General features: G+C 42.7%; 4 gene segments (V, D, J or C); 1 reads left to right on the top strand and 3 right to left on the bottom strand.

The window, feature by feature from the left end:
* Positions 1–14,699: 14,699 nt before the first annotated feature.
* Positions 14,700–29,953, bottom strand: LOC120031854. The segment is given in 3 exon segments: positions 14,700–15,280; positions 15,851–15,929; positions 29,921–29,953. Coding segments are annotated over 3 exon segments (429 nt in total).
* Positions 29,954–45,006: 15,053 nt separating this feature from the next.
* LOC120032158 lies at positions 45,007–45,258 on the bottom strand. The segment is given in 1 exon segment: positions 45,007–45,258. A coding segment is annotated over 1 exon segment (243 nt).
* A 5,914-nt stretch (positions 45,259–51,172) lies between these two features.
* LOC120032156 lies at positions 51,173–51,796 on the top strand. The segment is given in 2 exon segments: positions 51,173–51,243; positions 51,379–51,796. Coding segments are annotated over 2 exon segments (396 nt in total).
* A 6,185-nt stretch (positions 51,797–57,981) lies between these two features.
* LOC120031855 lies at positions 57,982–60,656 on the bottom strand. The segment is given in 3 exon segments: positions 57,982–58,565; positions 59,125–59,203; positions 60,636–60,656. Coding segments are annotated over 3 exon segments (417 nt in total).
* Between the last annotated feature and the right edge of the window lie 292 nt (positions 60,657–60,948).

Here is a 60,948-nt window from a genome sequence, read left to right on the forward strand (position 1 = left end):
CCTACTGTATAGCCCAGTCATTTGTTAGGTTAACCTACTGTATAGCCCAGTCATTTGGGGTTAGCCTACTGTATAGCCCAGTCATTTGTTAGGTTAACCTACTATATAACCCAGTCATTTGTTAGGTTAACCTACTGTATAGCCCAGTCATTTAAGGTTTGTGTGGGAATGAAAATGAGGGGATCACAGTGGATTGTTTGGTGGCAGAATTGTTGAAGTCAATTCCCACCTAGTTAACCTCAATGCATGTTGTAGAGCATTACATGTATACATCTTGCATTTCCAATCCTGTGAACTGTGAATTAAAACAGAGTTGACGTCAAATCTATTCTGATGACCGTCTAATGGGGAAATTCTGATCACTAAAGATCATATATAGGTTTCATGTGATTGAGGACTAGACCCCAGGTGGGCCACACAACTGTACCCCTCCCCACCGGGGCTCCATGGTGAGCTTGTTGTCCACCTTAAGCTCCTCCAGGGAGACACACTTCTCCAGGATGAGGTCCACCACCGGGCACCCCGTGGCCCCCCTTCCCCTCCCCCGCCACAGGGCAGGACACGCCACTCAGCAGGCGGAATGTGTTGGTGAGGTCTGGTCCGATGCGTTGCACACAAACTCTGGGACGAATATGGAAGATGGGAAGAGATATGAAGGGTTTACCAATAAGCCCTTATGATTAATCAATTATGTACCGTATATAACTGCACAAATTGCATTTAGTTAGCAAAAATGTATAATAACACATTTTAACTGTGTTCTTTCTACCTAATAATACTGTATATTCAGCTTGCCTATAAGTTATTTTGTGAGTTACGCACAGCACTCGTGATACAAGTATCCATTTCCTGAATGAATATGTTTTGATGTTAATAGGACATCTTGAAGTTCCTGTTGAAGGGGGAAGTGAGGCAGATATACCTGTCTATGAAGCCAAAGGGGCCGTAATCCACAGTAAATCCCAATATGCTCATGTTGTCTGTGTTGAGGACACCATGACAGAAGCCAACACATTGCCACTGGGCCACCAGATGAGCCGTCCGCACTGTCACCTGGGAACACAAGGGGGAGCCACAGAGCAGGTCTACAAATGAATGTAATTTTGTCAGTGTGTACTGAAGGTGAAATGTATTCACCCTGTATAGTTTATGTACAGTGCTAGAGAATAATTTTAGGATATTAGCAATGTCCATCTGGTACCGTTGTTCATATTGATAATAAATTACAATCTCATATTTATCACAAGAGTAGCAATACAAAGGGTAGTACAGTTGTCGTATAGTGCTACAGGCACCTCACGTTGAATCTGAAGTTTCAGTGTAGGCCACACCTCTTTGAAAAATGCTGTGTTCCTCTCTTTGCGGTTGCCATGGCTTCGTTGGATGTGAGGGTAAAAGGTGTCGATGACTTAGTCCACTAGCTGAGCCCGAATGTCGTGGCGCCCTGGACTGGGACCCTGTCGGCCTGAAAACTCATCCCGAGACTGAAAGATCTCAAAGGACCCGAACCTGCACAAGCAAGTCAGCATTCAGTACCAAAAGCAGAGTTCATGGCTAGTCAGCTAGTCAGCCAGCCAGTCAGTCAGCTAGTCATTCAGTCAGCCAGTCATCCAGTCAGCCAGCCAGTCCAGCCTGTCAGCCAGTCAATCAGCCGGTCAGCTACATCCCAATGCTGTTAAATTAATGATTTTCCTTGTTTTCTTTCACCTATGACCCTGGTACCCCACATACAGTAAGAAAGCTATCACAGTAATATAATATGGCCAAATCATCATATTCAATGGATTCCTCTCTCTACCACTGAGAACTTAACAAGGTAGAGAAATATTGTATAAATCCATTAATTCCATTCACCTTCCTACTGTGGTCATCATGAAGGAAAGGAGACAAGGAAAGGAGGCCATTGATACATATATTGTAATTGAGAGGAAGAGGGGAACCACCAATAACCGTTCACCCGATGAAGGAGGGGGCGATGCGCAGGACCACCGAACGAACACCTCTCCGAGCGGCGCCGGCCATTGTTGAGGGGGTCTCTGTTGACATAGTGGTCTGATGTCACCAGAGAGGCGGCACGGGTGGTGGGGATGCCCAGAGCGGCCCTGGCCTCGCTGCACAGGAACTCCCGGATGCTGGAATGAAGGAAAGTTTTTTCAGCGCGACATTGTTGAAAGGTAGACGCTTGAGAGATGAGGATGCAGAGCCTTCCGAGTGCATGCCGACAGTGACCACTGTAGTGGTCAACAGAGGTCGGGTCGGCCAGTTAGTCGTGCCCGGCACAATACAAGTGCTCTATAATCCACCCATAGATTTAGCCTATGGCAACTCTCTCACGCTGACTGGATCATGGTGCAAAACAGTGAGTAGAGTTTATTAGTGCACTATTTAAAACCAGCCTACATAGAAAGTCTTTAAAGTCTCAATTTTACTCACTTGAATGTTGTCATTATGGTCATGTCACATCCCTCTAGTCTATTTTGCCTTGGTTAAACCAGATTGGGAATGTTAATTGCCCGATGGAGTGGGCTACAATGCTCAAAGAAAGTATTATTCTACAGTGAGCTTTCAAAGTGTGTGTGTGTGTGTGTGTTTGCATGTGCACGTGTGTAAGTAAGGTATGCCTGGATATGTGTGTGTAGCTCAGTGTGTGTTGCGTTGTGTATGTTTGTGTAGCTATGTGTGTGGGTGTGTAGCTATGTGTGTGGTTTGTAATGTAACCTTTTTAATTGGCAATAATATAGACCAGGGCAAATTATTGCTTCCTTGTGCAGGAGATCTTATCAAATCAAATCATCAAATCAAGTTTATTATATATAGCCCTTCGTACATCAGCTAATATCTCGAAGTGCTGTACAGAAACCCAGCCTAAAACCCCAAACAGCAAGCAATGCAGGTGTAGAAGCACGGTGGCTAGGAAAAACTCCCTAGAAAGGCCAAAACCTAGGAAGAAACCTAGAGAGGAACCAGGCTATGAGGGGTGGCCAGTCCTCTTCTGGCTGTGCCGGGTGGAGATTATAACAGAACATGGCCAAGATGTTCAAAATGTTCATAAGTGACAAGCATGGTCAAATAATAATCAGGAATAAATGTCAGTTGGCTTTTCATAGCCGATCATTAAGAGTTGAAAACAGCAGGTCTGGGACAGGTAGGGGTTCCATAACCGCAGGCAGAACAGTTGAAACTGGAATAGCAGCAAGGCCAGGTGGACTGGGGACAGCAAGGATATCACCCCTGTCTTAGGTTGAAATGAGATGTCATACAGGTACCCATAATTCAACACTGTGACTGTGTCTGGCCGGAGAGGCCCAGGCAGAATCGACCATTCCCGATGCAGAAGATTTAACACTCGGATGCACTTCCAGCACGGATCCTGGTCATAAAATAAACCCAGCTAGCATCCAAGGCTTTTAAAATGCAGATGGAAGTGCTGTGCCTGCCAATCTGTGAAGCTGGAGATACAATTGGCAGTTTATATCTTTAAAGAGAATGCACTGGGGAAGGACTCTCTGGATTCGTTTTGGGCAAAATGGTGGGATATGACTAAGGAATTTTAATCATAAAGGCTTAGTTTGAAAAATACAGTATAGGCATTTGACACAATTGACCACTATCATGCATATTCCCATAGCTTAAATGTGTACAACAGCAAGTCATATACTGTATACCGTCACAAAATACATAAAGGATATACACGACAGATGGTTTATAAAGAGTTGCAGAAACATCAACACACACAATCTGTTTTCAAAGATTCACTCAGAAGATAATTTTGTCTTTGGATTGTAGTTCATTACAGTAAAGAACTCACCCTCGTCCTTTCCTTTGAGTATTTGAGTGAAGTTTACTTTCCTGTGAATGTATTTTTATATACACGAGTTGTGTTTATCAGATTATGGCCACATCAACATGAAAAGGAGGCCATTGATACATATATTGTAATTGAGAGGAAGAGGGTCCTTGTTTGTGTCAAGGACAACCAACAGACTGAAGTACACCCGTTCTTTCACGAGGTATGAGTCATGAGTCATGAGGGTTTGTGTGTCGGGTTCACCATAGAATAGATGTTACACATTATAAACTGGGTGGTTTGCGTCCTGAATGCTAATTGGCTGACAGCCGTGGTATATCAGACTGTATACCATGTGTATGACAAAACATGTATTTTTACTGCTCTAATTACGTTGGTAACCAGTTTGTAATAGCAATAAGGCACCTCATGGGTTTGTGATATATGGCCAATATACCTCCGCGTTGCGTTGTGCATTAAGAACAGCCCTTAGCCTTGGTATATTGGTTATATACCACACCCCCTCAGGCATTATTGCTTAATTATAATACCTGGAACACAACATTCACACATCAACACAATTACAAGAGGAAGAGAATCAAAATGCACAGTGAGTATTGGAGGGGAGAGGTGATTGTGAGATCACATTAGGGAATGTATTGATCCATTGAGCTGTACACAAGACATAAATTAGGAGGCAGGAGTTGAAACAACCCATAATGGGAATAGATGTCTATTACAAATGATTAGGCGAAACAAGACATTTTGTAGACAGTTCCCCCGCCTACAAAATCCTTTTTTAATTCCTGGTTGTATAGATGATTCTTTTTTGTATGATAGACTTCCATAGGTCTGAGTTACTTGACCGTGAAATGATCCTCACGTTGATTTATTTCAATGCCATTGATTATAAATAGGAATCATATTTAATATAAAATCAATGTCAATTGCCATTCTTATTGCAGTTTGATGAACAACAATGCACCTTGTGAGGAATTGCGATAGTTGTACAAAAGGAATCACTGAGGTAATGATGATTTTTCAGGCTGTCCAGTACTGCTTCATGCTTATGTGGCAGCCCAACCAATGCACTATATCCGTGTCATGCCAATGCTTTGGGACCATTACAGAATTGGTGTGTAGTTGAATTGGTGTATGCGCTAAATATAACAAAGTATTATTGTCACAGGAACTTAGTAAACCGAGACCAGAAAAGGATGATACATTCCCATAATAATACTCCACATGGAGGTATAGACATGTATCTGGTCTTTTCAAAAGCTTAACCTGACTATTTATGTTGGGAGTGTATCATCATAAGATGAGTTTGTATCTAAATATATAACAGCACAAACACTTAATAAAAATGTATACATGGAACTAGACCTAGGGTGTGTCTGCTGTAGCAATTTGGACATTAGACATCTTCCATAATGGTCAACTGACTGTCAAATATTGATATACAAGACAAATATCACCAAACTGAAAATGGTATAGTCAGTACACTCTTAGAAAAAAAGGTGCTACCTAAAAGTGTTCTTCGGCTGTCCCTATAGGAGAACACTTGGAAGAACCCTTTTTGGTTCCTTGTAGAACCCCGTTCCACAGAGGGTTCTACATTGAACCCAAAAGGATGTTCCTATGGGGACAGCCCAAGAACCCTTTTGGAACCCCTTTTTCTAAGAGTGTATGGTCAAGTCTGATCATTACAATCATACGGTTCAAATATAACAGTAAATGTTACATTTCTCTGACGGATTATTTACAAGAAACAACCAAATTAGTTGGTATGACTTGCCAAAATAGCACAGAATAAAATAACACTTTGTTTCACTGCACATCTTCACACATGTAAATGTTCAGTCTTCACATTTCTTAAAGGGGCATGTTCATAAGCATCAAGCAGTATATTTACAGTCATGTCAATGGTCGCTCCTCACAGATGTCCGTGTATATACAGTCATTATCTCAGGGTTGTTGGTCGGAGAAAGAGATGGTGAGTGGATATGAAAAGGAGCAGCCAACCTCGTTCTTGGGTTAAAGTAGTGACACTACACTGTCAGAGACAGAGTAAAATTATATTTCCTATATTTTCCTCTTCCACACACGACCCGAAATTTTAAGTTAGAGGCATTGTACAGTCCAAATGGTATTACTCTCCGATGGGTTGATCCCTAGTCAAGGTCCAGGGTTGCCCCACTCTCTTTATTAGTGTGCGACTGGTCGGTGTGGTCTTGGTTGCAGGCGGTTAGCTAGTAGACAGGCCAGGGCGATGCCTCCTATCTGAGTGAAGGCTAGCCCCAGCACGGTGGCAGCAATGTGGAAGACGTTGTCATTGACGAAACTGAACACCTTCCGGAAACAGCCGTGGGGATGGATCCCAGCAGCCGCCACCCCTTCGCTGCCCACTGCTGGCAGGGGTTGGTTCCTGCAGGCCTTGCGTCGGATGCAGCAGCTCTCGGGTAGCGACACAGAGGAGCCGTTGCACATGGGCGAGAATACTGCGTCCTGATTGGCCCAGTCGGAGGTCAGCCAATCGCGCCAGCCCTCGGCCCCGCAGCACTCTAGCCCCCTCTGCAGGCTATCCAGAGCATTGGAGCGGCCCTCGTCTTCGCCATAGCCCGCCACTGCCTGCTGCAGTCCACTACGGAACCCTAGGGCGATGTCCTCGCGGTAAAACAGGCCTGAGAGGCCGGCGGCTAGCCCTGCCATAAGTGCCGCCAACTGTATGAAGCCGTATGCCCGCAGCACGAAGGGTAGGTTGGCGGCCACTCCCAGACAGCCCAGGAAGCCCCAGGCCGTGACGGTTGCCCCAGTGGCCAGAAGGATGAGCGGGGCGTTGGGGTAGCGGTTGGCCGACAGCAGCATGTAGTCGGCCAGCGATACCTGGGCCCACACGCCCAGTGTGAAGATGGCCAGACCGGACGCCCAAAAGAGGCAGCTGAAGGCCAGCAGGGCCAGGCGCAGCAGGGGCATGGCGCCCACTGGCCGGCAGCAGGGCAGGGGTCCATCCATGCGGGGAGCTGGGGGCGCCATGGAGGCCTCGGAGGACAGGGATATTGAGAGATGCTGTTGCAGCTGCTCCTGGTGCTCCTGGTGTTTCTTCTCCTGGAAGGGCGAGAGCATGTACCCGGGGAGTGCCGAGTGCCGCCGAAGCCCAGTAGAAGGGTTGAGGAGGCTCAGCCCTCTGGGAGAGGAGAGCCTCCGCGCCGCTAGCTGCTCACGTTCCCAGTCCACCGTTCGCCTGGGGCTCAGCCGAGCGGGCAAGGAGTCGTAGGGCAGTGCACAGCTCATGATGCCGGTTCAGGCTTTATCTACCTCCCTTTCTTGCTCTCTCTCTTTCTCTCTCTCTTTCTCTCTCCTCCAGTTCTCCCTTGTTTCCCCCTACGAGGCAACCCTCCCCCAGTTATTTACTACTGGCTGTTAACCCCCCCCGTACCCCCACTTCACCGTAAATCTCGTTAACGGAGACGACGTGTCGTGGTGTTATCTGCATCCGCAGCCCCCCTCTTTCTGTCTTATTTATCTGTTTATTTCGGGGATTCCTTCCACCTGCGTGGTCACCAGAGCTCCATGTCACTATGGTGAGTGCCGCATCCTCTCGCTCTATGGTCAGGGGCAGAGGTGTTTATGATGGCTAGGACTCAGAAACCAACCACGCACCCCCTCTCTCGGTGCGGAGGAGTCACTTGTCAGGATTTTAGTACCTACTCTGGTTGATTTGTAGCATCAACGAGCCAGAAAGAAATTCCCCTATTCTGGTATGTCCTGTATTTTGTGAATATCATCCCAATAAAGACACATGCACTCGCATGTATTATATTCTGCTGAGATAAGGCAAGTGGTCGACAACCATTTTATGAACCAATATCAGTCCAGGACCTGTATGGACTACTGTACTTTATGGCACTTGGAATGGGTTTGGATGGCAATATAAACTAACGCAACTGGAAATGTACTAGATGTGTGCTCTGAATCTGATAAACTGTACTAGATAACGAAACACAACTGGTTACACGTCCTAAATTAGGCTATATAATTGCTTTGTTGACTATAGCCCGACTAATCCCATAATATCCTGCAAAATCCATGCAAATTAGAGGTCCCGTGTAGATCTGTTGGTAGAGAATGGTGCTTGCAATGCCATGGTTGTGTGTTTGATCCAGTATAAAAAAAGTTGAAAATGTATGCATTCACTAATGTAAGTCGCTCTGGATAAGAGTGTCTGCTGAATGACAAATGTTCCAGCAGAAATGTTGCTACAAATGATATGGCGTCGAAGGAGAGGCATGTCCCCTAGCCTTCCCATCGACATTAGCGATTGGTAGCTTTAAAATGTAAATTGAGCCGATTGCTGTAATTCTTCCAAACTGTCGTCATGCAATGGAGGCTGCTGAAGGGAGGACGACTCATAATAATGGCTGGAATGGAGTTAATGGAATGGTATCAAAAACATGATACCATTCCATTAACTCCATTCCAGCCATTATTATGAGCCGTTCTCCCCTCAGCATCCTCCACTGTCGTCATGAGACCAAAATAAACTTGACAATGTATTTGGTTAGCTAGCATGCTATAGTTTCAGTTAGTTTGTCATGCTAGCTTCTATTTTTGGTAACATCTGAGTAATTTACAAAGAGATTACAACAACAGTCCCTTTTGGACCTCCTCTACACCTACGATACGCTTCAGCCATTTTGTGAACAATGTTTTAATTAGAATTAGACCGGAGTTGATTTTGATAGCCAATGGGAAACCAAATACAACTAAAGAGTTTGTTGGGGTAATGGGTTTAATGGCCTGATTGCCGTTAACAACATGGAACCATTAGCCAAGGTGAAGGTCTCAGTTTGATGTCATAGCCCCACCACTATATCATGGTATATCCTCCATCTTGGGCTTCCTGGACACATTCATATACTTTCCCCTCTGAGTTTGCTGCAAATGGCACTGACCTCAAAGTTTTATACATATTTTCCAGAAATAGCATTGGTTTACAGTGTTTATTCATGGAAGAGATTAAACAGGCTACGGTATCTGCACCAAATAGATTCTGAATGCTAAATATAGTCTCCCAATTCATGGACCGAAGATATCTCCTTCTCTCAGGTGCTGTTAAATGGTAACCCGTTGTCTCCGACTAGAATGAGTGCATCCCTCTCAAACATTGGTCATCTCCATCGTCCATCTGCGACACACACACATACAACAATCAGGGTTCATTAAAGCCCCTTCCGCTAATTAAACACATTTGCACAATGAAGTCGTTGTTTGAAAAGGACAACCATCCATCAGGGGGGAGGGGCAGGGGAGAGGGGCATACCTTGGAGGGCCATTTAACTAGTGCGTTCCACCAGTGAGGTGGGGGCGAGGTAAGCTCTGTGCGAACCAAGACAAGGAATATTGTCCATATGTATGGTAACGTCCAAGCCATGAGATTCCTCCGATTCCATCGTCTTGACACCTCACACTATGTGCCAGTTAGTGTTTTTCATGTTTAACTTGTGTCTGAATAGACAGCCAGAGCTTATGATAAATATGGTTGAAGAAGGGACAAAAAAATTGGACAAAGGTCACAGAAAACCACAGTAGAGGGCAGCATTTGCAAAGGAATCAAAATTCCAGCAGAAATATTCACCTCTTGTTAACCTAGGGAAAATAGTTTAGATCGATAAACTTTGATTCCTGGCTATTTTTAGCAGTGCTGAGTATCGTTTCTATAATAGTCACCACAATGTGACTGAAAATTGGTTGACGGTTTAATCATCCATTCATTTCATTGAGTCATCTCCACCCCTTGTCTCCACATCTGGCCCAGTCCAAGGTATTTCAGGCAGTGAAACTGTTCAACTGCTAGACTGGTAGCTGTGGGAGTGAAACTGAGATTTACATAGACAGGGCTGGGTGGTTCTGCTTGTCCCAGAATAGAGCAGCACTGTCACCAGATGTTCACTCTGTTCCCAGGGGTTTGCTAAATACAGATGTGATCACATTGGTGAGTGTCCAAGATATTGATGAAATGTTCAATAGCATTCTTAATTTGATCCAATTTACTACAGCAGGAAAATAATCCAACAGTAACAGGTAATGTGAATTATAATGGGGATGATAATTAATTTACATTTTTGATGCGTTTTCATCAAGGAAAATCAAGTCTGAAATTTCAAGGTGGAAATTACAAATGTCAGAAGCCATTTTAAACCTTAAATACACTAAATGTTTTACATTTCCTGCATTGCAGGACAGTTCTGCAATAGGGTGATCAAATTAAGGTCCTACAGTTGAAGTCTGAAGTTTACATACACCTTAGCCAAATAGATTTAAACTCAGTTTTTCACAATTCCTGACATTTAATCCTAGTAAAGATTCCCTGTCTTAGGTCAGTTAGAATCACCACTTTATTTTAAGAATGTGAAATGTCAGAATAATAGTAGAGAGAGGGATTTATTTCAGCTTTTATTTCTTACATCACATTCCCAGTGAGTTAGAAGTTTACATACACTCAATGAGTATTTGGTAGCATTGCCTTTAAATTGTTTAACTTGGGTCAAATGTTTCGGCTAGCCTTCCACAAGCTTCCCACAATAAGTTGGGTGAATTTTGACCCATTCCTTCTGACAGAGCTGGTGTAACTGAGTCAGGTTTGCGTGAACCACTGCTTTTAATCAGGGCAAGGTGACCGGAAACATGACCGAATACAAACAGTGTAGCTATTCCCTCCGCAAGGCAATCAAACAAGCTAAGCGTCAGTATAGAGACAAAGTAGAGTCACAATTCAACGGCTCAGACACAAGAGGTATGTGGCAGGGTCTACAGTCAATCACGGATTACAAAAAGAAAACCAGCCTCGTCGCGGACCAGGATGTCTTGCTCGCAGACAGACTAAACAACTTCTTTGCTCTCTTTGAGGACAATACAGTGCCACTGACACGGCCCACTACCAAAACCTGCGGACTCTCCTTCACTGCAGCCGACGTGAGTAAAACATTTAAACGTGTTAACCCTTGCAAGGCTGCAGGCCCAGACGGCATCCCCAGCTGCTTCCTCAGAGCATGCGCAGACCAGCTGGCTGGTGTGTTTACGGACATATTCAATCAATCAATATCCCAGTCTGCTGTTCCCACATGCTTCAAGAGGGCCACCATTGTTCCTGTTCCCAAGAAAGCTAAGGTAACTGAGCTAAACGACTACTGCCCCGTAGCACTCACTTCCGTCATCATGAAGTGCTTTGAGAGACTAGTCAAGGACCATATCACCTCCACCCTACCTGACACCCTAGACCCACTCCAATTTGCTTACCTTCCCAATAGGTCCACAGACGACGCAATCGCAACCACACTGCACACTGCCCTAACCCATCTGGACGAGAGGAATACCTATGTGAGAATGATGTTCATCGACTACAGCTCAGCATTCAACACCATAGTACCCTCCAAACTCGTCATCAAGCTCGAGACCCTGGGTCTCGACCCCGCCCTGTGCAACTGGGTACTGGACTTCCTGACGGGCCGCCCCCAGGTGTTGAGGGTAGGTAACAACATCTCCACCCCGCTGATCCTCAACACTGGGGCCCCACAAGGGTGCGTTCTCAGCGCTCTCCTGTATTCCCTGTTCATCCACAACTGCGTGGCCATGCACGCCTCCAACTCAATCATCAAGTTTGCAGACGACACTATAGTGGTAGGCTTGATTACCAACAACGATGAGACGGCCTACAGGGAAGAGGTGAGGGCCCTCGGAGTGTGGTGTCAGGAAACTAACCTCACACTCAACGTCAACAAAACAAAGGAGATGATCGTGGACTTCAGGAAACAGCAGAGGGAGCACCCCCCTATCCACATCGACGGGACAGTAGTGGAGAGGGTAGTAAGTTTTAAGTTCATCAGCGTACACATCACGGACAAACTGAATTGGTCCATCCACACAGACAGCGTGGTGAAGAAGGCGCAGCAGCGCCTCTTCAACCTCAGGAGGCTGAAGAAATTTGGCTTGTCACCAAAAGCACTCATAAACTTTTACAGATGCACAATCGAGAGCATCCTGTCGGGCTGTAACACCGCCTGGTACGGCAACTGCTCCGCCCACAACCGTAAGGCTCTCCAGAGGGTAGTGAGGTCTGCACAACGCATCACCGGGGGCAAACTACCTGCCCTCCAGGACACCTACACCACCCGATGTCACAGGAAGACCAAAAAGATCATCAAGGACAACAACCACACCCGAAGGCGATGTCAGTACAGGTGCATCAAAGCTGAAGCCGAGAGACTGAAAAACAGCTTCTATCTCAAGGCCATCAGACTGTTAAGCAGTCATCACTAAGATAGAGAGGCTGCTGCCAACACACAGACTCAATCTCTGGCCACTTGAATAAATTGATCACTAGTCACTTTAAATAACGGTACATTAATAATGTTTACATGTCCTACATTACGCATCTCTTATGCATATACTGTATTCGATTGCATCTTGCCTACGCCGCACGGCCATCGCTCATCCATATATTTATATGTACATATTATTATTCATCCCTTTACATTTGTGTGTGTATAAGGTATTAGTTGTGATTTTGTTAGATTACTTGTTAGATATTATTGCACTGTCGGAACTAGAAGCACAAGCATTTCGCTACACTCGCATTAACATCTGCTAACCATGTGCATGTGACCAATACAATTTGATTCGATCATCATCAGAATAACAATATAATGGTGGTGTGACATAAAAGTTACCATACATTAGTTATCTGAGTAAACAGTTGCTGTTTGATGTTATAAAAGCTGTGACATGAAGGATAAAACACTCTAATCATTGGAGCCTACTTGGAAACTGAAGTAGATTTGAAACATTAATTTGCATAATGCATATGCTCCACTGCTCTAAGAGGATTTATATCCCTGTGGGTTGAACACTTCATGACTGAGTGCTGTCCTTCATGACAACAGAACCCACAACAACCATGACTTTTTTCACCATCTTCATCTGGACACTTGTTTTCTGCTTTCAAGGTTACAGTTTTCAGAATTTATTGTTGAAGATTAATTTAAATCTACAGTGTATACATGTACATTATATCAATGTTACTATTTCTATTCAGAACTATTCATTACTATATGTAACATTTCATTTATATAAATGTTTTTACTATATTTTTCAGAAGCCAGAGGACAGTACGTCGTGACACAGACTCCTGCAGTGAAAGCTGTTGTCCCAGGACAGCCAGTCTCTCTGAACTGTAAAACCAGCAGTAATGTTTACAACAATAACTGTTTAGCCTGGTACCAACAGAAACCTGGAGGAGCTCCTAAACTCCTTATTTACTATGCTACAACACTTCAGTCTGGGACTCCATCTAGATTCAGTGGCAGTGGATCTGGGAGTGACTTCACTCTGACCATCAGTGGAGTCCAGGCTGAAGATGCAGGAGATTACTACTGTCAGAGTTTCCACTATCCCAATAGTAAATATGTGTTCACACAGTGATACAGAGCCATACAAAAACCTCCCTCAGTCAGACTGCACAGTGACTGTACTGCTACAGCTGGGACCTACTGCAGGTGCTGAGGGGAAGAGACAGTGACATGGAACACTGGTTACTAGATGAGGTTAACTGTGACATGTAACAATATGTTTAGAAAGCAATCATTCAGATCACATGACCATCATCATCATCATCATCATCATCATCATGGTTATGACTTATAGTATTTATTATGGTCTTTAAGTGTATATATATAAAAGTTATTTGAAGTTTTGAAACACAATTCCTGTCCATATGCAAAGCAAGATCTACAGAAGTAAAACAAAAGATGTTATGACCTCAACATTACTTCAAAGTTACAATCACTTCAGCACCCAAAACAAGTCCTCATATGGACCTCAACCAAATGTCTGATTTAAATGGATGTGATCTTCTAACATTATATTCACTATTTTAATGAGCAGGTTACTGACTGTTGCATCTGTGAATGAGACATGATGCTGGACTCAAACATCAGACACATGTACTCTACTGGTGGGAGGAGCTATTGGACGGATGGGCTCATCATAATGGCTGAAATGGAATACATGTTGTGTTTGATATCGTTGAATTGACTTCATTCCAGCCGTTACAATGATGCCATGCTCCTATTGCTTCTCCCACCAGCCTCTTCTGCACTACATACGCTATCTACATACACTATAATAGCCATTTTATCTGTAATTAATTACATGGTGCCATATCTTTTATGTCTCTCTCCCTGATTCCACCATAGAGGTTAAAACCAGTCACTCCCTCAAATCTGGCCCAGTCCAGGGTATTTCAGACAGTGAAACTGTTCAACTGCTAGACTGGTAGCTGTGGGAGTGAAACTGAGATTTACATAGACAGGGCTGGGTGGTTCTGCTTGTCCCAGAATAGAGCAGCACTGTCACCAGATGTTCACTCTGTCCCCAGAGGGTTGGAGGTAGAGAAAACTCTATCTTGGAAGAACTGATACTTTTAATATTATGTGGACAAATGTATTGCATTTAAGCAAAATACAGGAATGATCACATTGGTGAGAGCCCGACATATCGATCAAATGTTCAATAGCATTAGACTAAGTCTATAAATCAAGCATGTTAAAAACTGCTCCAAGAAAGATGAATAAGGAGTACCATCTATTACATGTGGCTAGACCTCTCCTGTTAATCTGTTAACATTGTAGTATCTAGACCTCTCCTGTGAAAATAGTAGTATATTGTGTTAGTATGAACTACTGGTTGATGACGATTTGGTTAGAACATAAATAACTAATCGATGAGGTTAAGATCTGATAGTTTCATAGACACTGTGAATAAGGCTTTATGAATATATTGCTACATCATTCAACAACATTTAAGATTATATCTATTTGGGTTTATTGAAAGAGACAATGAAAATATTTGTTCCAAAGGGAAATCTTTATTTTCATCTATTCATCAAAGCTTCAAAGCAAACATTCCTACAGTATCTAATAGTAATAATACAGAACACGTCAAATCTAACACTGAAACAACCTCAGTCTACAGAGAGGATTGACACATGAACTCAAGCAAAGCCCTCTGTTAGTCTACATGTCAGTGATCAAAAAGACAGAGAACATCCGATCTCAGAACAGAGTCAAAGCAGAGGAACCAGCAGTCTCTCTCCACAGGAATGTGTGACTGAGGGGTCCTACCCAGAACAGTCAGCCTTCCTCAGGGTCTTGGTGACTGGAGTCTGGGATTTCTGCTGGGCTTCACAGGTCACCTCTCCTGCCTTGGTCCACTCCTGGGCAGAGAGAGTCAGGGTGTTGCTCCAGCTGTACAGGCCGTCCTTCTCCAGGACCCCTTGACTGGTCTCCTGGTTCTTACTGGTCCCGTCCACTTTCCAGCTCATGGTCCAGTCTGAAGGGAAGCCCTTGTTGGCCAGACACGTCAGTGTGGCTGTTGTTGTACTGGACAGCTCCTCACTAGAGGGGGGCAGGACGGTGAGGGTGGGGGCCCTGTTACCTGGAACAAACAGAACACATCAACTGCATCTACTATGTCTAAAAGATTTCTAAAAGCAATAGACATACAAATACATTGATTTGGAAATGCCTTTTAAATATAATGTAGTTAGATTGGTAAAAGATTTGAAGAAAACACAAAACGTAATATGATAGATATACAAAGCAGAATAATGAACAATATGAGTCAAGTGTAAGTGGTTAACTTTAGCGTTACTAGTATGTCAGATATTTTAGGATTGTTTCTGATCAGAATACTCAGAACATCTACAGTATATGAAGATAATCCAAGAGGTTGTATGCAAACATAAGACTCTTTCACAAAGCAACAATAACTGCAATAACCAACACTTTAAGAGTTATAAAGTCTGCTCTCAAACAAATCAGACATACAAAAAACCTACTATTTAACATTTTGATTGAATAAAATATTATTTGAAAGAAGGCTCAGTGAAAAGCCATAGAAAAATGCAATGTCTTTAAAATAAAGATTTATAAAATCATAATATATTTAAGGAAGTAAAAAACAAAATGTAATCAGAAAGAAATATGAAGAGAGATTGTTACTTACTTCCAACATCAAGTCTGGTGCCGCTACCAAAAGTGTACCACAGTGATACAATCCCTGTTACTGCTCGTACAAAAACCTCCTGACCATTGGGGAAGCTGAATTTCTTTAGACTGTGGTTCAAATATCTAACTCTAATATGGTATGAATACTTGCCAAATATTGTTTTATCTTCTACATTTGAAAGAAAGTGTTTATTGTTTATTTGTTTTAAACCTACAGTTTATTGTACATGTCCTACTAGGTGCAGTATGTTTATTCATACAACTAGTCTAAAATGTAGGCTAATCACTTCCATCTTTCAAAAATGCAGGTCAAATTTGATTAGATGTAATAACATTTATATTCTAATTGACCATATTATGTGAAGGCCGTATGCATTTTTTAAAAATCATCTTAAATGTTTTTTTTTTAAATTCTCAATATTGAGGCTAAATGTATAGAGAAACTGAAACATGACATAAAAACGTGAATAAAACAGTTAATTTGGTGTTTACTTACTTCCAACATCAAGTCTGGTGCCACTACCAAAAGTCAACCACAGTGATACAATCCCCGTTACTGCTGGTACAAAAACCTCTCTGTGTTGTGATGCTGCAGCTGTTACAGTGAAGATCACTCATACAGAATCATAGTCAACATAAATACACTTTAACATTTTCCAGATAGAACAAACACTTCATAATAACATTTCTAGGTAGTACAAATACGAATTGTATCTTAAATCCAGATATGAGTCTTTTTTCCTTCCTCTGTGTATCAGGTGTTCTCCTAGTCTGTAGGTACAGTCCAGCATTAGATCAGTGTTGCTAGTATTTCTCCATATTGTCCATATGAAAGACAACAGCAGCAGCAGTAGTGATAGTGATCCATGTTGTATATTCCTTTATTAAACATGTTGATCTCAGATTTAACAGTGGTGGTAAAGTCACAGAGGACAGACAACACTACCAGAGGAATCCTACCAGCTTCAGTTTAGAGAAGTGTTCACTAACTGATTAGAGGAACTTATATGAGAGACCAAGCATGAGTGAACAGACAGTTCATTATATCTGATGTGGCAGGGTCTACAGAAAATCACAATCACGGATTACAAAAAGAAAACCAGCCCTGTTGTGAACATCGACGCTTTGCTCCCAGACAAATTAAACAATCTCTTTGCTCGCTTTGAGGACAATACAGTGCCACTGACACGGCCCGCTACCAAAGCCTGTGGGCTCTCCTTCTCCGTGGCCAATGTGAGTAAAACATTTACACGTGTTAACCCTTGCAAGGCTGCCAGCCCAGACTGCATCCCTAGCCGTGTCCTCAGAGCATGCGCAGACCAACTGGGTGGTGTGTTTACAGACATATTCAATCAATCCCTATCCCAGTCTGTTGTCCCCACATGGTTCAAGATGGCCACCATTATTCCTGTTCCCAAGAAAGCTAAGGTAACTGAACTAAATGACTATCGCCCCGTAGCAGTCATTTCTGTCGTCATGAATTGCTTTGAGAGACTAGTCAAGGATCATATCACCTCCACCCTACCTGACACCCTAGACCCACTCCAATTTGCTTACCGCCCCAATAGGTCCACAGACGATGCCATCACACTGCACACTGCCCTATCCCATTTGGACAAGAGGAATACTTATGTAAGAATGCTGTTCATTGACTACACCTCAGCATTCAACACCATAGTACCCTCCAAACTCATCATTAAGCTTGAGACCCTGGGTCTCGACCCCGCCCTGTGCAACTGGGTCCTCGACTTTCTGACGGGCCGCCCCCCCCCAGGTGGTGAAGGTAGGAAACAACATCTCCACTCCTCTGATCCTCAACACTGGGGCCCCACAAGGGTGCGTTCTCAGCCCGCTCCTGTACTCCCTGTTCACCCATGACCTCTTGTCCGTGCACGCCTCCAACTCAATCATCAAGTTTGCAGACGACACTACAGTGGTAGGCATGATTACCAACAACGACGAGACGGCCTACAGGGAGGAGGTGAGGGTTCTCGGAGTGTGGTGTCAGGAAAATAACCTCTCACTCAACGTCAACAAAACAAAGGAGATGATCGTGGACTTCAGGAAACAGCAGAGTGAGCACCCCCCTATCCACATCCCTCACTAGCTTTAAGCACCAGCTGTCAGAGCAGCTCATAGATTACTGCACCTGTACATAGCCCATCTATAATTTAGCCCAAACAACTACCTCTTTACCTACTGTATTTATTTATTTATTTTGCTCCTTTGCACCCCATTATTTCTGTCTCTACTTTGCGCTTTCTTCCACTGCAAACCAACCATTCCAGTGTTTTTATTTTTTATTTTACTTGCTGTGTTGTATTTACTTCGCCACCATGGCCTTTTTTATATTTTTATTTATTTATACATATATTTGTTTGCCTTCACCTCCCTTATCTCACCTCACTTGCTCACATTGTATATAGACTTATTTTTTTCACTGTATTATTGACTATATGTTTGTTTTACTCCATGTGTAACTATGTGTTGTTGTATGTGCCGAACTGCTTTGCTTTATCTTGGCCAGGTCGCAATTGTAAATGAGAACGTGTTCTCAATTTGCCTACCTGGTTAAATAAAGGTTAAATAAAAAAATAAAAAAAATAAAACATCGACGGGACAGTAGTGGAGAAGGTGGAACGTTTTAAGTTCCTCGGCGTACACATCACGAACAAACTGAAATGGTCCACCCACACAGACAGCGTGGTGAAGAAGGCCCAACAGCGCCTCTTCAACCTCAGGAGGCTGAAGAAATATGGCTTGTCATCGAAAACACTCACAAACTTTTACAGATGCACAAATAAGAGCATCCTGTAGGGCAGTATCACCGCGTGGTACGGCAACTATAGAGGGTAGTGAGGTCTGCACAATGTATCACCGGGGGCAAGATACCTGCCGTCCAGGACACCTACAGCACCCGATGTCACAGGAAGACCAAAAAGATCATCAAGGACAATAACCACCTGAGCCACTGCCTGTTCACCCCGCTATCATCCAGAAGGCGAGGTCAGTACAGGTGCATCAAAGCTGAGACCGAGAGACTGAAAAACAGCTTCTATCTCAAGGCCATCAGACTGTTAAATAGTCATCACTTGAAAATAAAGGAGAGCCGCACACTCTAGGAGCTCAGATGCAACATTTTTATATCCAACGTTTCAACAGACAAGCTGTCTTCATCAGGGTATAATCACAAACACTGCGGGATGACTCGTTTATATAGTGTCGAAAGACACACAGGTGTCTGTAATCATGGCCAAGAGTGGCCTAATATCATTGGTTAATTCTCAAATATTAAAATGGCATACAAAGAACAGCATACAAAAAACAAATGGATAGCATACGATCATAGATTCATTTTATACTACACAAGCTTACAAACAATTACAATGGCAAAGTCACAATAATCACAAGAATGGCTTCAGATCAAAGTCTACGTTGAGACCATGTGACGCTCGTCCTCCTCCTCGTCTGAGGATGAGCATGGATCGGACCAAAACGCAACGTGGGTTGAATACATATTTGTTAATTTAAGAAAGACGAAGACGGAAAAACTCTTAAACAAACTACAAAACAATAAACGACGTGAACAGACTTGTACTTGAGAACATAAAACAAGAACGCACGAACAGAAAAGAACGCACGAACAGAAAAGAACACACGAACGAACGAACGAACGAACGAACGAACGAACGAACGAACGAAAACAGTCCCGTGTGGCACAAACACTGACACAGGAACAATCACCCACCAACAAACAGTGTGAACATCCTACCTAAATATGGTTCTCAATCAGAGGAAACGTAAAACACCTGCCCCTGATTGAGAACCATATCAGGCTAATTGAACATGAACCCAACATAGAAACACATAACATAGAATGCCCACCCAGCTCACGTCCTGACCAACTAAACAAAGACAAAACAAAGGAAATAAGGTCAGGAACGTGACAGACCAAGGGAGCAAGGGTCTTTAAGTTAAAGATCCAGGCAGCCTCTCGTTTTAATAATACATTATTGTCATCAATACAGTCATCACTAACATAGAGAGACTGCTGCCAACATACAGACTCAATCTGTGGCCAGTATAATAAATGGATCACTAGTCACTTTAAATAACGCCACTTTAATAATGTTTACATGTCCTACATCTCTTATGCATATACTGTATTCTATACCATCTACTGCATCTTGCCTACGCCGCACGGCCATCGCTCATCCATATATTTATACATACATATTCTTATTCATCCCTTTACATTTGTGTGTGTATAAGGTAGTCGTTGTGATTTTGTTAGATTACTTGTTAGATATTACTGCACTGTCGGAACTAGAAGCACAAGCATTTCGCTACACTCGCATTAACATCTGCTAACCATGTGCATGTGACCAATACAATTTGATTTGATCATCATCAGAATAACAATATAATGGTGGTGTGACATAAAAGGTACCATACATTAGTTATCTGAGTAAACAGTTGCTGTTTGATGTTATAAAAGCTGTGACATGAAGGATAAAATACTCTAATCATTGGAGCCTACTTGGAAACTGAAATAGATTTGAAACATTCATTTGCATAATGCATCTGCTCCGCTGCTCTGAGAGCATTTATATCCCTGTGAGTTGAACACTTCATGACTGAGAGCTGTTCTTCATGACAACAGAACCCACAACAACCATGACTTTTATCACCATCTTCATCTGGACACTTGTTTTCTGCTTTCAAGGTTACAGTTTTCAGAATCTATTGTTGAAGATTAATTTAATCTACAGTGTTTACATGTACAGTATATCAATGTTAATATTTCTGTTCACAACTATTCATTACAATATGTAATATTTAATTTATATACATTTTTATTTTTATTTTTCAGAAGCCAGAGGACAGTACGTTGTGACACAGACTCCTGCAGTGAAAGCTGTTGTCCCACAACAGACAGTCTCTCTGAACTGTAAAACCATCAGTAATGTGATCAACAATAACTATCTAGCCTGGTACCAACAGAAACCTGGAGGAGCTCCTAAACTCCTTATTTACCGTGCTACAACACTTCAGTCTGGGACTCCATCTAGATTTAGTGGTAGTGGATCTGGGAGTGACTTCACTCTGACCATCAGTGGAGTCCAGGCTGAAGATGCAGGAGATTACTACTGTCAGAGTGAACACACAAACTGGCTTGGTAGCACCTTTTGGGTCCACAGTGATACATAGCCGTACAAAAACCTCCCTCAGTCAGACTGCACAGTGACTGTACTGCTACAGCTGGGACCTACTGCAGGTGCTGAGGGGAGGAGATGATCCAGTACAATGACACAGTGTGTAGTAGAGCTGAACAACAATATCTATGTCTTATAACTCAAAGCTGTTAGATCATATTCAGTCATTATCCCATGTGTTCCTTTCTGCATTTTTACTCCTTTTTCTTAGATATCCCATGGAGACCCATGAACCATCTATCTACAAAAAGGTTCAAATCTGGTATCTTCTGAAACAGAGGATACCAACAATGACTTTGTACATTTAACAGCTCACTAAAAATCTGCAACTTAATCTGGACTTTTTCTTTAGGAATATGTCTTGTTTTTCATTTCAAGCAAGAAAAGACCTGGTTGCAGACACTTTCTATCCTTTGTTGGACTATGGTGATATTCTGGAATGTTCCAGGATCTTACCTGCACACACTAGACATTCTACCATGATGCTGTTCGAGTAGTAACCAACACAATACCTCTAGCACATCACTGTACCTTGTATCAGTAAGCAGGATGGCCATCCTTAACTGTGAAGTCACAGACTCACTGGTACATGTTTGTCTATGAAGACATCTTAGGGCAGCTGCCAATATATTTAAGAACTTTACTCACCCTACAGAGTCATGGACATTACTGTCTGAGATCACAGAACTGTATTATATAATGTTCTCAACACAAGAACTGAGTTTGGTAAGAGGGCTTTTAGCCTTGCTGCCCCATCATATTGAAACACCTTGCAAAAGGACTTAAAATTACATCATCTTATTCTGATTGATGATTTTAAATCCCGGATTGGAGGACTGCTGACCACAGACTGCACGTTTTTAAACCTGCTCTTTTAATGTTTTAACTTCCCTTCATTGTTAGGTTTTATGTGGTGTTGTGTCTCATGTGTATACTGTATGGATGCTGCTGCCTTGACCAAGGCTCACTTGAAAAATATAATGTTCATGTTAAATAAAGGATAAATAAATACAATGAAATCTTAATATAAAGGGAACATATTGGGTTTCATGTATCGTAATGATGTGTCACGAAGGTGGCTCCCCTTCCTGTTCGGGTGGCGCTCGGCGGTCGTCGTTTGTTTTTGTCTAATTGTTTTCACCTGTTCCTTGTTGGGGTTTTGGGATGGGTGTTATTTAAGTTCGTTTAGCCCGCTGGTGTTTGTGCGGGCTTGTTGTTATTTTACGTTAGTGGTGTTTGTGTACTTTTGGGTTTTCGCTGTCCTGTATTTTGGTAACTATGGTTTTGGGTTTGTTGCGCCTGTGTTTTGGGCTTCACCCATGTTTGTACTGGTTACTGTGCTAAAGGACATTAAAGCGTTTTTTTCCCGTTGACATTCTGCTCTCTGCGTCTGACTCCACACCCATCACTCTCCAGACGTTACATGATGGTGTGTCTGGTCAGAGATAGAGGAGAGGAGAGGAGGGAGGGAGCTGAACTCAGTCAGGAACAGAGTAGCAGTCCTGCACAGTGGAGACCCTTTTCTCTCAGTGGCAGTCCAATAGTCCAGTAGTCCAGCATTCAGTCCACACAGTTCACTGCACTAACACTACTTTGCCTGCAGGGGACAAAACAAGACAAATTAGTATTCCTCTTTTCCATAAATATCAATATGTTAACATACCATATTACCATAACAGTATAACACTAATCAACAGACAAAGTCAATATATGTTCTTTAGATACATTAATATGAGTTTTTTCTTCATATTTTCTTCAGTATTAAGGATGGTTTTGTCTTGATAAACAACATTGATAGTGATCATATGTTTTGGTAGTTAAACCAATTATAGCTTTGTATTTATTATATTTTTATTCACTTAATTTATTTACATATAAATAGGACTTCTATTATTATTTGGTGACAATTGTAAGAGCAAGATCATCAGATTGTAATGGACTCTCAGTTTTAATCTGATGGATCCTTAGTGGTCTAAATTTACTGAATAATGGTGATGGGGAGAAGACCAGAAGATTATCTGAATAGTGATGATGCTCTGCACAGACAGCACATGCTTCAGTGGTCTGGGAGTGTTTATATCCCTGTGAGTTTAACACTTCATGACTGAGAGCTGTTCTTCATGACAACAGAACCCACAACAACCATGACTTTTATAACCATCTTCATCTGGACACTTGCTTTCTGCTTCAAGTGTAAAGAAAATTCCATCTTTGTTTAATGAAACGTAATCCATTTGAGGGAACTAAAAGGTTGTTAAATATGTGTTATTACATAAAGTATAACACCCATATTATCTGTCATTAATTGCATGGTGGCATATCTGTTATGTCTTCCTCCCTGAATCCACCATAAAGGTTAAAACCAGTCCACTCACTCATCTGTCCCAGTCCAGGGTATTTCAGATAGTGGTCAACTGTTAGACTGGTAGCTGTGGGAGTGAAACTGAGATTTACGTAGACAGGGCTGGGTGGTTCTGCTTGTCCCAGAATAGAGCAGCACTGTCAACAGATGTTCACTCTGTCCCCAGCAGGTTAGCGGTAGAGAAGACTGACAATCTTGAAGCTGTGATACTTGTAATATTATGTGGACAACTTTTTAGATAAATGCAGGTCTAATCACATTGGTGAGAGTCCAAGATATTGATCAAAAGTCTAATTACAAAAAGAGAAAACAAAATATTTGTTCCAAAGGGAAATCTTTATTTTCATCTATTCATCAAAGCATCAAAACAAACATTCCTACAGAATCAAATAGTAATAAAACAGAACACTTCAAATCTAACACTGATACAACCTCAGTCTACAGAGAGGATTGATACATGAACCCAAGCAAAGCCCTCTGTTAGTCTACATGTCAGTGATCAATAAAACAGAGAACATCTGATCTCAGAACAGAGTCAAAGCAGAGGAACCAACAGCCTCTCTCCACAGGGGTGTGTGACTGAGGGGTCCTACCCAGAACAGTCAGCCTTCCTCAGGGTCTTGGTGACTGGAGTCTGGGATTTCTGCTGGGCTTCACAGGTCACCTCTCCTGCCTTGGTCCACTCCTGGTTAGTGAGAGTCAGGGTGCTGCTCCAGCTGTACAGACCATTGTCATGACGTTGCCTGCTTGGGTATAGCAAGCCCCATCCCCCTCTCCCTGCCTCTCCCTGCCCCCTTCAACCCATGCTGTGGTCACAGAGAGACGTCGTAAATTCCTGAGAATCTCCTCACGGCCCAACAGTATTAGAGAGAGGGTAAACTTTCAGGACAAAGGAAGTTTTCTTCCACCTCACAGAACTTGAGGTACGAACAGATTTCATGTTCCTGAAAAAGTATTAAAGATCGGTGAAGATCCCAGCTATTAACCGGTCCATTGGTCACAATGTGGGAAACTCATGGGAGACTGGGTGGCTACATTACCATACCGCTGTTTATATAATAACCTCAGATATGAGGTTTACATCTGTTTGTTGTACAAAATGAATGAGTGAGTATGATACTGTTTGTATAATTGTGTAATATGAATTTGGACTGTTTTCAATGAAGAAAAATACAAATCCCTTTTGATTTGAACTAAATCCAAGGACCGCCCCTGAGCCCAGTTAGGGTCAGACATCCTGGGACAGCCCCTTTCTGCTATCCGAATAAAAGCCCAACTCTGAGAAATTATCAATAGACCATGTTTTTCTCCATAGGAGGAGAACGAAGGTTAAGTACCATTGCTGAATCTTTAACCATACCACGTGGTTAAACTCTTAGACGAATAAGAACAAGTCTTTGATATTGACGACTAGTCTGCAGCTAGGAATTCGGTATCATTGAACGCGAAGAAAGACAACCGCCGAAACATCCATTCTATAACGAATGTCACTCTGAACTATCCACAATAACTACGACAGAAGGAACTCCAACAAAAACTAACTTCTCTCCAACGATCAAGACGACACACACCGAGCGTAGATATATATATATATTGATTGCAATTGTTCCCGAATGAGTGAGCGTTCATGTGTAAGGATTAGCATGTCAATTGTTATAATTATGGACTCTGTAGTGACTTCTTAGTCGAACGCAATTTTCCCTTTGTCTAACAAGCCGCCATGCCGGTTCAGCCCACTAGGGCATATTTCTCCCATTTCATGTAACCATTTTAAGTTTGTTTGTTCGTTTGTGCATTTCTGTGAATTACTTAGTTAGTAATAAATAAATGATTTAAGACAATTGATGTATGGATGACTCATAGTGAAGACTGGGTTCGTGCAGATAACCAACAATTTACGACGTTTGGAATGAGACTAACGTGAGGTAAAAATAAATAAATCATTAATCAGAAGACTATTGATCAGATATGAAAATATCTGAAAGGTTATATTGGGAAATTATAACTTTGTAATCTGACTACTTTCCCTGGTACCCCCAGAATTCATAGTTAATTAGTTACGTTATTACTCAGTTGATCGCGTAATCCCTAATTACAGGAATCTTTGATAAAAACTATAAGTCTTCAATTTAATGATAGCAAAGACACGACACCATCCTTCTCCAGGACCCAGAGACTGGCCTCCTGCTTCTTGCTGTTCCCGTCCACTTTCCAGCTCATGGTCCAGTCTGAGGGGAAGCCCTTGTTGGCCAGACACGTCGGTGTGGCTGTTGTTGTACTGGACAGCTCCTCATTAGGGGGGGGGGGGGGGGGGGGGGGGCACTGTTACCTGGAACAAACAGAACACATCAACTAAGTAACTACATCAAGTACAGCTACAGTAAGAAATTATCTTAAGCAAAGAACACATCGAAATGAAGTGAATTGTAAATATCCTCTAAATATGAATGTTAACTTCTTTGGGCTGCAAGCCCGAAGCCGGGCACAATATGACAACAGCCACTTCAAGTGCAGGGCGCGAAATTCAAAATACATTTTTTAGAAATATTTAACTTTCACACATTAACAAGTCCAATACAGCAAATGAAAGATACACATCTTGTGAATCCAGCCAACATGTCCGATTTTTAAAATGTTTTACAGCGAAAACACCACGTATATTTATGTTAGCTCACCACCAAATACAAAAAAGCACAGACATTTTTCACAGCACAGGTAGCTTGCACAAAACCAACCTAACTAACCAAGAACCAACCAAACTAACCAAGAAACAACTTCATCAGATGACAGTCTTATAACAAGTTATACAATAAATCTATGTTTTGTTCGAAAAATGTGCATATTTGAGGTATAAATCATAGTTTTACATTGCAGCTACAATCGGAAATAGCACCGAAGCAGCTAGAACAATTACAGAGACCAAATTGAAATACCTAAATACTCATCATAAAACATTTATGAAAAATACATGGTGTACAGCAAATGAAAGACAAACATCTTGTGAATCCAGCCAATATTTCCAATTCTTTAAGTGTTTTACAGCGAAAACACAATATAGCATTATATTAGCTTACCACAATAGCCAAAAACACAACAGCATTGATTCAAGCCAACAGTAGCGATAACAAATAAACCAGCAAAAGATATTAATTTTTTCACTAACCTTCTCAAAATTCATCAGATGACAGTCCTATAACATCATATTACACAATACATATATTGTTTGTTCGAAAATTTGCATATTTAGCAGCACAAATCGTGGTTATACAATGTGAATACTAGGCAAAATGCAATAAAAATGTTCGGAGAAATCTTGGAGAGGCACCTATTCTAATCAAATAACTATCCATAAACGTTACTAAAAAATACATGTTGGACAGCAAATTAAAGATAGCTTAGTTCTTAATGCAATCGCCGTGTTAGAATTCTAAAAATAACTTCAGTACGACATCCAGCTTACGTTATTGCGAGAGAGCGCCCAAAATCAAAGCGGAAAACACAACGACACATTTTCCACAGAAATAGGAAATAACATCATAAATGGGTCCTACTTTTGCTGATCTTCCATCAGAATGTTGTACAAGTGGTCCTTTGTCCAGAACAATCGTTGTTTGGATTTAGAATGTCATTTTTCCCTCTCGAATGAGCAAGCAAAACTTGCCAAGTGGCGCGAAGCTCTCCATCGTGAACAAACGCAAAGAACGGAACACGCCAAAACTCCCGAAAAAAATTCAATAATCTGATTAAACTATATTGAAAAAACATACTTTACGATGATATTGTCACATTTATCAAATAAAATCAAAGCCGGAGATAGTAGCCGTCTATAACGACAGCTTTTCAGAAGGCAATACCCGGTTCCTTCTCGCGCCTTCCTGAAAACAGGAAATTGGTGTCACGTCATGCCAAGAGCTCTTATTCGACCTCAGATCAAGCTATACACTCCATTTCTTCTCTCACTGCCTATTGACATCTAGTGGAAGGCGTATGAAGTGCATGTATACTAATAGATTTCAAGCAAAAGATTAGGTAGGCCCTGGAACAGAGCCTCGATTTGAGATTTTTCACTTTCTGACAGGAAGTTTGCTGCAAAATGAGTTCTGTTTTACTCACAGATATAATTCAAACGGTTTTAGAAACTTGAGAGTGTTTTCTATCCAATAGTAATAATAATATGCATATTGTACGAGCAAGAATTGAGTACGAGGCCGTTTGGAATGGGCACCTTTCATCCAAGTTACTCAATACTGCCCCTGCAGCCCAAAGAAGTTTTAAAGTTAGATTGTTTAAAAGATGTAGAGAAAACACTAAAGTAATATGATATAAAGCAGATTTATGAACCAAACAAGTATAAAGTGTTTAAATAACTAGAGTTACTAGTCATACGGTGTCAGTTATACCTGTTATACAGATATTGTTTAGGAATGGATCTGATCAGAATAGCCTACTCATATTCACAGTATTTTCTACTGCATGTGTCTAGACCTCTCCTGCTAATCTGTTAATATTGTTGTATCTAGATCTCTCCTGTCAATCTGTTAACATTGTAGTATCGAGACCTCTCCTGTTAATCTGTTAACATTGTAGTATCTAGACCTCTCCTGTTAATCTGTTAACATTGTAGTATCTAGACCTCTCCTGTTAATCTGTTAACATTGTAGTATCTAGAACTCTCCTGTTAATCTGGTAACATTGTAGTATCTAGACCTCTCCTGTTAATCTGTTAACATTGTAGTATCTACACCTCTCCTATTAATCTGTTAACTTTGTAGTAACTAGACCTCTCCTGTTAATCTGTTAACATTGTAGTATCTAGACCTCTCCTGTTAATCTGTTAACATTGTAGTATCTACACCTCTCATGTTAATCTGTTAACATTGTTGTATCTAGACCTCTCCTGTTAATCTGTTAACATTGTAGTATCTAGACCTCTCCTGTTAATCTGTTAACATTGTAGTATATAGACCTCTCCTGTTAATCTGTTAACATTGTAGTATATAGACCTCTCCTATAGACTGAGGGGCAGCTCCGGACTGAGGGGCAGCTCCGGACTGAGGGTCAGCTCCAGACTGAGGGGCAGCTCCGGACTGAGGGGACTGAGGGGCAGCTCCGGACTGAGGGGTAGCTCCGGACTGAGGGGCAGCTCCGGACTGAGGGGCAGCTCCGGACTGAATGGCAGCTCCGGACTGGAGGGCAGCTCATGACTGGAGGGCAGCTCATGACTGGAAGGCAGCTCATGACTGGAAGGCAGCTCATGACTGGCAGGCAGCTCATGACTGGCGGGCAGCTCTGGCAGCTCCTGACTGGATGGCGGCTCTGGCAGCTCCTGGCTGACTGGCGGCTTTGGCAGCTCCTGGCTGACTGGCGGCTCTGGCAGGTCCTGGCTGACTGACGAATCTGGCCGGTCCTGGCTGACTGACGACTCTGGCCGGTCCTGGCTGACTGACGACTCTGGCCGGTCCTGGCTGACTGACGACTCTGGCCGGTCCTGGCTGACTGACGACTCTGGCCGGTCCTGGCTGACTGACGACTCTGGCCGGTCCTGGCTGACTGACGACTCTGGCCGGTCCTGGCTGACTGGCGGCTCTGGCAGGTCCTGGCTGACTGGCGGCTCTGGCATGTCCTGACTGGCGGGCGGCACTGGCAGCTCCTGACTGACGGGCGGCTCTGGTGGCTCCTGACTGACGGACGGCTCTAGCGGCTCCTGACTGATGTACGGCTCTAGTGGCTCAGGACAGACGGGCGGCTTTGACGGCTCCGGACAGACGGGCGGCTCAGACGGCGCTGGGCAGACGGGCAGCGCAGGCGGCGCTGGGCAGACGGACAGCACAGATGGCGCTTGGCAGACGGGCAGCGCAGGCGGCGCTGGGCAGACGGGTAGCTCAGACGGCGCTGGGCAGACGGCAGACTCTAGCTGGCTGAGGCGCACAGTAGGCCTGGTGCGTGGTGCCGGAACTGGTGGTACCGGGCTAAGGACACGCACCTCAAGGCTAGTGCAGGAAGCAGCAACAGGGCGCACAGGGCTCTGGAGACGTACAGGAGGCTTGGTGCGTGGTGCCGGAACTGGTGGTACCGGGCTGGAGACACGTACCACAGGGCGAGTGCGTGGAGGAGGAACAGGGCTCTGGAGACGCACTGGAAGCCTGGTGCGTGGTGTTGGCACTGGTGGTACTGGGCTGGGAACACGCACCACTGGGCGAGTGCGAGGGGCTGCCACAGGAGAGCTGGTGCGTTGAGCTGGCGCAGGACGTGCAGGGCTAGGGAGGTGCACAGGAGGCCTGGTGCGTGGTACTGGCACAGTCTTCACCAGACGGATAGCACGCACCTCAGGACGAGTATGGAGAGCTAACTCAGGTGACATCAAGTCCCCGACTCGCTCCGTCGGGCGGATGTCGTGCCTCAAGCACCAACACAGCACCTCCCTCATAACTCTCTCCTCCAATTTCCCCATTAGATCCTTCACAGTCTCTACTTCACTCGCCCTGCTCACCTCCAACTCCACCCCGACTGGCTCCGGTTCCATCCTCGGTTCCTCACGGTAAGCATGGGGAGCTGGCTCAAGTCTCCTACTTGACCCAGCTACACTCCCCGTGTGCCCCTCCCCAAGAAAACTTTGGGGCTGCCTCTCGGGTTTCCAGCCGCTCTGCCGTGCTAGCTCCTCATACCGGCGCCTCTCTGCTTTCGCTGCCTCCAGCTCTGCCTTGGGGCGGCGATATTCCCCTGGTTGTGCCCAGGGTCCTCCGCTGTCTAATACCTCCTCCCAAGTCCAGGAGTCCTGTGTCCTCGGCCGCTGCTGTTGTTGCCCGTCATCACGCTGCTTGGTCCTAGGTTGGTGGGTGATTCTGTCACGATCGTCGTAACGTGAAAGAGAAGAGGACCAAGGCGCAGCGTGAAGTGAATACATAATCTATTTATTTAAGCGACGTACTGAAGAACACTTAAACAAAACTACAAAACAACAAACCGACGAACGTGAAGCTATACAAAACAAATAAGTGCAGACACTGGCAACTTACACATAGACATAGACAATCACCCACAAATTACCTAATGACTATGGCTGCCTAAATATGGCTCCCAATCAGAGACAACGATAGACAGCTGTCTCTAATTGAGAACCAATCTAGGCAACCATAGACATACAATCCCCTAGACTAGACACTGCTCCATAAACATACAAAAACCCCTAGACAATACAAAACACATACATCCCCCATGTCACACCCTGACCTAACTAAAATAATAAAGACAACAAAGATAACTAAGGCCAGGGCGTGACAGTAAAATATGTAAAATCGCAATATTTTCATTGAGACAGAGTTTCAGAAAGTAAAATACCCCCAAAAAATTATCTGAAGGAAATATCAAAGAGCGTGTTACTTACGTCCAACATCAAGTCTGGTGCCGCTACCAAAAGTCCACCACAGTGATACTATTACTGTCACGTTCTGACCATAGTTATTTTGTGTTTTCCTTATTATTGCTCCTAAAATGACTTCCTTACAAGTAATATGTAATCTAAATATGTAATATTTAATTGAAATATGTAAACTGAATAATACCTAAAATTAGACAAAACAAACACAAATCAAATAAAAGTTATTGAATGTCTCTGTTTCAGAATCCAGAGGACAGGTCACTGTGACTCAGACTCCTGCTATGAAAACTGTTCTCTCAGAACAGACAGTTATTATAAACTGTAAAACCAGTGCAGATGTAGCAGATGTTTGTTTTGGGGATTACACCTGTATGGCCTGGTACCAACAGAAACCTGGAGGAGCTCCTAAACTCCTTATTTATGATGCTGAAGAACTTGAGCCTGGGACTCCATCTAGATTCAGTGGCAGTGGATCTGGTAGTGACTTCACTCTGACCATCAGTGGAGTCCAGGCTGAAGATGCAGGAGATTACTACTGTTAGAGTTACCACAGTGGTCCAGTCAGACTGCACAGTGACTGTACTGCTACAGCTGGGACCTACTGCAGGTATTGAGGGGGAAGAGACAGTGACATGGAACACTGACTGAACTAAAATACAGTGAGCTAAATATATCAGTGATGCTGACTATAATGTAAACTTATCCACCTTCATGTGAAATCATTCCTGAACTGACAACACCCATAGGTCCAGACTACATAAATATGCCAACCCTTTTGCTTTGGCTAACAAACCTTTTATTTAAAATTTCAGACAATAAGTTGAATGGACTCTATCTATGTGAAATAATAATGTCTCCCATGATTTCAGAATAAATATCCCCATCTCTGTTATGTCCCTCTATTGGGTAATGAGTTTCAAGCAAAGATTGAACAATATTTACAGAGATCATATAACATGATTATAACCCACTAAAACAACCTGAGGTTCTGTCATACAAGAGACAGTGACATGGAACACTGGTTAGTGAAGTCAACTTTGAATATGTTTAGAAAGCATCATTCAGATCACATGTTCCCCATCATCATCATCATCATCATTGTGCTGTACCCACAATACCGGTCCAACATGCAAAATAAGATGTAGAGAAGTAAAGAAAAATAAGGTGATGTTACATCAGCATCAGCCCCCCTAGATACAATCCCCATATGAACCTCACAACCAATTATTAATGTGATCATCTAGCATTATATTAACTATATTGATGGCATATCTGTTATGTCTCCCTCCCTGAATCCACCATAAAGGTTCAAACCAGTCCACTCCCTCATCTGGCCCAGTCCAGGGTTCTCCTAGACTGGAAGCTGTGGGAGTGAAACTGAGATTTACATAGAACAGATAGATGTGATTATGGACAGCGAGGAAGATGGAGAAGAGCTGAGTGTAGTGGCAAGATGTGTGTTGAGGAAGAATGGCATCAGACATGATAAAGAAGAATTTGGACCAATAAGAGTGACATTTTTTGACAAAGTGGATCCTTGCCTTTTGACGGATCCAGTTGTGGTTTCATGGTGGGTGGGAAAGGAGTTGGTGGTAATTGAATCAGTGAACGTAACCTGTAGTGGACTTGTGATATTTGTTTGTGTTTCTTCTGATCAGAGGCAGCAGGCACTTCGTATCATGCAACTTGGGTCAAGAGCTGTTTCTTGCTTTACTCTTAAGAACAGGGCACCATTGAAAGGGGTGATTTCTAGGGTAGCATTAAGTGTGGATGTAGCGATTGAAGTTGAAAATTCCTGGTGTTTGTGACACCCGCCGTTTGGTGCAACACTGACCCGGTGGTGAGCGTGGTGAAACAGAGGAGTCATTGTCAGTCCTTTTGAATTTTGAGCCAGACATGTAAGGATATATTATATATTAGTTATCCTGTCAGAGATTTTGTGCAGAAGCCACTGCTCTGTTTCAGGTGCAACGTTTATGGTCATGTTGCAGCAGTGTGTAGGAGGGAGATTCCAAGATGTGGGAAGTGTGTAGGAGGGCATGGGACAGAGGATTGTGCAGTTTCACTGGATAAAGTTGTGTGTCAAATGTAGGGGTGCACATGTTGCTGGAGGTCGGAAGTGTCCGGTGCGAGAGAGGCAGGTTGAAGTGGCCAGAGTCTGAGTAGTGCAGAGGGTGTCATATGCTGAGGCAGTGAATGAAGTAGAGGAGGATGGGTCAAGGTTGGAGGGATCCTGAGAGGATCCCAGTGAGTAGAAGATTTGTGCCAGCACAGAGGGAGTTATACTTCAGTAAGGTTGTCTTCTTAGCATTCATAGAATTGGTTATCAACTGTTCCACAGAAATGGTAGGTAAAACACAGAGAATAGATGTTGTCGTGGCAGCTGCAGAGAACTATTTGGTTATACAAGATTTTACTTCAGAAGAGTTACAGGGTGTGTTGAGGGGTGGTGTCCTGTCCTCCCAGGTCGTTGGAATGGTGCAGGAGCAGATAGGGTCAAAGTAGTGGAATGGGGTAGTGGGTTTTAATGTGTAGGTGGTAGGTGAGGAGAAGTAACAGGGTGTATGGGATTTTATTGCAGAAGAGTTAATGGGGAGGTGATTTTATTTTTACGAAATAGTGGTATATAGGTGTAGGGTTAGTTGGTGTGTAAGTTTGTCCTTTTAGGAACAGGACTAATGAGGTGGAGGTGTATGCACCTTTAAAATAGATGCAATCCGCCAACCCAACCCAATTCAGAAGAAGAAGAAGAGCTCTTCAACTACAGTTTCCCTGGGGACCAATAAAGTCTGTTTGCATAGAGAGGACACTTTGCATAGACAGCAAATGCTCCAGTGCTCTGGGAGTGTTTATATCCCTGTGAGTTGAACAATTCATGACTGAGAGCTGTCCTTCATGACAACAGAACCCACAACAACCATGACTTTTATCACCATCTTCATCTGGATATTTGCTTTCTGCTTTCAAGGTTAACATTTTCAGAATTTGTTGTTGAAAAATATTTATATCTACACAAAGGTATAACATACAGTATATTAATGTTAATATTTCTATTCAGAACTATTCATTACAACATGTAACATTTATTTCATATAAATGTTTTTATTCTATTTTCCAGGATCCAAAGGACAGCACACTGTGACTCAGACTCCTTCAGTGGAAACTGTTCTCCCAGGACAGATGGTCTCTCTGAAGTGTAAAACCAGCAGTAATGTTTACAACAATAACTTTTTAGCCTGGTACCAACAGAAACCTGGAGGAGCTCCTAAACTCCTTATTTACCGTGCTACAACACTACAGTCTGGGACTCCGTCTAGATTCAGTGGCAGTGGATCTAGAAGTGACTTCACTCTGACCATCAGTGGAGTCCAGGCTGAAGATGCAGGAGATTACTACTGTCAGAGTGCACACCTTGTAAGTGCCTGGGTGTTCACACAGTGATATAGAGCCGTACAAATACCTCCCTCAGATGTCACAGTAACTGCACTATTTGGGTGTGACTGCAGATGCTGAGGGGGAAGAGATAGTGACATGGAACACTGGCTGAACTAAAATACACTGAGCTAAATATATCAGTGATGCTGACTATGTCAACGTATCCCCCCTCATGTTAAATCATTCCTTAAGTGATAACAACCGTATGTCTGGATTGCAATAGTATTCCTCCCATTTTGCTCATGTGTAAACATTGCCTTAACATGTGACATAATATATTGAACGGACTATTTGCAACAATAGTAATGTCTCACATCATTTCAGAATAAAAACCCCAGTCTCTGTAAGATCCCTCTGTCAGGTAGTGAATTTCAAGCAAAGATTCAACCATATTTACATCTGGAACCTACTGCAGCTGCTCTGGGGGAAGAGACAGTGACATGGAACACTAGTGTAGTGAAGTCAACTTTGAATATGTTAGAAAGCATCACTAAGATCACACGTTCCCCATCATCATCACCATCATCATCATCATCATCATCATCATCATCATCATTGTAGTGCACCTAAAAGTTATTTGAAGTTCTGAAAAACCCAGGTTCTGTCATTCAAGAGACAGTGACATGGAACACTGGTTAGTGAAGTCAACTTTGAATATGTTTAGAAAGCATCATTCAGATCACATGTTGCCCATCATCATCATCATCATCATTGTGCTGGACCTCCAAAAGTTATTTGAAGTTCTGAAATACTCACAATACCAGTCCAACATGCAAAATAAGATGTAGAGAAGTAAAGAAAAATAAGGTTATGTTACATCAGCATCAGCCCCCCTAGATACAATCCCCATATGAACCTCACAACCAAATATTGATCAGCAAGCATTATTTTAACTATTTTTATGAGCAGGTTACTGACTGTTACATCTGTGAATAAGACATGATGCTGGGATCAAACATTTGACACATTCGTGTAGAGACATACACTATCTACATAAAGTATAATAGAATTTTCATGTGTCATTAATTACATGATGGTATATCTGTTATGTCTCCCTCACTGAATCCACCATGGAGGTTAAATCCCATCCACTACCTCACATCTGGCCCAGTCCAGGGTATTTCAGGCAGTGAAACTGTTCAACTGCTAGACTGGTAGCTGTGGGAGTGAAACTGAGATTTGCATAGACAGGGCTGGGTGGTTCTGCTTGTCCCAGAATAGAGCAGCACTGTCACCAGATGTTCACCCTGTCCCCAGGGGGTTGGAGGTAGAGAAGACCAGGGGAAATATAATGAAGTGTAGACTACACTTTGAAGAAAACCATTGCTAAAACATCTCATTTAATAAAATCATATTTGGAATTAAACATGATGAATATATACAGTATGTCATGGAAAGTAACTGTTTACCAGTGTGATTTCTGAGAGCAAACCTTCAAGGTTTATTATCAAATTATCAGTTGTAGAAATTATTGGAGAGTATTTGTTGGATCAGATGCCCTTTTAATTCTGTTTGAAAACATGAGAGTAAATTTACAGTTGAAGTCGGAAGTTTACATACACTTAGGTTGGAGTCATTAAAACTCGTTTTTCAACCACTCCACACATTTCTTGTAAACAAACTATAGTTTGGCAAGTCGGTTAGGACATCTACTTTGTGCATGACACAAGTAATTTTTCCAACAATTGTTTACAGAAAGATTATTTCACTTATAATTCACTGAATCACAATTCCAGGGGGTCAGAAGTTTACATACACTAGGTTGACTGTGCCTTTAAACAGCTTGGAAAATTCCAGAAAATGATGTCATGGCTTTAAAAGAATCTGATAGGCTAATTGACATAGTTTGAGTCAATTGGAGATGCACCTGTGGATGTATTTCAAGGCCTTCCTTCAAACTCAGTGCCTCTTTGCTTGACATCATGGGAAAATCAAAAGAAATCAGCCAAAACCTCAGAAAGAAAATGTAGACCTCCACAAGTCTGGTTCAGCCTTGGGAGCAATTTCCAAACGCCTGAAGGTATCACCTTCATCTGTACAAACAATATTACGCAAGTATAAACACCATGGGACCACGCAGCCATCAAACTGCTCAGGGAGGAGACGTGTTCTGTCTCCTAGAGATGAGCGCTCTTTGGTGCGAAAAGTGCAAATCAATCCCAGAACAAAAGAAAAGGACCTTGTGAAGATGCTGGAGGAAACAGGTACAAAAGTATCTATATCCACAGTAAAACGAGTCCTATATCGACATAACCTGAAAGGCCGCTCAGCAAGGAAGAAGCCACTGCTCCAAAACCGCCATAAAAAAGGCAGACTACGGTTTGCAACTGCACATGGGGACAAAGATCGTACTTTTTGGAGAAATGTCCTCTGGTCTGATGAAACAAAAATAGAACTGTTTGGCCATACTGACCATCGTAATGTTTGAGGGAAAAAGGGGGAGGCTTGCAAGCTGAAGAACACCATCCCAACCGTGAAGCACGGGGGTGGCAGCATGATGTTGTGGGGTTGCTTTGCTGCAGGAGAGACTGGTGCACTTCACAAAATAGATGGCATCATGAGGATGGAAAGTTATGTGGATATATTGAAGAAATATCTCAAGACATCAGTCAGGAAGTTAATGTAATGGCTTCTAGGAGTAGTGTGTGGAGGAGTCAGGCGCAGAGAGCAGGGTAGTTCAAAACGTGGATCTTTATTCCAAGAACAGAGTAACGGTCACGCCAAACACAAGGGCGCATAAAATACCCAGTCCAACAAATAGGATGAAACTGTCCAGGAAAACGGAATCCACAATAATCCACACACCATGAACAGAAAAACAAGCCCGCACAAAAGCCGGTTTAAATAGCCCAAAACAAAACCCAAACAAGAAAAAGGTGAAACTAATCAGACAAAACTAACTGAAACAGAAAAGGGGATCGTGGCAGCTAGTAGGCCGGCGACGACGACCGCCGAGCGCCGCCCGAACAGGAAGAGGCACCATCTTCGGCGGGATTCGTGACAGTTAAAGCTTGGTCGCAAATGGGTCTTCCAAATAGACAATGACCCCAAGCATACTTCCAAAGTTGTGTCAAATTGACTTAAGGACAACAAAGTCAAGGTATTGGAGTGGCCATCACAAAGCCCTGACCTCAATCCCATAGAAAATTTGCGGGCAGAACTGAAAAAGCGTGTGAGAGCAAGGAGGTTTACAATCCTGACTCGGTTACAACATCTCTGTCAGGAGGAATGGGCCAAAATTCACCCAACTTTTTATGGGAAGCTTGTGGAAGGCGACCCGAAACGTTTGACCCAAGTTAAACAATTTTAAGGCAATGCTACCAAATACAAATTGAGTGTATGTAAACTTCTGACCCACTGGGAATGTGATGTAAGAAATAAAAGCTGAAATAAGTAATTCTCTCTACTATTATTCTGACATTTCACATTCTTAAAATAAAGTGGTGATCCTAACTAACCTAAGACAGGGAATTTTTACTAGGATTAAATGTCAGGAATTGTGAAAATGTGTTTAAATGTATTTGGCTAAGGTGTATGTAGACTTCCGACTTCAACTGTATGCTACAATGTTGTGTAACCCTCTCACCAGGCTCGAATTTGACTCTCACAATATTAACTTACGTAGAGAATCTCAACAGCATGGGATGTTAGGTGAGAAGGACAATCCCTGTTGTAAACTATCTAGGGTGATGACAAATAGGGTATTAACTTCAGATGGAATGACTATAGATTTTTGTTATTGTATAAGGATATAAGCTCCCATTTAAATGAAATTGAAACAGGAAATGACTCCACCAAAGCAACATACAGTACATTAGGTTCAAGATGTGTTTTTACATTTTCAATGCACCACACCAAAATAAAAATAAAAAATAAACCCCAATGAGTCATGCACAACACATGTCCAAATTATTTCAAGCTTGCTTAACCCGATGAAGCTTTTTTTTTTTACGACACACATAAAGTCCCGAAGCACCCCACCGTTGTGGTTACTCACTACTCGTAGATATTCCCTCAGCGAAGTATGGCAGTTCCTTGCAGGTTTCCTCACAAGATCCACACCAAGCACCGCTATCAATGCAGACAGTACTCTTTAGCAGTAACCAATATCCCATGGGAACATGAACTCGTTAATCTTTCCCAAGCAATTCTCTCTCGGTGTCACACGATGCTAGGCTAACCTCAAGGCTAGTCTTTCTTAACACAATTAATACAATTATAACAACTCTCTTATAAAATAAAATTGGTATTTCCCTTCACAACTCGTAAGGTATGGGTTCTATTTTTATCGTCTCCTATTATAATTTTTCTTCACCAACGGTCATAATGTAATGTCCATCCTTTTCTCAACGTCTCTCCACCCCCCCCCCCCCCCCCCCCCCCCCCCCGGGCCTCCCGTTAATCAGGTCAACTCTCCCATTGGCCACAGCTTGACAAGCGACCTTATTGGTCAAAACTTAAACTTAAAAGTAAACCAACCTATTCACTTATACATTAAAGAAGTATTTCTTCAAAATAAATGCATTAACAACATTACAATTCGGGAGCAATTCAATCACCTTTTAAATCTCATACCAATTAATTATAACAAATAAACTCAATACTTGGTTCTAACAACAGTATTACAGTTGAAATTATAAAAAAAGCTGATTGATCTAAATGAGTATGAAATGTTCTGCCATCAAGAGATAGTGATCACTGGAATCATGATTAATGTAACTCTTGGGGTTATTATTCAATCAAAACAGTTTTTATTTGAACTCAGAGGCAAGAAGACATGTACAACTTAATCTCAAAATAGTTCATTTAACACACAGCACTACTGACATTATTCACTATTATACTGTAACATTCAGCTGTAAAACACTAATATTTCCAGAACTAGCACCATGTGGGGACTCTATAGACCCCTACAATGGATTCTAGACACTACAATGACTTCTCTGGAAGGTGGCTGAATCACCGGTATCGTCATGGACGGCCCTGTTAAACTATAAGACACTGAGCTAAATATATCAGTGATGTTGACAATATGTCAACTCATCCACTCTCATGCCAAAGCATTCCTGAAGTGATAATACCCATAATCTATGTCCAGACTAAATAAATACTCCTTCCCTTTTGCCATGGCCAACAAACTTTTTCGTAACATGTCACGCAATAACTTGAATGGACTCCATCTATGTGCAATAGTAATGTCTCACATCATCTCAGAATAAATAACCCAGCTTATAATAATAAGGTCCCTCAGTCAGGTAGTGAATTTCAATCAAAGAATCAAAACATTTTATTGAGATGATATAACATGATTATAACCCCCTAAAAAGTCCTGTTGTTCTGTCAAGGCATAATTCCTCTCCTGTCACTCCTGGCTTGATCCTTTCAGCACCTTCCCATTCTTTAATTGAACCCAGCTGGAATTATATGTCTATGTTGGCCTGGTATGGTTCCCAATCAGAGACAGCTGTTTATCGTTGTCTCTGATTGGGGATCATATTTAGGTAGCCATTTCCCCATTGTGATTTGTGGGATCATGACTATGTATTAGTTGCCTGTGAGCATTATATTAGCTTCACATTTCGTTAGTGTAACGGCAGCCTTCCCTTTCTTCACTAGAAGAGGGGGTGAAACAGGGATCAGACCAACACGCAGCGTAGCCAGTGCTCAACATGTTTAATACGACAAAATAAACAGTGAACACGATACAAAACAAAATAACAAAAAGTGGCAAACCGATACAGTCCTAGCTGGTGCAGACAACAAACACAGAGACAGGAAACAACCACCCACAATCCCCAACACAAAACAAGCCACCTATATATGATTCTCAATCAGGGACAACGATTGACAGCTGCCTCTGATTGAGAACCATATTAGGCTGAACACAGAAACAGACGAACTAGACACACAACATAGAATTCCCACCCAGCTCACGTCCTGACCAACACTAAACAAGCAAAACACATAAGAACTCTGGTCAGGACGTTACAGTACCCCCCTCCTGAGGTGCGGACTCCGAACGCACCCCTAAAACTCAAGAGGAGGGTCTGGGTGGGCATCTGTCCGCGGTGGCGGCTCCGGCGCCGGACGAGGACACCACTCCACCACTGTCTTTGTCCCCCTCCTTAGCGTCCTTTGAGTGGTGACCCTCGCCCACGACCTTGGCCTAAGAATCCTCCCCAAGGCCCCCACATGATTTAGGAGGTAGCTCAGGACAGAGAGGTAGCTCAGGACAGAGAGGTAGCTCAGGACAGAGAGGTAGCTCAGGACAGAGAGGTAGCTCAGGACAGAGAGGCAGCTCCGGACTGAATGGCAGCTCCGGACTGAATGGCAGCTCCGGACTGAGTGGCAGCTCCGGACTGAGTGGCAGCTCCGGACTGAGTGGCAGCTCCGGACTGAGTGGCAGCTCCGGACTGAGTGGCAGCTCATGACTGTAGGGCAGCTCATGACTGTAGGGCAGCTCATGACTGGAGGGCAGCTCATGACTGGAGGGCAGCTCATGACTGGAGGGCAGCTCATGACTGGAGGGCAGCTCATGACTGGCGGGCAGCTCATGACTGGCGGGCAGCTCATGACTGGCGGGCAGCTCATGACTGGCGGGCAGCTCATGACTGGAGGCTGGCGGCTCTGGCAGCTCCTGACTGGCTGGCGGCTCTGGCAGCTCCTGACTGGCTGGCGGCTCTGGCAGCTGCTGACTGGCTGGCGGCTCTGGCAGCTCCTGACTGGCTGGCGGCTCTGGCAGCTCCTGACTGGCTGGCGGCTCTGGCAGCTTCTGACTGACGGACGGCTCTAGCGGCTCCTGACTGACGGACGGCTCTAATGGCTCGGGACAGACGGGCGGCTCTGAAGGCTCGTGGCAGACGGATGGCTCAGATGGCGCTGGGCAGACGGATGGCTCAGATGGCGCTGGGCAGATGGATGGCTCAGATGGCGCTGGGCAGACGGATGGCTCAGATGGCGCTGGGCAGACGGATGGCTCAGATGGCGCTGGGCAGACAGATGGCTCAGATGGCACTGGGCAGACAGATGGCTCAGATGGCGCTGGGCAGACGGATGGCTCAGACGGCGCTGGGCAGACGGATGGCTCAGATGGTGCTGGGCAGGCAGGCAGCTCAGACGGCGCCGGATATACCGGACCGTGCAGGCGTACTGGCTCCCTTGAGCACCGAGCCTGCCCAACCTTACCTGGTTGAATGCTCCCCGTAGCCCGTCCAGTGCGGGGAGGTGGAATAACCCGCACTGGGCTGTGTTGGCGAACCGGGGACACCATGCGTAAGGTTAGTGCCATGTCCACCGGCCCGAGGAGACGTACTGGAGGCCAGATATGTAGAGCCGGCTTCATGGCACTTGGCTCAATGCTGAATCTAGCCCGGCCAGTGCGGGGAGGTGGAATAACCCGCACCGGGCTATGCACACATACAGGAGACACCGTGCGCTCTTCCGCATAACACGGTGTCTGCCCGTACTCCCGCTCTCCACGGTAAGCATGGGAAGTGGGCGCAGGTCTCCTACCTGACTTCGCCACACTACCCTTTAGCCCCCCCCCCCCCCAAGAAATGTTTGGGATTTCTTCTCGGGCTTCCTGGCCAGCCGTGTTCCCTCATAACACCGGTTCCCCTTCTCAGCTGCTTTCGCTCTCCTAGCTGCCTCCACCTGTTCCCATGGAAGGCGATCCTTACCAGCCAGGATCTCCTCCCATGTTTAGCAACCCTTTCCGTCCAATACGTCCTCCCAAGTCCATTTCTCCTGGTCCCGCTGCTGCTGCTGCTGCCGCTGCTGCCCGTTGCTACGCTGCTTGGTCCGAGATTGGTGGGTGGTTCTGTAACGGCAGCCTTCCCTCTCTTCACTAGAAGAGGGGGTGAAACAGGGATCAGACCAACACGCAGTTACAGTTAGTTCGCTTCATTGTTTTTGTTCTTTGAGTTTTCTCTTCCTAATAAAAGGGATGGAAACATACCACGCTGCATCTTGGTCCAATCATTATGACGATCGTGACACTAACTGAAGTTTGTTTAGTGCTTTATCCAGATAGCCAGAAAGTAGAGCATTCCAGTATTCTAATCTAGAAGTGACAAAGCATGGATTAACTTTTCTGCATAATTTTTGGACGGAAAGTTCTTTATTTTTGCAATGTTACGAAGATGGAAAAAAGTTGTCCTTGAAATAGTCTTGATATGTTCGTCAAAAGAGAGATCAAGGTCCAGAGTAACGCCGCGGTCCTTCACAGTTTTATTTGAGACGACTGTACAACCATCAAGAATAATTGTCAGATCCAACAGATGATCTCTTTGTTTCTTAGGTCCTAGAACTAGCATCTCTTTTTTTGTCCGAGTTTAAAAGTAAAAATACTTGCCGCCATCCACTTCCTTAAATTAGAAACACAGGCTTTCAGGGAGGGCAATTTTGGGGCTTCGCTATGTTTCATCGAAATGTACAGCTGTGTATGGTCCGCATAGCAGTGAAAGTTAACATTATGTTTCCGAATGACATCACCAAGAGGTAAAATATATAATGACCTGCACTTCGAATAACTAGAATTTCATCAGCATGATACAAAAACATACATTAAAACCCCTAAACATCGCCCAGACATCCTCCCTCACACTACTGACGTAGTTCCAGAGAGCAGCAGGTGAAGCAGGAGACTGGAGACGTCAGAGCTCTGGAGATCTCCCCTTTAGATCAGCCAGCAGCATCACACAGTCCACAGACAGACTGCAGTTACTGAATATGCTTCAATTGTAGATGTCTAAAATCAATATCACTCCCAATTCAGCAGTTCTATCAGAAACCATGTCAGGGATTAAATAGTTATCATGTTTCTACATCACATCACACAACATTTATTAATAAAGTCTGACTGTCCAGGAAGACTATTTAAGTGAAAAAGCCAGAGGAGGTGTTGGAAGACTATTTACATATAAGACACTTTGCATTAGCAGCACATGCTTCAGTGGTCTGGGAGTGTTTATATCCCTGTGAGTTGAACACTTCATGACTGAGAGCTGTCCTGACCAACAGAATTTCAACAATGACTTTTATAATGAGCTGTGTGTGGATATTGATGTTCCTAATTCAAGGTATGATTTATACTTTATTGGTCTAAAATTACTTAATTCAAATATTGTATCTTAATTTTGCCTCAAATTGAGAAAATGAGACATTAGAGATTTAGACAACATGGTCAAATGTTGTCACATATATAATGAGTTCTTGAATGTCTATTTTTCAGAATCCAGAGGTCAGTACACTGTGACTCAGACTCCTACAGTGGAAACTGTTCTTCTCGGAAAACCAGTCTCTCTGAACTGTAAAACCAGCAGTAATGTGTATCGAGCAGGTTACTCTGATGCCCGTCTTGCCTGGTATCAACAGACAGCTGGAGGAACTCATAAACTCCTTATTTACCATGCTACAACACTTCAGTCTGGGACTCCATCTAGATTCAGCGGCAGTGGATCTCATAGTGACTTCACTCTGACCATCAGTGGAGTCCAGGCTGAAGATGCAGGAGATTATTACTGTCAGAGTTACAACAGTGGTCCAGTGTTCACACAGTGCTACAGAGTCGTACAAAAACCTCCCTCAGTCAGACTGCACAGTGACTGTACTGCTACAGCTGGGACCTACTGCAGGTACTGAGGGGGAAGAGACAGTGACATGGAACACTGGTTACTAGACGAGGTCAACTGTGACATGTGACAATATGTTTAGAAAGCAATCATTCAGATCACATGACCATAATCATCATCATCATCATGGTTATTACTTATAGTATTTATTATGCCCTGAAAGTGTATATACAAGTTATTAGATGTTTTGAAACACAATGCCTTTCCATATGTAAATACTGAAGTAAAACAAAAGGTGTTGTGACATCAACATTACTTCAAAGTTACAATCACTTCAGTTACAACCACAATAACAATAACCGACAAAGACAATGGGGAACAGAGGGCACATATATATACATACTAATCAGGGGGAATGGGAACCAGGTGTGCGTAATGAGACAAGACAGTCCGGTTTTGGTGGTAATGAATCTAGTTGCGTGATGCCTAGAAGGGCGCCGACATAGACCTCCGGAGCTGGTGAACGGAATGAGCAGCAGTAAATGGGGGATCCGTGAACCTACCAGTGGTAGAAAAAGTACCCAATTTTCATACTTGAGTGAAAGTAAAGATCCCTTAATAGAAAGCGACTCAAGTAAAAGTGAAAGTCACCCAGTAAAATACTACTTGAGTAAAAGTTTTAAAGTATTTGGTTTAAAATATACTTAAGTATCAAAAGTAAATGTAATCGCTAAAATATACTTAAGTATCAAAAGTAAATGTAATCGCTAAAATATACTTAAGTATCAAAAGTAAAAGTACAAGAATAAATCATTGAAAATTCCTTATATTGCCTCCCGGGTGGCGCAGTGGTCTAGGGCACTGTATCGCAGCGCTAGCTGTGCCACCAGAGACTCTGGGTTCGCGCCCAGGCTCTGTCGCAGCCGGCCGCGACCGGGAGGTCCGTGGGGCGACGCACAATTGGCCTAGCATCGTCCGGGTTAGGGAGGGTTTGGCCGGTAGGGATATCCTTGTCTCATCGCGCACCAGCGACTCCTGTGGCGGGCCGGGCGCAGTGCCCTCTTAGAGAGGAAAGCCCTCTGTTAGTCTACATGTCAGTGATCAATAAGACAGAGAACATCTGATCTCAGAACAGAGTCAAAGCAGAGGAACCAGCAGCCTCTCTCCACAGGGATGTGTGACTGAGGGATCCTACCCAGAACAGTCAGCCTTCCTCAAGGCCTTGGTGACTGGAGTCTGGGATTTCTGCTGGGCTTCACAGGTCACCTCTCCTGCCTTGGTCCACTCCTGGCCAGTGAGAGTCAGGGTGCTGCTCCAGCTGTACAGACCATCCTTCTCTAGGACCCTAGAACTGGCCTCTTGTATCTGGCTGGTCCCGTCCACTTTCCAGCTCATGGTCCAGTCTGAAGGGAAGCCCTTGTTGGCCAGACACATCAGTGTGGCTGTTGTTGTACTGGACAGCACTGTTAGCTGGAACAAACAGATCACATCAACTAAGTAACTCCATCAAGTACAGCTACAGTAATATATTATCTTCAGCAAAGGACACATCACAATAAAGTGATTTGGAAATGCCGTCTAAATATGAATGTAGAAGTTAGATTGTTTATATAATTTGTGGTATCAGGGTGGGTGGGAGAGAAAGGAGTTAGCTACAGCTGAATGAGTGAAGGTAACCTGTAGTGGACCTGTCATATTTGTTTGTGTTTCTTCTGACCAGAGGGAGCGGGCGCTCGGTGTCACACAACTTGGGTAAATGTCTGTTTCTTGCTTTGTTCTTAGAAACAGGGCACCATTGAAAGGGGTGATTTATGGGATAGCATTACGTGTGGAGGTGGAGCAATTGCAGTTTAACATTTCTGTTGTTTGTGACGCCCGCCGTTTGGTGCGACGCAGACCCAAGAGTGGTGAAACAGAGGAGTCATTGTCAGTCCTTTTGATTTGAGTCTGACAAAGTCATGTTATGATGTATTAGATATCCTGTTAGAGTTTTTGTGCAGAATCCACTGCTCTGTTTCAGGTGTTGGAAGTCTGCAGGAGGGCATGGGACAGAGGATTGTGTAGTTTCGCTGGATAAAGTTGTGTGTGTCAACTGTAGGGGTGCTCATGCTGCTGGAGGTCTGAAGTGTCCGGTGTGAGAGAGGCAGGTTGAAGTGGCCAGAGTCTGAGTAGTGCAGAGGGTGTCATATGCTGAGGCAGTGAATGAAGTGCAGGAGGATGGGTCAAGAGTGAGGCATCCTGAGAGGATCACAGTGAGTAGTAGATTTGTGCCAGCACAGAGGGATAGGGCAACGAGTGAATTACGCTTCAGTAAGGTTGTTGTCTTAGCGTTCATAGCAATGTTTATCAACTGTTCCACAGGAATGGTAGGTAAAACACAAAGAATAGATGTTGTCGTGGCAGCTGCAGAGAAGTATATGGGTATACGAGATTAGACTTCAGAAGAGTTACAGGGTGTGTTGAGGGGTGGTGTCCCGTCCTCCCAGGTCGTTGGCATGGTGCAGGAGCAGATATGGTCAAAGTAGTGGAATGGGGTAGTGGGTTTTAATGTGTAGGTGGTAGCTGAAGAGAAGTACCTGGTGTACAAGATTTTACTGCAGACGAGTTAATGGGGAGGTGATTATATTTGTATGAAATAGTGGTATGTGGGTGTAGGGTTAGTTGGTGTAAGTTTATCCTTTTAGGAACAGGAATAATAAAGATAATTTAATGTAGATACTGTAGGCCGTGACTGGCCTCACAATTTAGTACAGTAGGTGGCGGTGTATACATCTTTAAATTGGATGCAATCAGCCAATCTAATCCCAAAGAAGAAGAAGAGCTCTTCAACTACAGTTTCTCTGGGGACCAATGAAGTCTGTTTGCATAGAGAGGACACTTTGCATAGATAGCACATGCTTCAGTGGTCTGGTAGTGTTTATATCCCTGTGAGTTTAACACTTCATGACTGAGAGCTGTCCTTCATGACAACAGAACCCACAACAACCATGACTTTTATCACCATCTTCATCTGGACACTTGCTTTCTGCTTTCAAGGTTAACATTTTCAGAATTTGTTGTTTAAAAATAATTACATCTACACAAAGGTATAACATACAGTATATTAATGTTAATATTTCTATTCAGAACTATTCATTACAACATGTAACATTTATTTCATATAAATGTTTTTATTCTATTTTCCAGAATCCAGAGGACAGTACACTGTGACTCAGACTCCTTCAGTGGAAACTGTTCTCCCAGGACAGATGGTCTCTCTGAAGTGTAAAACCAGCAGTAATGTTTACAACAATGACTTTTTAGCCTGGTACCAACAGAAACCTGGAGGAGCTCCTAAACTCCTTATTTACCGTGCTACAACACTACAGTCTGGGACTCCGTCTAGATTCAGTGGCAGTGGATCTGGGAGGGACTTCACTCTGACCATCAGTGGAGTCCAGGCTGAAGATGCAGGAGATTACTACTGTCAGAGTGAACACAGTGGTGATGTGTTCACACAGTGATACAGAGCCGTACAAAAACCTCCCTCAGTCAGACTGCACAGTGACTGTACTGCTACAGCTGGGACCTACTGCAGGTACTGAGGGGGAAGAGACAGTGACATGGAACACTGACTGAACTAAAATACACTGAGCTAAATATATAAGTGATGGTGACTATAATGTAAACTTATCCACCTTCATGTGAAATCATTCCTGAACTGACAACACCCATAGGTCCAGACTACATAAATATGCCTTCCCTTTTGCTGTGGCTAACAAACCTTTTATTTAACATTTCAGACAATAAGTTGAATGGACTCTATCTATGTGAAATAATAATGTCTCACATAATTTCATAATAAATATCCCAGTCCCTGTATTGGGTAATGAATTTCAAGTTAAGTTTGAACCATATTTACTGAGATCATATAACATGATTATGACCCAGTAGAACAACCTGAGGTTCCGTCATACAAGAGACAGCGACATGGAACACTGGTTAGTGAAGTCAACTTAGAATATGTTTAGAAAGCATCATTCAGATCACATGTTCCCCATCATCATCATCATCATCATCATTGTGCTGGACCTCCAAAAGTTATTTGAAGTTCTGAATACCCACAATACCGGTCCAATATGCAAAATAAGATGTAGAGAAGTAAAGAAAAAGAAGGTGATGTTACATCAGCATCAGCCCCCCTAGATACAATCCCCATATGAACCTCACAACCAAATATTGATCATCTAGCATTATTTTAACTATTTTTATGAGCAGGTTACTGACTGTTACATCTGTGAATAAGACATGATACTGGGATCAAACATTTGACACATTCGTGTAGAGACATACACTATCTACATAAAGTATAATAGAAATTTCATGTGTCATTAATTACATGATGGTATATCTGTTATGTCTCCCTCACTGAATCCACCATGGAGGTTAAATCCAGTCCACTACCTCACATCTGGCCCAGTCCAGGGTATTTCAGTCAGTGAAACTGTTCAACTGCTAGACTGGAAGCTGTGGGAGTGAAACTGAGATTTACATAGACAGGGCTGGGTGGTTCTGCTTGTCCCAGAATAGAGCAACACTGTCACCAGATGTTCACTCTGTTCCCAGGGGGTTGGAGGTAGAGAAGACCAGAGGAAAAATAATGGAGAAGTGTAGAGTACACAATGTTGAAAACTATTGCTAAAACATCTAATATAATAAAATCATATAGAGGAATTAAACATTGTAAATATACATATGTTATGGAAAGTAACTGTTCAGCAGTGTGAGTTCTGAGAGCAGATCTTAGAGGTTTATTATCAAATATCACTAATTATTATCACTGGTATTGATGCTACAGTATAACTGGATTATTCAGTTGTAGAAATGATTGCAGAGTATTTGTTGGACCAGATGCCCTTTTAATTCTGTTTGAAAACATGAGAGTAGCTATATGCTGCAATACTAAATAATGAAATAAGCTGATTAATATAAATTATTATGACATGTTCTGACTATTCATGTCATAGTGATCACTGGAATCATGATTAAATCAACTACACTACGTAACCAAAAGTATGTGGACATCTGCTCGTCGAACATCTCATTCCAAAATCATGGGCATTAATATGGAGTTGTTTCACCCTTTGCTGCTATAACAGCCTCCACTCTTCTAGGTTGGCTTTCCACTAGATGTTGGAACATTGCTTTGGGGACTTGCTTCCATTCAGTCACAAGAGCATTAGTGAGGTTGGGCACAGATGTTGGGCGATTAGGACTGGCTCACAGTCGTTCTTCCAATTCATCCCAAAGCTGTTCGATAGGGTTGAGGTGAGGGCTCTGTGCAGGCCAGTCAAGTTCTTCCACACCGATCTCGACAAGCCATTTCTGTATGGACCTCCCTTTGTGTACGGGGGCATTGTTATGCTGAAACAGGAAAGGGCCTTCCCCAAACTGTCGCCACAAAGTTGGATGCACAGAATTGTCTAGAATGGCATTGCATGCTGTAGCGTTAAGATTTCCCTTCACTGGAACTAAGGGGCCTAGCCCGAACATGAGAGTAGCTATATGCTACAATGCTAAATTATGAAAGAAGCTGATTAGTATGAAATGTGCTGCCTATTCATGAGATGGTGATCACTGGAATCATTACTAAATGAACTCTTCTGGTTATTTTCCTAATCAAAACAAGATGTATTTCAACTCAGAGGGAAGAAGACATGTACAACTTAATCTCAAAATAGTTTATTTAACACACAGCACTACTGATATTATTCACTATTATACTGTAACATTCAGCTCTAAAACACTAATGTTTCCAGAACTATCACCATGTGGGGACTCTCAAGCCCTTTACAATGGCTTCTCCTGTCTCTAGACGCTACACTGGCTTTTCCGGAAGGTGGCCGAATCACTGGTGTCGTCCTGGTATACCCTGCAGGTGTACACCTCTCCCTCTTCCCAGCGTGCCTTGCTCAGGGTCAGGTTGCTGCTCCGGCTGTGAAAGACGCCATTCCCCCTCCATCACCTCTGCCCTGTCCACCTCCCAGATCACCAACACCCCCTGGGGGGAATAGCTGCTCAGCAGTCAGGCCAGTGTGGCCGAGCCCCCAGAGAGCTGCTCAGAGGACAGAGGGTGGCGGGGGGGGGGGGGGGGGGGGGGGCAGAGACACTGTGGACCTGACAGAAGGACCAGCTGGAGGAGAGGAGAGAGGAGAGGGGAGGTTCAGCTACTACTACAAATGTATAATGGGAGAGGTCGTACAAAAACGTCCCTCAGTCGGACTGCACAGTGACTGTACTGCTACAGCTGGGACCGACTGCAGATCCTGAGGGGATGAGATGATCCAGTACAATGACACAGTGTGTAGTAGAGCTGAACCACAATAGAGTCAAAGTAGAGCTGTGTCTAGAAGACCTTAGATCATAACGAATCACTAAATGTTTCTTCTGACCATTAACTACATGTTAACTCTGTTGAGTAACTCAAGGAAAACCGTTCACACTAAGACTGCAGTTACTGACCCTGACCACTCGGGGGAGAATTAGAGCAGATACTGTCTGATCTAATAACACAGTAATAACAATATGCTCCATTTGTAGATGTCTACAATCAATATATCAGTCCGCATTCAGCACTTCAATCAGAAACCATGTCAGGGATGAAATAGTTATCATGTTTCTACATCACACAACATTTATTAATAAAATCTGACTGTCCAGGAAGACTATTTAAGTGAAAAGGCCAGAGGAGGTGTTGTATATGGCCAATACACCATGGCCAAAGGCTGAACTTAAGCACGACTCAACGCGGAGTGTCTGTACACAGCCCTTAGCCTGGTATATTTGACATATTTCACAAACCACTGAGGTCCTTTGTTTCTGTTATAATAAATTGGTTACCAAAATAATTAGAGCAGTAAAAATAAAAAAAAATCATACCCATGGTATACAGTCTCATAGACCACGGCTGTCAGCCAATCATCGTTCAGGGCTCGAACCCCCCAGTTTATAATTACATATAAGACACTTTGTTTTGAGATAACATAACATGATTATAACCCACTTAAACGATCTAAGGTTCTGTCAACTTATAACCTCTCACCTGCCACACCCGGCTAGAACCTTCCAGAACCTTCCCAGCCTATGATTGAGCCCAGATGAGGCTTGTTTACCAATCAAGGCCATGACTGGCTGGACAATCATCCTCAACCATTAAAATGCTGCTGTTCACACAGATCACTTCAACTACAGTATCCATGTGGCACCAAAAAGTATGTTTGCATAGTAAGGACACTTTGCATAGACAGCACATGCTTCAGTGCGCTACGAGTGTTTATATCCCTGTGAGTTTAACACTTCATGACTGAGAGCTGTCCTTCATGACAGAGCCCACAACAACCATGACTTTTATCACCATCTTCATCTGGATATTTGCCCTCTGTCTCCAAGGTAAAATATTTGACAGAAAATGACCTGGACCTTAACAATAATATATAAATTCTCATTACAGTTGATGTTAATATGATGTATTGGAGAAATGTATGAGAGATGGATTGTTAAGGATACATGCCATCTCTGTTTCAGAGTCCAGAGGCCAGTACACTGTGACTCAAACTCCTGCAGTGGAAACTGTTTCAGTGGGTCATTCAGTCAGTCTCAACTGTAAGACCAGCAGTGCTGTGTACAGTGACCGCTATGGACAGAGGATGGCCTGGTATCAACAGAAACCTGGAGGAGCTCCTAAACTCCTAATATACTTAGCTAAAACCCTTCAGTCTGGGACTCCATCTAGATTCAGTGGCAGTGGATCTGGGAGTGACTTCACTCTGACCATCAATGGAGTCCAGGCTGAAGATGCAGGAGATTACTACTGTCAGAGTTTCCACAGTGGTAATGTGTTCACACAGTGATACAGAGCCGTACAAAAACCTCCCTCAGTCAGACTGCACAGTGACTGTACTGCTACAGCTGGGACCTACTGCAGGTGCTGAGGGGAGGAGATGATCCAGTACAATGACACAGTGTGTAGTAGAGCTGAACAACAATATCTATGTCTTATAACTCAAAGCTGTTAGATCATATTCAGTCATTATCCCATGTGCTCCTTACTGCATTTTTTACTCATTTTTATTGAGTATCTCAAGGAGACCCATGAAACCATCTATCTACAAAAAGGTTCAAATCTTCCAAAACAGACTTCCTTACTTCAGATCGTTTGGATATTGTATTCTTAAGATGTAGAGGAGATGCTGAGTTTCATGTACTGTAATTATGGTCTACAAAGTCCAAGTGTGTCTCATTAGAGACACAGGAGAGGAGGGAGGGAGCTGACCTCAGGAACCGAGTCAGGAACAGAGTAGTAGTCCTGCACATTGGAGCCCCTCTTCTCACAGTGTTAGTCCAACAGTCCAGTAGTAATATTAAATCATTTGGTGGGTGTTTACATTTGTCTTATTCCACATATGTAAAAGTGTGTATTATGCACATGTGAATTGTAAAATGTTTTTTTGTATATGGTACTCTTAGTCAGGGATCAGCCATTACTGAGGGCAACCCTAGAGCAATTAGGGTTAAGTGCCTTGTTCAAGGGCACATCGAAAGATTATTTCACCTAGTCAGCTCAGAGATTCAAACCACCAACCTTTTGGTTACCTGCCCAATGCTCTTAACCGCTAGGCTACCTGCCACCCTAATTACCATGAACACTAAGCAACAGACACAACTATACACACTGAGTATACAAAACATTAAGAACACCTGCTTTTCCATGACATAGAACTGACCAGGTGAATCCAAGTGAAAGCTATGATCCCTTATTGATGTCGCTTGTTAAATCCACTTCAATCAGTGAAGATTAAAGGGGAGGACACAGGTTACAGATGGATTTTTAAGCCTTGAGACAAGTGAGACGTGGATTTTGTGTCAAGAACTGCAACGCTGCTGGACAATCAGCCTCAACCTTTAAAATGCTGCTGCTCACACAGATCTCTCCAATGGAAAGACTGCATGAACTCGAATCAGGAAGATTCTTCGTTGGTCGCTATCGGTCCGAGACGTGGGCACAAAGCAACGAGCTACCTCACTAGCAAACACGCTCAACTCCATACAAGATAATATGAAATTGCATTATTCAAGCTGGCGTCAAGGTTTGGGTGGAGGTGGTTGAGCAATACTGGGCTGTGACTGGAGCAGAGATGCATAGAAAGGTAGTGGGGTTCGGAGTTGAGGTGGACGAAATGGAGTGTAGTGGTGGAGTGGAAAAAGGTGGAGGTATAGTAAGAGTAAAGGTTAAGAAGAAGAGGAAGCCTGAGGAGCCTTTGCACATCTCCTCAGGAGAGTAGTGGAATGGAATTTTAATACTTGTCCTTTTCTTCTAACTAATTTCTGTGTTCTATTTATGTGCAGTTCTATAAACCAATTTCTGTGTTCATGCATGTGGCTGACTGAAAGAATCCTCACTATCAGTAGCTGCAATTTGGCAGTATGCCCAGACTTTGTTTTGAAAACGAGAACGAAAGATATCTCAGTTTCAAAGTCTCAGCTTAGAGAGTAGAAGCCTCGTGAGGTATTGGTCTGTCACATGTTATGAACCAGTATTGGTCGGTCACATGAATGAAACAAAACAGTAATGATTAATTAATTATGCTAAATCATGCAAATATAACGTGTCTGTGTATAGCCTTATATAAGACAAATGCTGGGAATGCCCAGGAAGAGCTCCTGATTGACACGAGTACTACGGTGCATTGAGTTGGTTGGAATCTCTCCAGTGTGCTGACAATAAACAATGATTCACTTAAGATTGACTTTGAGTGTCACTGTGTAAGAATTTCCACGATAGTAGTGATGAGGGAGGTTCGGTTCGCAGTGTTGTACTGAGAGAAGTGGAGGTCAAGGTGTTGGTGAAATTTCAGGACCAAGGTGGAGTCACGGCGGTGAGTCTGATCGCGTTGACTATGGATTTGGAGAGTAAGGTAGGAGAGGTTGTGTCTGCTAAAGTTGATGTAAGTTGGGTGGTGGTGTGTTTCAATGTTAAACAGTATGAGAAGGCGCTCAAACTCAAGCAGGTATGCTAAACGTTTGGTTGATAGTAGCCTGCCGGATCAAACTGGACGGAAGTGGGTGAAGGGAGTTAATGCAGGAGTTCCAGAAATTGTTAACATGGTAAAGCTCCTCCAAGATGATGAGATGGGAAGAAGGTGGAGGAGAACATACATATGGGGAATGTGAAGACGGGCCCGGTTAATGTTGTTCAGTGATGAAAAGACAGGTGGTAGTGCAGGAGGTGAGGAGTGTGTGAAAAATATTGTATGCAGAAGCAGTGAAGGTAGTTCACGCAGAAACAATCGAGGCACCCAAAACAGCAGGTATTCCAGGGCAAATTGGGATGCAGGTTGGGCGTGAAGTAGGGAGCAGAATGGGGGAGAACACAAGAATGGTAGTAAATATGAGAAAGGCTGTTACATTTGTGACAGAACCAATCAATTGCACAGAGAAAATACAATCAAAGACTAAGAAGATACAGATCATAGTGGAGCAGGCAGTGAGGTATCTTGAGATCACAGTACTGACATGGGAAAATGTACAGGATGACCTCAATAAGATTGAGAATTAGTCCAGACAAGAATCATGTATTGGTTACTTTTCATTATGGTGTTATTCAATCAATGCAATGCCAGAAGTTTGATGGCTAATGGGCAAGAGTTCAAACAGTTTATTGAGGAGTTACCAGCCAAGCCTGATGTGATATGAGTAGGCTTTAACCTACTCTAGATTTTACATTACAAGGTTATGATGAAGAGAGCATAATAGATTAGAAACATGATTTAAGTAAAGGCTGATTTGTAATTCATATATACAGAATAAAAAACAGTACACCCTGCCAGCACGGCCACATGCGAACCACTCAGGCGGATAATGACGCGTGGAAGAGAGAGAGGAACGAGATGGGAATAACAATCCAGGCTATTTGCTCTGACACCGGCATAATGATGTAATGAAACAAGCAGGGAGCAGGTTTCAAACCCTCAAAATTTTAGCCACGCCCCCACAACTTGCAACAAATCATTTGTATCTATCTTTCCACATCTACCTACACACGTATCTACCTACACACGCTTAATTTTCTGAAAAATATATATATTGGTCATGGCTCCCGAGTGGCGCAGAGGTCTAAGGCACTGCATCTCGATGCAAGAGGCTTTACTGTAGTCCCTGGTTTGAATTTAGGCTGTATCACATCCGACCGTGATTGGGAGTCCCATAGGGCTGCGCACAATTGGCCCAGCGTCATCCGGGTTTGGCCGGGGTAGGCCGTCATTGTAAATAAGAATTTGTTCTTACCTGACTTGCCTAGTTAAATATAGGTTCAATTTAAAAAACAACTGCTGGCAACCGCAGCACAATCAATAGGAGGTGAACAGTGGCTGGTGCTGAAAATATAGCTAACTTGTTATGCAAGTGTTGCACACCAACAGATGGAGAAAACCTACACCAGTCGAACAATTCATTTCAACAATAATCTTCATTTTAATTTGACTTTACAAACAACAAGAGGTCTTAATTGGAGTCTATTTATTCGGAGCCTAGAACCAATATAAAATAACTTAACTGGCTGAGGTAAGCTATGAGGCTTAACAGCCTAATAGAAATAGGATGTATTTTATTAGGCCTACTTACAATTGCAACTGGTCAAAAATGTAGCATCCTACATGAAACAATAATTTACAGAAAAAAAGTCTGCACGTTCAAAATAAACAATGTAACTAAAAAGAAAGCGCACATTTGTAATTCCCAAACTCTAAAAGTAATTGGAAATGTAGATACAAATGATGTGTGACATTGTGGTTTCAATAAGAATGTAGCCCATCATGCAAATGTTTCCTATTAGCAGGACAATAGACTTTTTATAGCCCGGCTGCTGTTGTGAAAATCCCTCAACTTGCAATGTATTCGATGCTTAAGTACTCTAGTGTTACGTTTCTAACTCAAAACAGCATTTCTTCATCAACATCTTTATGCTTTCGTTAATCTTCTTCATCTTCTTCCTTTTTTTCTGTAGTGATTTTGAGCAAATTTCTCAAGGGCCACAGTTGAGTCGTCTATGAAGATGACGTTATTGAATATCTCGCCAGCTTTGATCCATGCCTGGGCCTACAGGATGCAATATTTTTGTTTGTCAGACGAATCATTGGGTCGAAACTACAGAACAGTACAAAACAAGCGAACACACAATGTTAATGTTCAGAGAATAAAAAATATATATATATATTTTATATATATATTTATATATATATACAGTAGGGAGAACAAGAATTTGATACACTGCCGATTTTGCAGGTTTTCCTACTTACAAAGCATGTAGAGGTCTGTAATTTTTATCATAGGTACACTTCAACTGTGAGAGACGGAATCTAAAACAAAAATCCAGAAAATCACATTGTATGAATTTTAAGTAATTAATTTGCATTTTATTGCATGACATTGCACATTGCATGCCTTTTTCTCGCTCATTCTAGGTTTAATGAAAACGAAATCTCCAAAATATTGTTACTTTCTAAACAAAGCAATTATTATTATTAATTCATTTGGAACTATATAAAAGCCCCTCAGATATTCTCAGATATTCTCATAATGTCTTTTGACATTATGGCTGAAATAGCAGACTCTCAAATGGCGGGCCAAAGTAGGTCATTTGAGTTCTCAGAGGATGATTATTCCCGGATCATAATGAAGGACTCGCTTTTTGATGAAACTGGCCCAATGACAGACTGCAATGCAGACTTAGTTATCACGTCTCTCAAGAATCTACGGATCCGTGAGACAAAACAATATTATCATGCAGTCACCTTAAGTGTTTATCTAAGGAATTAGTCTATTGACTTGGAGTTACATTGTGTTGTTTAAGTGTTCCCTTTATTTTTTTGAGCAGTGTATATAAAAGTTATTTGAAGTTTTGAAACACAATTCCTGTCCATATGCAAAGCAAGATCTACAGAAGTAAAACTAAATATGTTATGACCTCAACATTACTTCAAAGTTACAATCACTTCAGCCCCCAAAACAAGTCCTCATATGAACCTCAACCAAATGTCTGATTTAAATGGATGTGATCTTCTAACATTATATTCACTATTTTAATGAGCAGGTCACTGACTGTTGCATCTGTGAATGAGACATGATGCTGGACTCAAACATCAGACACATTTACACTACTGGTGGGAGGAGCTATTGGACGGACAGGCTCATCGTAATGGCTGAAATGGAATACATGTTGTGTTTGATATCGTTGAATTGATTTCATTCCAGCCGTTACAATGATGCCATGCTCCTATTGCTCCTCCCACCAGCCTCCTCTGCACTACATACGCTATCTACATACAGTATAATACCCATTTTATCTGTATTTAACTACATGGTGCCATATCATTTGTCTCTCTCCCTGATTCCACCATAGAGGTTAAAACCAGTCACTCCCTCACATCTGGCCCAGTCCAGCGTATTTCAGGCTGTGAAACTGTTCAACTGCTAGACTGGTAGCTGTGGGAGTGAAACTGAGATTTACATAGACAGGGCTGGGTGGTTCTGCTTGTCCCAGAATAGAGCAGCACTGTCACCAGATGTGCACTCTGTTCTCAGGGGGTTGGAGGTAGAGAAGACTCTATCTTGAAGATGTGATACTTGTAATATTATGTGGACAAATGTATTGCATTTAAGCAAAATACAGGAATGATCACATTGGTGAGAGCCCGACATATCGATCAAATGTTCAAAGGCATTAGACTAAGACTATAAATCAAGAATGTTAAAAACTGCTCCAAGAAAGATGAATAAGGAGTACCATCTATTACATGTGGCTAGACCTCTCCTGTTAATCTGTTAACATTGTAGTATCTAGACCTCTCCTGTTAATCTGTTAACATTGTAGTATCTAGACCTCTCCTGTTAATCTGTTAACATTGTAGTATCTAGACCTCTCCTGTGAAAATAGTAGTATATTGTGTTAGTATGAACTACTGGTTGATGACGATTTGGTTAGAACATAAATAACTAATCGATGAGGTTTAGATCTGATAGTTTCATAGAAACTGTGAATAAGGCTTTATGAATATATTGCTGTATCATTCAACAACATTTAAGATTAAAGTCTATTTGGGTTTATTGAAAGAGACAATGAAAATATTTGTTCCAAAAGGAAAATCTTTATTTTCATCGATTCATCAAAGCATCAAAGCAAACATTCCTACAGAATCTAATAGTAATAAAACAGAACACATCACATCTAACACTGATACAACCTCAGTCTACAGAGAGGATTGACACATGAACTCAAGCAAAGCCCTCTGTTAGTCTACATGTCAGTGATCAATAAGACAGACAACATCTGATCTCAGAACAGAGTCAAAGCAGAGGAACCAGCAGCCTCTCTCCACAGGGGTGTGTTACTGAGGGATCCTACCCAGAACAGTCAGCCTTCCTCAGGGTCTTGGTGACTGGACTCTGGGATTTCTGCTGGGCTTCACAGGTCACCTCTCCTGCCTTGGTCCACTCCTGGGCAGTGAGAGTCAGGGTGTTGCTCCAGCTGTACAGGCCGTCCTTCTCCAGGACCCCGGGACTGGTCTCCTGGTTCTTGTTGGTCCCGTCCACTTTCCAGCTCATGGTCCAATCTGAGGGGAAGCCCTTGTTGGCCAGACACGTCAGTGTGGCTGTTGTTGTACTGGACAGTTCCTCACTAGAGGGGGGCAGGACGGTGAGGGTGGGGGCACTGTTACCTGGAACAAACAGAACACATCAACTGCATCTACTATGTCTAAAATATTTCTAAAAGCAATAGACATACAAATACATTGATTTGGAAATGCCTTTTAAATATAATGTAGTTAGATTGGTAAAAGGTTTGAAGAAAACACAAAACGTAATATGATAGATATACAAAGCAGATTTATGAACAATATGAGTCAAGTGTAAGTGCTTAACTTTAGCATTACTAGTATGTCAGATATTTTAGGATTGTTTCTGATCAGAATACTCAGAACATCTACAGTATATGAAGATAATCCAACAGGTTGTATGCAAACATAAGACTCTTTCACAAAGCAACAATAACTGCAGTAACAAACACTTTAAGAGTTATAAATTCTGCTCTCATTCAAATCAGACATACAAATAAACCTACTATTTAACATTTTGATTGAATAAAATATTATTTGAAAGAAGGCTCAGTGAAAAGCAATAGAAAAATGCAATGTTTTTAAAATAAAGATTTATAAAATCAAAATATATTTAAGAAAGTGTAATCAGAAAGAAATATGAAGAGAGCTTGTTACTTACTTCCAACATCTAGTCTGGTGCCGCTACCAAAAGTGTACCACAGTGATACAATCCCTGTTACTGCTCGTACAAAAACCTCCTGACCATTGGGGAAGCTGAATTTCTTTAGACTGTGGTTCAAATATCTAACTCTAATATGGTATGAATACTTGCCAAATATTGTTTTATCGTCTTCATTTGAAATAAAGTGTTTATTGTTTATTTGTTTTAAACCTACTGTTTATTGTACATGTCCTACTAGGTGCAGTATGTTTATTCATACAACTAGTCTAAAATGTAGGCTAATCACTTTCATAGTTTAAAAATACAGGTCAAATTTGATTAGATGTAATAACATTTATATTCTAATTGACCATATTATGTGAAGGCCGTGTGCATTTAAAAAAAATCATCTTAAAAGTTTTTTTGAGGCGAAATGGTTAGAGAAATTGAAACATGACATCAAAACGTGAATATAACAGTTAATTTGGGGTTTACTTACTTCCAACATCAAGTCTGGTGCCGCTACCAAAAGTCCACCACAGTGATACAATCCCCGTTACTGCTGGTACAAAAACCTCTCTGTGTTGTGATGCTGCAGCTGTTACAGTGAAGATCACTCATACAGAATCATAATCAACACAAATACACTTTAACATCTTCCAGGTAAACAAACACTTCATATTAGCTGTTTCTAGATAATACAAATATGAATTGTATCTTAAATCCAGATATGAGTCCAGATACTTTTTTCCTTCCTCTGTGTATCAGGTGTTCTCCTAGTCTGTAGGTACAGTCCAGCATTAGATCAGTGTTGCTAGTATTCCTCCATATTGTCCATATGAAAGACAACAGCAGCAGCAGTAGTGATAGTGATCATGTTGTATATTCCTTTATTAAACATGTTGATCTCAGATTTAACAGTGGTGGTATAGTCACAGAGGACAGACAACACTACCAGAGGAATCCTACCAGCTTTAGTTAAGAGAAGTGTTCACTAACTGATTAGAGGAACTTATATGAGAGACCAAGCATGAGTGAACAGACAGTTCATTATATCTGATCATCATCAGAATAACAATATAATGGTGGTGTGACATAAAAGTTACCATACATTAGTTATCTGAGTAAACAGTTGCTGTTTGATTTTATAAAAGGGGCAGCAGGTAGCCATCGGTGAAAGTGTTGTGCCAGTAACTGAAAGGTCACGATTTCGAATTACGAAATTATTTCAGACCGTTTGGATATTGTATTCTTAAGATGCTCTCCCTCGCCCTCCATTTGGCTTACAAGCAAAAACTAGAGGAGGAGGCACCAGTGAACTGTTTTGCTAGCACAGACTGGAATATGTTCCGGGATTCTTCCAATGGCATTGAGGAGTACACCACATCAGTCACTGGAGTCAGATGTTGGTTTGTTGATCGCCACAGTAGTGGCCCTCTAGGATTATTGCTGGGCTGGCGTTAACCCTTCCAGCTTGCTTGTGGGGGAGTGCCAATTGTCTGTCTCCGGTCATCCCTCCAGAAATATACCTTCTGCTCCTTGTAGTCCATAGTATCACGCTCAAACTTTTTCCGCTTGTTTCTTTTGTCTCCTACGCAAGTTTATCACAAATGTTTTCCACATTGGTCAGAATGTTCTCTCTTTTGTCCTTATCAGTGATCTTGGTTTCTAGATCAACATTTAACTGTGTCACTTGATCTCTAGTCGCGCTCAATTGTTCTGTCACTTCTTGTATGGTAAGCGCCATTAAATGAAACGAGCATTTATGTCACGCCCTGACCTTAGAGAGCCTTTTATTTCTCTATTTGGTTAGGTCAGGGTGTGATTTGGGTGGGCATTCTA

The sequence above is a fragment of the Salvelinus namaycush genome, chromosome 38 (assembly GCF_016432855.1).
Source record: "Salvelinus namaycush isolate Seneca chromosome 38, SaNama_1.0, whole genome shotgun sequence".
Taxonomy (NCBI): domain Eukaryota; kingdom Metazoa; phylum Chordata; class Actinopteri; order Salmoniformes; family Salmonidae; genus Salvelinus; species Salvelinus namaycush.